Source organism: Heteronotia binoei, chromosome 15, assembly GCF_032191835.1.
Source record: "Heteronotia binoei isolate CCM8104 ecotype False Entrance Well chromosome 15, APGP_CSIRO_Hbin_v1, whole genome shotgun sequence".
Taxonomy (NCBI): Eukaryota; Metazoa; Chordata; class Lepidosauria; order Squamata; family Gekkonidae; genus Heteronotia; species Heteronotia binoei.
In genome coordinates this window covers 43,075,495-43,138,322 of record NC_083237.1, presented here as the reverse complement: position 1 = coordinate 43,138,322, position 62,828 = coordinate 43,075,495, and the positions used below count along the sequence as shown (strand labels likewise).

The window sequence follows — 62,828 nt, the reverse complement described above, 5'->3', positions numbered from 1 at the left end:
CCTGCGGAATTGTTCAAGGTCCCGCAGGGCCCGCATTTCCTCTGGAAGTTGGTTCCATAGGTTCGGGGCTACAGAGGAGAAGGCCCGGTTACGGGTGCATTGCAGCTTCACCTCTTTCGGTCCGGGGGTGGTCAACAAGTTTTTTCCAGCTGACCTCAGTGCTCTCTGGGGTTCGTATGGGGAGAGACGGTCCCTAAGGTAGACAGGTCCTCGACCCTATAGGGCTTTAAAGGTGATGACCAGCACTTTGTAACGAATCCGGTATATAACTGGCAGCCAGTGCAGCTCGCGCAGCCCAGGCTGTATGTGCTCCCATTTAGGGAGCCCCAACAACAGTCTGGCCGCTGCGTTCTGCACCAGCTGCAGCTTCCGGGTTCGGTACAGAGGCAGCCCCATGTAGAGGGCATTACAGTAGTCCAGTCTCGAGGTGACCGTTGCGTGAAGTACCGTTGCCAGGTCCTGGCGCTCTAGGAAGGGAGCCAACTGCCTTGCCCGCCTCAGGTGAAAAAAGGCTGACTTGGAAGTGGCTGCAATCTGGGCCTCCATTGATAAAGAAGGCTCCAGTAAGACTCCCAGACTCCTAACCCGGTGCGCCGCTTTCAGCGGCGCCCCGTCGAAGACCGGAAGAGGTATTTCCCCTTCCCGAGCACCCCGACCCAGACAAAGGACTTCTGTCTTCGCTGGATTCAATTTCAGCCCGCTCCCCCTCAACCACATTGCCATATCCTGCAAGGCCCGGTCTAAATTTTCAGGGACGCAGCCAGGCCAGCCGTCCATCAGCAGATAGAGTTGGGTGTCATCTGCATATTGGTGGCACCCAAGTCCATATCTCCTGGCAATCTGGGCAAGAGGGCGCATATAGATATTGAATAACATTGGTGAGAGGACTGCCCCTTGAGGCACTCCACAATCCAGTGTGCGCCTCCGGAACCGCTCGCCACCAATTGCCACCCTTTGTCCTCGATCCTCGAGGAAGGAGGAGAGCCATTGTAAGGCAGACCCCCTCACCCCTATATCGGCGAGGCGGCGGGTCAGTAGCCGATGGTAGACCGTGTCAAACGCGGCCGACAGATCTAACAGCATCAGCACCGCCACACCGCCCCGATCCAGATGCCGTTGGAGATCATCTACCAGGGCGACCAGCACTGTCTCCGTCCCATGACCCGGGCGAAAGCCGGACTGGCAAGGGTCTAGGATGGAAGCGTCATCCAGAAAGCTCTGCAACTGCGACGCCACTGCCCTCTCTATCATGATGTCACTTCCAGGTTTGCACCAGAACTGATGTGCCTTCAGAGTGACAGTGATTCTCCTGGCATCCCCGCCACCCTAACAAGCACTGGCAAGTGTCAGGGGTTGTCAACAGAATATCTCCAGCTGTATTGGGAGACTGGACAGCCATACACACAACTGTCCTGCATATTTGTTACTTGGACTGTGTACTTCCCTTATACAAGGTTTATTCAGTGGGCTGGGCCCAATAAGCTTTTCTGTTGCAATAAACAAAGGTGGGCTCCCCTTTGACCACTCAAAAAAGGCTGTGCTGGGGATTGTGGGATCTGAATAGACAAAAGCCACATAGGATGGGAGCTGTTGGAAGAATTTTATGAATTTTATGCTATCGACTGTTTTAGACTCTCAGTTTATATAACATGTGCCCAACTGAGCTGCTATTTATAACTTATCATAACTATTATGATTTATCAAACTGTTTTGTTCCTATTGATTTGGTTTTTAACTGTTGTTTTATACTGTTTTTAGAATGTTGTGATCTGCCCTGAACTCGTTTTGGGAAAGGGTGGAATATAAATTGGATAGATAGATAGATAGATAGATAGATAGATAGATAGATAGATAGATAGATAGATAGATAGATAGATAGATAGAGGGAATTGGGTGAGACTGAGTGAAAAAGCTGACTGGTTCCAACTCATAGGGCGTTTTCGCACTCACCTTCAAGTGGCGCGACCACCCTCTTCACGCCGGAGGATCTGCAGGGATTTCGCATAAGAAGCGCCGGAGCAGCCAAAAGAGCCGGCGACTTCCGTCGCAAAAGCCGCTCAAACGTTTTCCTGCTTCTTGGCGGTTTCCGTTTGAGCGGGTTTCGCGACGGAACTTTCCGGCTCTTTTGGCTGCTCCGGCGCTTCTTATGCGAAATCCCTGCAGATCCTCCGGCGTGAAGAGGGTGGTCGCACCACTTGAAGGTGAGTGCGAAAACGCCCATAGTATGAAAGAACAATAGGGTGAACCCCACAGGCCAATTATCCATCACATTTGTGTAACAAGGCACACTTTGTGTGGCAGTTCTGGTTTCTACAAACAGATAAACATCATGTACTGGCATTTAACAGATGTCTCACCTGGAAGTCCCTGAATGATTTTACAACACATTTTTAAGTACCTGCTGTAAGGAAAAGATGTACAAATATCCCATTTTCTGATTTTGGCTTTAAGCATAGACAAGATATATTCCTAATTTCAGATTTCTCAGTTATAGTGTGGAGTTATTTTAGCAATCAGACAGCCTGTGCATGAGGAGACAGCTTTGCTACAAGAGCACCAATGATGTGTATGCGTTTTTAAATGACAAGGAGAGAACTGAGAACAGAAAAATAGTAGAAGATGGAAGGGTCTTAACCCTTTTCTGGTACACTATGTTTCTGCTTCCTCTCCTTCCCTCAAGAGAAAAAAGCAGTGGCACCATAAATCAGTTATGTGCATTTGCTTGTAACATGGTAATGTGCAGAGAGGTGACCCCCCGTGTGTACTTATGTGTGAAACATCATACAGCAGAACCCATAGGGCTTATGAGGCAGGTGTAACCCTTAACCTAATGGCAAGGGAGAGTTCAATACCATTAACACTGGTCCATCGCTGATCCACATTGGATTTGTATGGATGATTGGATTGCCACTGTTGCCAGCATCCCATTGTGATTTGAGAAGAAGGAAATACAGAGAGAACTTTTGCTTGGTTCTGATGGTATCTCCCATGACAGATATCTCCCATGACATTCTGTCCCAATGACAGGGTTGGATTGGTACCCCAGTCTACATAGTCTCACATGCGGCACATTCACCCATGGAACATCAGTGGTATGGGTTTGGAGAAGGGTCTAAGTAAAGGAAGTTAAAAAAGGGAACAGGCTGAAAATGGTAGAAACCATGGGTTGGATCCAGACAGCTTTCCCCACAAAGTCTTACCTAATTTCCTTCATTTTTACAACCCCCGTCACAAATACTTTTTGTTCATGTATGTCCCAAGATCTCCAGCATAGCTTTTGGATTGCCTTCCTCTTTTGCGTCAGTGGGAAATCAGGCTGGTTTAACTGATTAGTGTAACATGTAGCTTGGCCCTGGCTCAGTTACTTCCAGCTTTATACTACGGTGGCTAGCATTGCTTGCACAAATATCAGGGGATTTTGAGAGTTGTATTTGGGAGTGGGAGGGTTGGAGTTTGGGGAGGATATGTTGTCACTTCTGGATGATGCTCTAGGAATCTCTCTTAATCTAGGAATTACCTTGTGTCTCTGTGGTCTTTATCACAGAGATACAAGGTAATTTCTAGAGTATCACAATGCAGCTATTTTTTTTCTTAAGCTCCTCAGTTTATTGAATGTGGGGTTTGGTGCTGAAGGTAGGCATTTGCCTACTACAGCCAGGCAAATGGCATGCCTACTAATTGCACACAATTATATAATAATAATAATTGCATCAATGCTATATACACACACAAAGACTAAATAAGGATCTCTTAGAGGCATTTGAAGTTGCTCTCTGCCAGTGATCTTCAGCTTTTCAAGGCCTGGGACTTACCTTTAGCCTTCAAGTAGCAACATGGAACTTACTGAGCTATAAGCAAATGATAAGGAAGTATGATATCAGTCATGTGACAGGGAGAGGAGAAGTAAAAAAGAATGCCTCACCAACACCAAAGCTAGCACTATGGCAATAGAACAAGGGAGCTGAAGACAAAAAATGCAAGTGAAACAGCACTGTGGTGAGGAACAGACAAAGGGTCAGAGCATGAAGACTGAGGTAGGAACCAAGCCAAAAGGATAAAGCAAAAATATAGGCTATGGCTCAGTGGTAGAGAATCTACTTGCCATGCAAAAAGTCCCACATTCAATCCCTGGCACATCTAGTTAAAAGGACCAAGCAAGAGATGATGAGTAAGATTTCTGCCAGAGACATTGGAGAACCATTACCAGTCTGAGTAGACACTGCTGACTTCCATGAACAAAGGGTCTGATTCAGTGTAAGGCAGATCCAGGTGTTCATGTGACCTTACCTTGCCAGCCCAGAGCTCTTCTCAGCTTGAACATAATCAGACACACGGGGCATGGCACTCTTGCTGTTGACATAGACACACTAGCAGCAGGTCTTTCCAACCAATAGTTTGGGGGGGGGGAGTCAGCTCTATTAGGGCATGTGACTCAGCAGATGTCATTCCATGATCTACCAGAGGGTCACCCCTAGGGCTACCAGCTTTTAAACTGGTCCTTTCAGCTTTCCCGTTAATATCAACTTGATTGTCAAGCAATGATCAAGTGGTGTTGTTTAGCTCCATGTCTTAAACAGCTTCAGCTACCCATTTCTGCACATTAAATGCCTATTAAAGGAATGTAATATATGGCAATCACAACCTATGGGTGTGAGTGCCACTCCATGCAATGGAAACATGAACAGACACTAAGTTTTGACAGCAGTCAATCCTTTCCTGTTTATTTTTGGGAATGTTTGCCTTTGCATCCTCTGTTCCGGACATTTTTCGGCCAGAGCAAATCTCTAAGCTCTCCAACTTAGTTGGCTACACTTGTAGAGCTGGCATGTTGTATTGAAGCATGACCAGGTGACTCCCTTGTGAAAGCTGCTTTTGTTCTTTTTGCCAAGAGTGATGAATATGCCACAAAGCTTCTTCTTGGGCCAATTTCCTTGGGTAACCCTTCCCTTCTCAAATGAAATTGCTAGCAAGGAATGAAATATGGCATTTACAGTGGCATTTTTGGAGAATAAAAAAAAAATCCTTCTTCCATTTGCCTTCAATTGCTGCTGAGTGCTGGTATCCATACATATTCTACTCCTTGAATGGGTAAGTTGAGACTTTATATGGGGTATGTCACCCATCTTGTCTCCACCCCTCTGTTTCAGCCTTGTATTCCAAGAATGGCTTTACCTCTCCCTTGTTGGCATTTCCAGGGCTAATTTAATTCTAGTGAATCACCAGGACACAAGCTATTTTCAATTCCAAGTCTGAGCTTTGGGGCATGTGCGCAATACTGAAGAGTGTCCCTCTGAGCATATGCAGAGGGAAATTTCTCTCTACAGTGAAGTCTATCCAATAACTCCCAGAAATTTCAATTATAAGGGAGGATGACTTTTGGGGTACTGGGTGCTCCTACCTATTACCTGATCCTTTCAACAGGAGATGCTGGGGATTGAACCTGGGACCTTCTGCATGCCCAGCAAATGCTCTGCCTCTGAGCCACAGCTTTTCCTAAATTAGATTAAGATCAGTCCATGGATAGCGTATTGCTTTGATGTTTATAAAGTTTCAGTTTGTACTCCTGCATGATTCTCCAGTCCTCTGCACTTTTGCTCAGAAATAAATCCTACTGAACTCAACTGGATATACTCCTAGGATCGCATGCCTTTTGATGAAGACATAGAAGAATATTCCCAGGCATGAAAGAAGTCTATTTTAAAGTGTAAACAATATTAAAAATATTGCATCTTCAAACAGAAATGTTTTTGGGTTAAACCTCTGCCAAAATTAGGAGCTGTTAAAAACATAACTGCTGGGCAAACTGGGATTTTTCTCCCTTGGTCAGGTGTCAATGATAGCTAGCTGGACAAAAGAGTAATTGTCACTATACCTTAGGAAAGAAAGAGCTGAGTATAGTGCAAAAGCACATGCATGCCCCATAAGGAATGAAAAGGACAACCTTCATTTGCCTGCACAGGAGTTGTGAAGCACTGAAGCTGTCTCTTTAAGGACAGCTTGATCCATGATTGGAATTCTAGTGATTTTTTGAAAGCTAATATCAGCACTGTGCCCTCCTGCACATCTGATCAAGAGTATGGCATTGGAGGGACTAGTTAATCTTTCCTACTTTACATTTCCCTGGTGGAGCCAGTGTGGTGAAGTGGTTAATGTGTCAGACTGGTAACCAGGAGACCCCAGAATGGAATCTCCACTCAAATACAGAACTCCACTCAGCTGGATGACCTTGGGCCAATCACCAGGCCAGTTTGTCTGAGCCCGGAGACATTAATTTACAGTTCACTTTGTATTTTCATTGCAACTATTTGGTGCTGTGATGTAGTTAAATGGAGCCCATGCAAGTCAGTTGTTATTTCTGGCTCCCATGATCTCCATTTGGCTTTCAGGCCTCTCCCATTGTTTCCAATTAGGGTTGCCAAGTCCAATTCAAGAAATATCTGAGGACTTTGGGGGTGGAGCCAGGAGCAAGGCAGTGACAAGCACAACTGAACTCCAAAGGGAGTTCTGATCATCACATTTAAAGGGACAGCACACCTTTTAAAAGTCTTTCCTCCATTGGAAATAATGGATAGGTGCATTCTATTTTGGGGCTTATGAAATTGGACCCCCTGGTCCAATCTTGTTGAAACTTGGAGGGTATTTTGTGGAGAGACACTGAAAGCTATGCTGCAAATTTGGTGCCTCTATCTTAAAAAAAACCCCAGCCCCCCAAGAACCCCAGATACCCGTGGATCAATTCTCCATTATACCCTATGGGAATCGGTCTCTATAGGGAATAATGGAGTGCCCAGCAGACATTTCCCACTGTCTACTTTCTGATGACCCTGAAGTGGGGGGAGGGCCTCCAAACCAGGGGATCCCCTACCCTCACCTGGGGCTTGGCAGTCCTATTTCCAATTGGTAATCCTGTCATTCCTTTTAGTGCATCCCCTCAGTAGAACCCAGTGCCATTTTGGAAATGTCAGCCTAACAGGACTGATGTGAAGCACAGAATCACACTCCAAGTGAAGGGTGGGGTTTGCAAGCCCAGCAGGACCAGTGCTGGCTGGGTGATCTTGGACCAGTCACACACTTCCAGCCTAATCTGCCTCATAGGGTAGTTCAGATCAAATGGGGTGGGGGAGCTGCTTTGGTTCCCCCCACAACCTTTGCATATGTAAGCTGCTTTGGTCCCCCCGCCACACACTGTGGAGAAAGACTGTGCTTTTCTTGTGCAGAGGCTGCAGGAAGAGGTGCAAATAAGGGGAAGTAAATAGGGTTGCTAACTCCAGGTTAAGAAATTCCTGGAGATTTAAGGGGTGAGGCCTGGAGATGGTGACGTTTGAGGATGGATGGATCCTCAGACAGGTACAATGCCATTTCCTCCTGGGGAACCACTGTTGCCAATCTCCAGGTGAGAGCTGGAGATCACTCAGAATTACAACTACTTTCCAGATGGCAGTAATCAGCTACCCTTGAGGTAGGGAGGGGGCAGTTAATGCCTTCACTTGGGTGGATGGGAAGATAACAATATAATTGTTTACTAAAATAAACAAACTTAAAACATTAACAATCCTACAGTATTTCCTTAAAGTATCTCCCTGATGCTTACCCTTCTCTTCCATCGCCTGCTAGTCATTAGCACTGGGACAATATACAGGAGTATAATGCACAGACTTTGCTCATGGGTCAGATAAGAGCCTTAGATGGACCAGTTTCAATCTGCAGGCTGTATGTTTGACACTCCTGCTTTAGGCTTTCTCACCACTTGGCAAGAACAAAAAGTGAACTTTTTGTGTTTAAAGAATTTTATTAATAACATATGGTAACATTATCCATTAATAACTTTTTTTATCTTCCCCATATGCTATTTTCTAAATCCCCTCCCCCTGTTACTTGACTCCCGCCGATGTTATAAACTTAAAATGTTAACACTTAAAGGTACCCTTAAACCATATGAACCATATAAGCCTAGATTCATGTTCATTTTTTTTCTAATACTTAATCATTATTAAAAAATTGTCCAATGTCCTTTTATTTTCCATTGTTTTTCTACATAACCTCTAAATTTTTTCCACTCCTTTCTATAAACTTCCAAATCATAGTCTCTTAAGATTCTTGTTAGTTTATCCATCTCACTCCATGTTATTACTTTTGTAATCCAATCCCATTTTTCTGGTATTTTTTCTTGCTTCCATAACTGTGCATACAATGTCCTAGCTGCTGAAAGCAAGTACCAAATCAAAGTTCTGTCTTCTTTTGGAAATGTTTCCATTTGTAATCCCAACAGAAATATTTCTGCTACTTTCTTAAATTCATATCCCAAGATCTTAAAAATTTCTTGTTGAATCATTTGCCAATACTGTTTTGCTCTTTCACAAGTCCACCACATATGGTAGAAAGAACCTTCATGTTTTTTACATTTCCAACATCTATCTGGTATCTTATTGTTCATCTTTGCCAACTTTTTAGGGATCATATACCATCTGTACATCATTTTAAAACAGTTCTCTTTAATACTCTGACATGTTGAAAGTTTCATAGAGTTCTTCCAAAGATATTCCCATGTATCCATATGTAATTCTTTATTTACATTGATTGCCCATTTAATCATTTGAGATTTTACTACTTCATCTTCCGTAGACCATTTTAAGAGTAACTTATATATTTTTGAAATTAATTTTTCATTATCTCCAAGCAGACTTTCTCCATTTCTGTTTGCTCTCGTCTTATTCCTTCAGCCTTAATATCATTTTCCACCAGGCTCTTTATTTGTTGCATTTGAAACCAATCATATTTATTATTCAACTCCTCCGTGGATTTCAATTCTATTTTACCACTTTGTATTTTTAATAGTTGATTGTATGACAACCCTCTTTCTTCATCAGTCTTAGCTGTTATTTTTATCACTTCTTCTGGCACTATCCATAATGGCTTTCTCTCATCACCATACTTCTTATACTTCATCCATGTATTTAACAGATTATTTCTTATATAATGGTGAAAGAAAAAACCATCTATTTTTTTCTTCTCCTAGTACATGTAAGTGTGCCAGCCGAATTTATTTCCATGACCTTCCAACATTAAAAGTTTTTTATTTGACAGCGTCACCCAATCTTTTATCCATACTAAGCAAACCGCATCATGATATATTCTTAAGTCTGGTAGCTGGAATCCTCCTATCTCTTTAGCATCTGTTAAAATTTTCATTTTAATCCTTGGTTTCTTCCCAGCCCAGACAAATTCTGAAATCTTCCTTTGCCATTTATTGAATTGTTTACTATCTTTCACAATCGGAAAAGTTTGAAACAAATACATTATTCTCGGCAAAATGTTCATCTTAATTGCAGCTACTCTACCCAACAATGTCAAATTAAGTTTATTCCATTTCATCAAGTCTTCATCCATCTTATGCCATAGCTTTTCATAGTTATTTTTAAACAAATCAATATTCTTCATTGTTATCTCCAAGCCCAAATATTTTACTTTGGAAGCAACTTCACATCCTGTCAATCTCTGCAATTCCTTTTGTTTGTTTGCTTGTATATTTTTACATAAAAGTTTTGACTTTTCTTTATTAACATAAAGTCCCGCCAATTCACCATATTTTTGTATCTTAGTTAACAGCAAAGGTGTTACTTGTACAGGATTTTCAGTTATAAACATTATGTCATCAGCAAATGCTCTATATTTGTAAATAGATCCTCTGATTTTTAGCCCTTCTATTTCTTTATCATCTTGTACTTGTATCAGTAAAATTTCGAGAGTCATAATAAACAACAGTGGTGAAAGCGGGCAACCTTGTCTTGTACCTTTACTAATCATATTATTATCCGTAAAGTCTGCATTTATACACAACTTTGCCCTCTGTTGTCAAGCATGCGGGTTCAATGACGAGTCGAAGTTGATACAAAGACTATGTTTATTGATAGACTGATACTTTGGCCGAAGCCATTTCTTGAGAGTAATGAAACTGATACATTGCTACAATACTTTTAAAGCATACTTCAAAAGGATTCCAAGGGAGGGGGCTGCGGGGAAGCGTTCACACCTAAACTAGCAGACTGTCTGCTTTCCCAGGACGTTTATCAGGAATTTGTCCTTGCTTTCCCCAGATGTCTCATCCTCCCTCCGAAGGATATATGGGAAGGTGCTGATTACTTTGTTCCCTTCACACTACTCTTAATTAACAGCCATAAAGCAGGAAAAGGGAAGGGGAAAGAATAACAAACAAATATACTTGGATCCTTCATGACAATTCACAGATCAGGTTTATGCAGGACTCTAAAATAATCAATTGACCATAATATTCAACCATGCTTGGCATCTGTTCCGTATATATTGCTTTTATCATTCTTATAATGTGCTCTCCAAGTTCTATCTTTTCCATAACTGCAAACTTAAAGTCCCAGTTCAAATTATCAAAAGCTTTCTCTGCATCCGCAAAGAATAATGCAACTTCCTTTTCTGGATGTTTTTCATAATATTCTACAATATTAACAACTGTTCTTATATTATCTCTTATTTGTCTTTTAGGGAGAAATCCTGCTTGATCTTCCTTTATAAAGTTCATCAAATATTGTTTAAGTTGTTCTGCCAGGATTCTTGTGTATATCTTATAATCAATATTTAATAATGAAATTGGTCTATAGTTCTGTACATTCGTGACATCTCTATCTTCTTTAGGTATCAACAAAATTACAGCTTCTTTCCAGGTATTTGGTATTTTCCCTTTTATTCTTATCATATTCATCAATTTTTGTAATTTTGGTACTAATTCTTCTTTATCTTCCATCCTTGTCTTTAAATATCAATTTTGGCGCTAATTGTTGATTAATATAAAAAATCATGCCCCTTTTCTTTTGTTCCACCAATGAAAAAAATTCCAATCCTAATTGTTTATTCCATAAATATTTGTAATCCTTTTGTTGTATATGGATTTCTTGTAAACAAATTATATTACAATTTTGCTTTTTAATCCAATGAAATGTTGCTTTCCTTTTTTGCAGTGAATTTAGTCCATTTACATTCCAAGATAATAATTTGTAATCCATTATGGTGCAAAGTCTTTATTCTGTTCATAGAAACTACACAGCTCATGTGATTTGTAATTGTAATCCTTCTTCCATGTACCTCAAAAGTCAAACCTTCAGGTATTATCCATCTGTATCTTGTTCCATTAACATGCAGTTTCTCTGTCAGTTTCTTGTAAGATTTCCTGTCATTTATCACTTGTCTTGGTAACTCTTTCATTATTCTAACTCTACTCTCTCCTACTGTCAGAATCTTGAAAACTTTGGTTCAAGATTTTTCCTACCATTTCTTTTGTCATAAATCTTATGACTACATCTCTTGGCAGTTTTTTGTTCTTGGCATATGATGAGTTGACTCTATACATAAAGTCATACATATTTCTAGTCCCTTCAGGATCTTCCTCTAAGAAGTCAGCAATTATTTTCACAATATATCCCTTTAAGTCAGTTCCTTCCTCCTCAGGTACTCCTCTCAGATAAATTTGGGTTTCCATCAGTCTGCAGTCATGGATTGTCACCTTCTCTTGCAGCTTTAACAAGGTAGAAGCATGCGCTTTAACTTTCTCCTCTACATCCTGGACTTTTTCCTTAACCACCATCACCTCATTTTTAAAGTCTTCCATTTCCTTTTTAAGGTCTCCAATGTCTTTTTAAAGTTCTTTTTTACAAGCCATTAACATCTTCTCAACTCCTTTCATTATCCTAGCTTCCATTGCTTCTAGTTGCTCTTGCATTTTTTTTCAAGGAAAGAGCTCTTACACGTGTTACTTTTGATTCTGACATTAAAATAACCCACGGAAATTTACGCTTCTTAAAATCCAAATCCAAATATCAGATTCAATAGCTTAATACTTGCCCCTTTAAATGAGCCTAATTTCGCTGTTCTTTGATCTTCCTAGGCTCAAATATTAATTTTAAAAGTTTTATTTTTTTTCAAAATGTCGAACGCAATTTCTCTATAGTAAAAAATCCTAGTGTAGGCCTTTTTCTTGTTTGTCTCCTCTTATTACTTCCTTCTTTGCTAGGAACAGAATCACGTTTTCAATGGTATTCAAATCTCGCGATCTTCGTTAGTCTCTCTTCCCTTATTACTTCCTACTTTGCTAGGCACCAAGTCCCGTTCTCAATGATATCCAAATCTCACGATCTTTGACATGCTTCCTGTTTTGCTTGTAGGGAATGCAAGGCTGTGACGATGATACATTCTTCAGAGACCGCAAGTAATCCAAACAATAACTTCTTTCCCAGTTTTTAGCAATATCCTTCTTTTAACAAAGTCCAAAATTCAATCTTTCTTTTCTTCTTCCCCTCTCTCTAAATCACTCTTTCCCACCTTCCAAAAATATTTTATTTGCTTTAAAAAAGTTCCGGAGCGAAAGATTGTAATTGGTACCTCTCCGCTGATATCCAGCTTAACATCGATCTTTCCAACTATCAGATGATCACCAGTCCCAAAGAAGATTAGGATCTTGCCAAGCTTATGCCAATTGAATGGCTCTGAAAGCCTCTATAGATGATGAAAACGCCACTCTTCTCCAGGGGCCCCTCAAAGCCTCAAAAGAGCCCCCAACGGAGCTCTCTATCAGCCAAGGTAAACCCCCTCTGAGTTCTTGTGCATATCTTGGACAAATCTCTAGCTGAGAGATGTAGGTAGAAGGCCAGAAAGAGCCTTTTCCTACCCCGAACAGAGGCTTCAGTCTGTCCCCGTTAAAGAGACAGGTCAGCTTGCCATTTCCCTAATCCCGGAAGTCCCCCAAAAGTGAACTTTTAAACTAGATTTGAACTAAGTCAGTAAATATGGTCTTAGAAATGTAGTTGCTGTCTTTAAGTATTTGAAGGGCTGTTACTTAGAATAGGGCAGGGAGCTGTTCTTGTTGGCAGCAGAGGATAGGATTCACAATAATGGGTTTCAATTAAGGGTGGAAAGGTATTGGCTGGATATTAAAAAAAACTTAGTTTATAGTAAGAATTGTTCAACAGTGGAATTGGTTGCTGAGGGAGGTGATGGCAGTCTTTAAGCAGCAGCTGGATGAACACTTGTCAGGGATGCTCTAGGCCAGGGGTTTCGAACTCATTTGTTATGAGGGCCAGATCTGACATAAATATGACCTTGTTGGGCCGGACCATTTGTGTCATAAAATGTAGTGCCAGGTAGGGGAGATATAAACTTTATAAAGGACACAGGCAAACACACTCAGCCTAATCCACCTCACTGGCTTGTTGAGCCTCAGCCAACAGAAGGAAGAGAGGCTTGGTCCACATCTTCCCCAAAGGAGGAGCTTTGCTCTGTAGCTCCTGTGTGATTGAACAAGCCTGGCAAAACAAGCTGTGATGAAGAAGGAAGCAAGAGAGGAAGAAGGAAGCAGATGACAGTGAGTTGCTTGTGGGCCTGATAGGAGCCCTCTGTGGGCCTCATTCATCCCCCAGGCCATGTGTTTGACACCCCTGCTCTAGGCTGATCCTGCATTAAGCAGGGGGTTGGACTAGATGGCCTGTATGGACCCTTCCAACTCTATGATTTGGACTCAGTAAGTTGCCATATGGAGAAGTATTGTGAAAAATCATGTAACTAGATCAAGCTAGATTTATAACATGTGTGAAACAAAAATGTGTGAAACATTTTTGTAAGTATTCATCTTGACTTAATAATAAAAATATACAAGAAAATGAGGAAAGGGAAACCATGTCTACCAACCTGAGCTCCTTGGAGGAGGTGTTGGATAAAAATATATATGCCCTGTAGTGCTAAATGTTACTGTTCACCATTTTCCTGATGAAGTACGGTATGTCTGACTATGATCTGAAGAGACTCAAGCTGGAATCTTCACTTAGCTATGGAAGCTTGCTGGGTGACCTTGGGCCACTCCCTCTCTCTGACAGAAACTTTAAGTTGGGGAAAGGGTATGGGAAAAGAAGGGTGTGGGGGAAGAACATTTTGCACAGCAGCACAGGTCCACCATACCGGATCCCAACCTTTGCAGCTGACGTTTGTCTTTGGGTCTCCTGTCTTCATGTTGAGTTGTGCTTTGAGTTCATCCTGCTGACGAGAATCTGGGAGTTGTTGATTGCTGTGTGAAAAGGTCAAGTTTAAGCCCATTATTTATTTATTCATCTCCCAATGATGGCAGAATCTGTTTCCTTCTGTTGTTTCTGTAGGAGGAAGAAGTGGCCAAGCAGAGCATATAAAAACAGCAGAGCAGAGTGCTTTCTTCACTTCTGTCAGTTTCCCTGATTGAAAGAGAGAGGAAGAGAGATGGCTTCCGCCATAGTCTTCCTTGGGTTTGCATGTGCTCTCCTTCCATTACTTGCAGCAGCAAAAGGTAAGGCCCATTCCATGTTTCTCCTCTGGCCTCCTTTTTGCTGGGGCAGCATGTCACGAATGCCTACTGATCTCTTTTAGCTTGCCCCTACATTTAGATTTTCATGGTCTTTAAATCTATTTTCATTTAAAAATACCATTATGTATGCTTACCACTCTGACAAACTTGGGTTTTCATAGCATCTTCTACTGAAATGTATAGACGAATAAAGGAAGGAATTCTTTACAGCAAGCAATCTCAACCTAGAGGAATCATTGCCCCAAGCTGTTGTGTCAGTAACTATCCCAGGTGGCTTTTGAGAAGGGTTCAATGACCATTTGAAGGCCTCTTTGTGGCTACAAGGCCAGAATAGCCAAAAGCACAGTGTCAGAAAAAGTGCAGCTTTGCTTACCAAAATGTGAGAAATTAATAGCAACATGTTCTGGCTCAGTGGCAGAGCATCTGCTGAGTATGTAGAAGGTACCAAGCTCAAGCACTCATGTATTTCCAGTTAAGTGCATCAACAAGGATGTGATGTGAAAGAAGACCTCTTCTGGAGACTTTGGAGAGCTGCTTGCTAGTTAGAGTAGACAGAACTGACATCGATCACCAGTAGTTTGTCTAAGTGGGAGACAGCTGATCTTCATGTATTCCATTTGTGATCCATAATGAAGTCATAGTCAGGCACTGTCGCTAGAAAGAATATTGAGCTAGATGTATAATTTGTTCACCCAGAGAGGTCACAAGCTCCTTTACCTTCCTTCCAGTTTGGTGTAGTGTTTAAGTGCATGGACTCTTACTTGGGAGAACCAGGTTTGATTCCCCACTCCTCCACTTGCACCTGCTGAGATGGGCTTGGGTCACCCATAGCTTTCATAGAAGCTGTCCTTGAAAGGGGAGCTGCTGTAACAGCACTCTTAGCCCCACCTACCCCACAGGGTGTTGGGTGGGGGGGAAGGTGGAGGAGATTGTGACTGCTCTGAGACTCTGAGATTCAGAGTATAGGGCGGGATATAAATCCAAAATCATCTTCTTCCCCAAAGCAAACACCCTGTGAGATGGTTGGGGGATAGAGAGCTCTCCCAGAAGCTGCCCTTTCAAGGACAACTCTGCGAGAGCTATGGTTGACCCAAGGCCATCCCAGCAGCTGCAAGTGGAGAAGTGGGGAATCAAACCCGGGTCTCCCAGATAAGAGTCCACACACTTAACCATTACAGCAAACTGGCTCTCAAACTGAGCAGTTCCTTCATACATGACTGAGGCCAGAAACTGAAAGACTGGCTATGGCAGAGAAGACCTTCCATTGATGGTGGACTGCCCAGTGCGCTGAGCAAAGTCTGGGAATAAAAAACCCAAAGACTGGCAGATTGCTAATATCTGTTCCAAAAACTAGACCACGGGTTTTTGGAAACCCTAGGCCCAGGAATGAATTTGTAGCAGGAGAGTCTCATAAGCATCCATAGTTGAGAGCTTTTGTATGAACCTGTGCCACAGTATGTTGGGTAGGTGTGACTGCTGCTATTTACCTCATGACAATCCCCATATTGAAGCTAATGTGATCACACAGAGCGGGGACCTATACTTTGTGGTGTTTGTGCAAACTTATGCCAAGTTTTGACCCATTTCCCCCTCCCGTTACAGACTTCATGAAAGCCCATCACATTATTTCCAAGGGACCACTGACCCCAAGGAGCAGGATTGGGGGGGGGGGCCTCAGTCAACCACTGTGAGAAGGGAAGGATGGTGAAGTCCCCTTATGTGAACACTGTGGGTCTTGGAATCTACCCCCCAAACTGTGGTGACCATATGTACAGGGTGTCAGTAACGGAGGTGTCAGTAATGGTCCCTCCAATAGAGAGCTTTCCAGGCTGCCATTTAACTAGAGTTGTTTGTGGGCTGCCATTTAACTAGGGTTGCCAATCCCCAGGTGAGGGTAGGGGATCCCACAGTTTGGAGGCCTTCCCCCTGCTTCAGGGTTATCAGAGAGCATGGGGGGGGGGGGGGATGTCTGACCAATTCCCATAGGATATAATGGAGAATTGATTCGTGGGAATCTGGGGCTCTGGGAGGCTGTTTTTTGATCATAGCATCAGTGCCTCTCCTCAGAATACCCCCTAAGTTTCAAAAAGATTGGAATGGGGCTCCAGTTTCATGAGCCCCAAAAGAAGGTGCCTCTATCCTTCATTATTACCTAATGTAGGAAGGTATTTAAAAGGCATGCAGTCTGTTTAAATGTGATTGCTAGAACTCCCTTCAGAGTTCAATCCTGCTTGTCACACCCTTGCTCCTGGTTCTACCCTAATGCCTCCTGGCTCCTCCCCCAAAGTGCCCAGATATTTCTTGAGTCTGACCTGGCAACTCTAGGTTTAACTCTTCTCAGAGGCATGGCAAGACAAAGGTCTTTTACCATGAAGAGATGCATAGTAAGAGTGGCTATTTCAGAACATGCAGTTTGTTGTTTGGGAGAGGGGGAGAAAGTGGCAACCAACATAATCTCCTGTTGAAAGGAAGGAACAAGAGCCCTACTGTCCTTTTCTTCTAGTTACCTGGGACCTCAAGGCACAGGGGGTGACCAGTTAGAGCAGGTGGGCCTTCCCACAGTTTCTTCTTCATTTTGCTTCCCCATTTCTCTCTGTTTCTTTTTCAGGTAGCCAAGTTTGTGTCTTTCCCTTCATTTTCAGAAACATGTCCTATACTTCATGCACAAGTGATGGGACTTCAGATGGGCGATTGTGGTGTGCTGTGACTCCTAACTATGATAAGGATCGCCAATGGAAGGCGTGTATTACTGAAGGTGAAAAAAAAATCCCATTTCAATCTCCTCTTCATGAAGGAATGGGATGATCTGCAGAATTTATTTATTCATTTGCATACTATATACTTGGTTCTGTGGGTTGGAAGGAAACATCAGGGACACAAGAAAAGATGGCTTTCTCCTCCAAAACCTGACCCCAAAAGTATCTGCGGTGAATTTTGGTATCAATCTCCCCATTCTCCCAAATACAAAGTTGTTCTATTAGGCTAAAGCTGGTGAAAGGGAGCAGGAAGAGAATTTTCAATCTAGGTTGATAATTTTTTAAAGCTTCAATAAGTGTGAGCCTGGGAAAAGATATTCGAAACACTGAGACCAGTTCTGCACTAGACTTTTAATCCTGGTTCAGCCCTGTCCCCAAACTGACATTCTATTTTAGAATCATAGAAACCAACTCTATGATTCTGTGGTTCTAGTGTAGAAATGTCAGTATGGGGAAAGGGCTGAACCAGGATTAAAGGTTTAGTGTGGAAGTGGTCAGAGAGTTACGACCTGTCTAGATGTAGAGAGTCCTAGGAATGGAGGATGTATTTACACAGAATGTATAACACCAAGGAGTTTTTTACTTGCAAAAAACTGAGGACTTTCCCTCGACAATCCCAAATATATGGAAACAATGAGTTAAAGAATTAATCAAAATTAGGGTTTTGTTTTTTTTTAAACTTCATAGTATCAGGACAAATAAGGCAATGAAATAACCTGGTTTTAAGTTTTGTGAAGGTTCAAGTTCAAGAACCTTTAATGGCATAAAAGGGTGAAAATAAATGTACATAGTAAAGGTGATAAAAGGCCAAGAGCATCCTTCTTTTTCTGAGAGGCATCTCAGGACAATGAAAGACTGTTCCTTCAGAAAAAGGACCCTAGGAGGGAAAGTTTGGAGAATCAGATTAGAGTTAGGAACTTTTAAGGAAAGAGAGAACTCCTTAAGCCTTCTTTTGTCTTTCCCTTTCAGTCAGATTTCCATATGAATTTCTTGTTCTCTCTGCTAGAAATACCCATTCTAAACCCCTGTTCCCCTTCTTCTCTTTAAGTCAGTGGTCCCCAACCTTCTTGGTACTGGGGACTGGCATCAGGGCTGACCCGCCCACCACGGTCCCAGGGCTGGCAGGGTGGGGGCACCAAATTTCCCCCCGGCCCCTGTGGCACTGTGCAGCCTTGCCCCCCCCAGTGCCGTGCAGTCTTGCCGTCCTGCCCCCTTCCCTTGCAGCGCCGCACAGTCTCACTGCCCGCCCCTCGCAGCGCCTCTGCAGTGGCAGGCAACCCACTGAAGAAGCGGCCCGCTGGAGTTAGCTCCGTCGCCCCCCACCCCATGTGACGAGGGTCGGGTCCCCCCTCCTGCTGCCATTGCCTTCCCTCTCTCCCTGGCGCTGCAATTCAGCGCAGCACTCCGTTGTGATCTCACTGGGGCAATTGACTCACTGGAGCTGGTATTCAAACCAACTTCTTCAGACTAACAGGAAAACAAAAGTAGAGCAGCCTAAGGGGTGGAGTTTTTTCCAAAACAAACAGAGGGACTCTGCTGCTTCTCTTCCCTTCACACACTCACAGGGCTTTTTTTGAGCAGGAACGCACAGGAACACCGTTCTGGCTGTCTTGGTGTCAGGGGTGTGGCCTAATATGCAAATGAGTTCCTGTTGGGCTTTTTCTACCAAAAAAAGCCCTGCACACTCACTAGGAAGACCCAGGTGGTTCTGCTTACTCACCCCATCCATTCAGCTTTCCTCTTGGTCTCCCATCCAAGCTGGCTGTACTTCCCTGAAATGAAACTGAATGCAACACACACATACACTCTTGTGATCTTACTGGGACAACTGACTCACTAGAGCTGCTAAATGTAAAGTGCGTGTGAATACAACCCCTGGGAAGGCCGAGGGTTCTGCCTGGGGTGGCAGAGCTCCTAGTGCTGGGGCTGATCCCAATCGATCAGGGTGCTCCATTTTGCCACCATGAGAGGGCTTTCATTATATAAAGGATAAGTCCATATACAATTGTCTATATGCCATATGTTCAAACAATGATAAAGGTGTAAGGGCCTCAATCTGCTGATTTACAGGTGGGCCTTCATCTCTCCAATATTGTAAAATAAATCTTTTAGTTGTAACAAGGGCAGGGAGGAATCATTTTCATTGACCATCAGTTAGCCTTCATGAGATGGGCACATAGTTTAAAAGTTCATAAGCATCCACAAAAATCAAGAAACATTCTAATACAGAACTAATATAACTTCTTTCTAGAAAGAAAGCATCCAAAGCATACGCTTAAGGGATACATCCCATGAATTATGAACCAACAGTTAGACATTTTAGTTAATCCTTTACTGAAGAGTTGCTGTGGTGTCCAATTTTTCCAAAGTATAATGTTTTGCTGATTAAGTAACATCCTAGGATCCATAGAGAGAGAAAGTATAAACTTTAAAGACCATATCCCATTGCTTTTGCAAAGCAGGGTGTTTTGCCTCCTTATTCCATTCATTCCTGATACTCTGCATATCATATTTAATAATTGACATCATATTTTACAAATACTGTAGATTTCATTTCCTTCATTGATTCAGTTAGAATTTCCAGGAGCAAAGGGGATTCTGAGACACTTAATATCACAAGGCCATATTTAGATACCAACATATTTAGACGTTGCAAGCTGTGACTACTGCCTATCAACATAAATTGACAAGTGACATCAAGAACTCAGCTGACAGAATGACAAAAACTCATCATCATGGTCTATCAATTGCTCCAATGTAAAAATCCCCCTATTGGTCCAAGCCTTTGGTTAAAAAAAAGTTCTTCCCAATTTTTAGGTCTGGGTTGACCAATAATGTCAATTTAGCCTGCAAAAATGGATTATATTTATATTGTCAGGACATTACAAACTGTAGTCCTCTATCTGCAGAAATTTCAAGAGGAATGGGATCCACACTGGCATAAATAGATCCTAATGCATTAACATAAGAACATAAGAGAAGCCATGTTAGATCAGGCCAATGGCCCATCCAGTCCAACACACTGGGCGTTTTCGCTCTGACCTTTTACTGGCGCGACCACCCTCCTCACGCCGGCGGATCTGCAGGGATTTCGCACCAGAAGCGCCGGCGCAGCCAAAAGAGCCGGCTACTTCCGTCGCGAAACCCGCTCAAACGTTTTCCTGCTTCTTGGCGGTTTCCGTTTGAGCGGGTTTCGCGACGGAAGTTGCCGGCTCTTTTGGCTGCGCCGGCGCTTCTGGTGCGAAATCCCTGCAGATCCGCCGGCGTGAGGAGGGTGGTCGCGCCAGTAAAAGGTCAGTGCGAAATCAGCCTCTGTGTCACACAGTGGCAAAAATAATTTTATATATACACACACACTGTGGCTAATAGCCACTGATGGCTATTTTTATCTAACCCCCTCTTGAAGGTGGCTATGCTTGTGGCCGCCACCACCTCCTGTGGCAGTGAATTCCACATGTTAATCACCCTTTGGGTGAAGAAGTACTTCCTTTTATCCGTTTTAACCTGTCTGCTCAGCAATTTCATCGAATGCCCACGAGTTCTTGTATTGTGAGAAAGGGAGAAGCACCAGACAAGAGAAGCACCAGAGAAGGAACCTCCAAAAGAGCCCAATATGGGTACTTCAACAGTGAGGAACTGATTTCCAATAATTCATACAAGTTAACAAATATGCTTGATGATATAAACTAAGATTAGGGAAACCAAAGCCTCCTTCACTGAATGGGAGTTCTGTCCTTGTTAAAGAAATCCAAGATACCAAGGAACCCCACATCCATTTCCAAAATTAAGTATCAATTTTATGAATATATCTACAAAGTACATGAAAAGGAATTGTATATAAAATATAAATAATCCTGGATATCATATTCACTCTGAATATTTTTACTTTGTCCCATTAAGACAAGTTTAAGGTTGCACATCTGTCCAAATCCAAACATATGTCAGCAATTGGCATGTTGAAATTTAACATAATATGTAATATCTCTAGGAATCAATATTCCAGTAAATGACACCTGGACACCACCTAAAATATCCAAGAGCAAATGCACTCCATAATATATTTTCTCCCAGGGGCATCAACTCAGACCTTATCCAATAAATCCAATAGCTAGACAAGTCTCCCCAAGGTTTTAATAACATTCATTAATGCAGAAATGGAAAACTGAGGTTCCAGAATGAACAGTAAAAGTTAATCTGCAAGAAGAATAATTTTAAATTAATGAATAATTTTAAATGCCAAATAATTACGTACAAAGCCATGAACGTTATTATTTTGTCTGGTGGCACAAGCCACAGGTTCCAGATTTAAATCAAAAATAAGAGAAAGAGGACAATATTGTCTAGTACTCCTATCAAGGGGGAAATGGCACAGAAAATATGCCATTAGTCTATATCCTGAATCTGGAAGAGAACCAGTCAGAGCCTTCTAATCCATTTGAAAAATGTTTGAGGAAAATCATTCTTAGTCAATGCAATGAAGATGAATTTCCAGTATAATATGTCAAAAGCTTTTTCAGTATCAAGTGAAAGCATGACATCTTGATCAGATCTCTTCAAAGCAATCAAATCAGTGATCAGATGGGAGCTTATCAGAGCTTCTTCCTTTTAAATGCTCAGGTAAAGCAGTTATGGCTGTGACAGTTGGACCATAAGGAAGGCTGAATGCAGAAGAATAGATGCTTTCAAGCTGTGGTGTTGGAAAAGAATCTTGAGAGTCCCTTGGACTCAAATCAGTTAGTCCTAAGGGAAATCAACCCTGACTGTTCCCTGGATGGTCAGCTGCTGAAGCTCAAATCATTTGGCCACCAAATGAGAAGGGAGCACTCACTGGAGAAGATCCTGATGTTGGGAAAGACAGAAGGCAAAAGAAGAAAGGGGTGGCAAAAGATGAGATGGCTGGACAGCATTACTGATGTAACTAACACGAATTTGAGCAGACTTCGGAGGATGGTGGAAGACAGGAGGACCTGGTGTGACTTGGTCCATGGGGTCGCAAAGAGTCGGAATCGACTGTGCGACTGAATGACAACAACAACAAAGCAGTTTCAGTGGTATTAGTTCTTACTACCCAAGGATTTAGAGGAAAAAAACTTATATGAAATATTTTACATCCCCTAGAACAGAAGCACAGTCTGCATGCAGTGTGTTATTTCCCCAATAAGGTAAACAAAGGAGGGCACAGCAATAGATGTATGTTTTACTCTTGTCCTTTGTCTAGAGTATGGAGGTAATTCTGATGGCCAACCCTGTGTCTTCTCCTTCATCTACTTGGGAAAGAGATACTTCACCTGTACGACTAAAAATTCACATAAGGCTTGGTGCGCCACGACAAGGAACTATGATAAGGACAAGAAATGGAGCTTTTGTGCTGACACGAGTGAGTATACTGAGCCTGAATCCAGACCTGTTGCAAAATATTTGATTGCGGATTGAGCACAATGAGGATTTAAAAAAAACATTAGCCAGAAATGTCTCTTCAGAGAGCCAATGTACAGCAGTTGCTGGAGTCTCGGTTGAGGGCTGGGAAGACTCAGGTTTTAACCCCACTCAGCCCTGAAGCTTGCTGGCTGACTACTGACCAGTCAGTTTTTCACTTTTCACATTTCACTTTGATCCCAGTCAGGCCTCATTTTGGGCAGGAGCTCACAGGAGCAGAGTTCTGGAACCTCTAGATTTTATTGTGCTCTTTCTTACCCCACCCCCAATGTTTTTGGGCTCCATTGTTCAATCCCACTGTGAGAATTTTGCTGAACTCTTAAGATTTGACAAAATTTCTACTATTTCTTCTCACAAAAAAGGGAAAATAGCCAAAATACATAAAGCAAACAGATGGAAATCTTCCTCATGCCACTGTGACAACATAGGAGAAAGTAATTTAGAAAGTATGATGGGAGTAAGGTTTTATTATTACACTCACAACTCAAGAAGCATTTTAAGGTAGATGTTGAGCTGATATAATTTGGTACACCTTTTGGTGATGTCAGGGGTGTATGGTATATGCAAATGAGTTATGCTAATGAACTCCAGCATCTCTTTTTCTACAAAATGCCCCCTGATCCCGGTCAAATCTGATGGGGTGCAAATGTGGGACTGGGGAAGTGCCAGGAGCTCACTTCTCTCCATCCCTTCCAGGACTATGTGGTGATCCCTGTGCCATTCCATTCGAGTACAATAACACCATTTATCAAGGTTGTACAACAGTTGACTCACCCAATGGGAAACCCTGGTGCTCTCAGACCAAAAACTATGATGTGGATCGGAAGAGGGTTTTTTGTGAAGCTTCAGGTAAGAAAAGCAGCAGATACGTTTATTTGTAAGCCAAGGAATTCTTTGGATCGTATACTGGCAGGCAGGCTTGGGAAACACTATTCATTGCTTTGGTGCAGAAATTTCTCTTGCTCCTCAAAATGCACTGTTTGGTTACTCTGATCTCTGCAATAGTCTACTTTTGCATTCCTAATTTTCTTTTTCTTCTATCTTTTTCTCTATTTCTTTTAAATAATATTTTTGAAACTACTTTCTTTGGAAAAATGGACTCTCTTCACCCCTATTTGTTTTTAATACTTGTGTTTTTGATAAGTTCCAAAAGTTGTTGCTTTACTCTCATTTGTTGTTTGTGGTCTTTATGGGTTTTATAAACTGTACAGTCTTTGTGGAACTGTTCTTATGTAATTATAATTATTTACTGTTTGTTCTAACCATTAACTGGCTTTTCTATTGAAATGGGACCTCAAACTGTGAACAAAGACAATATAAATAAAGCCCAAATATGGCAATAAAATTATATCTTACATGAAGAATAAAACCAGAAACAGATGAGCAACTGCAAACAACATAGTTCTTCACCCTCAAATTTCCTCCACTGAATTGTTTGGTATTTTACAGAGCCTAAAAGCTAAGAGGGTGTATGTGTGTGGGGGGAATCCTTGGAACTCCTATATGACAGTAGTAAGATGCTGCCTCTAAGGAATATGTTGAGGGTCTTCTTGTGTGGGTGTGTATGCATCATAAAGGCATAGCTGACTTATGGCAACCCCAGCAAGTGGTTTTCAAGTCAAATGAGAAGCAGGAGTGGTTTGCCATTGCCTTCCTCTGCAGAGTCTTCTTTGGTGGTCTTCCTTCCAAGTACCAGTTCAACTTCCAAGATCTGACAAGATTGGGTTAATTCACTGAAAATGTCGAGACAGTATGCAACTGCAATAAAGAAGGCCAGTGCTCTGCTGGGGATTATCAGGAAGGGAATTGAAAACAAATCAGCCAATATCATGATGCCCCTATATAAATTGATGCTGTGGCCTCTTTTGCAGTACTGTGTACAATTCTGATCACTACTCCTCAAAAAAGATATTATAGCATTGGAAAAGGTGCAGAAAAGGGAAACAAGAATGATCAAAGGGTTGGAATACTTTCCTTATAAAGAAAGGTTAAAACACTTGGGGTTCTTTCGCTTGGAGAAATGTTGACTAAGGGGTGACATGACAGAGGTTTACAAGATTATGCATAGGATAGAGAAGGCAGAGAAAGAAATACTTTTCTCCCTTTCTCACAGCATAAGAACTCATAGGTACACAATGAAATTGCTGAGCAGTTGGGTTAGAATGGATAAATGGAAATACTTCTTCATCCAAAGGGTGATTAACACATGGAATACACTGCCACAGGTGGCGGCGGCAGCTACAAGCATAGCCAGCTTCAAGAGGGGATTGGATAAACATACAGAGCAGAGGTCTATCAGTGGCTATAAGTCACAGGGTATTGATGGCACTCTCTGTCTGGGGTAGTGATGCTCCATCTTCTTGGTGCTTGGGGGGCAACAGTGGGGAGCTTCTAGTGTCCTGGCTCTACTAATGGACCTCCTTTTTGATGATGGCACCTTTTTTTGGCCACTGTGTGACACAGAGTGTTGGACTGGATGGGCTGTTAGCCTGATCCAACATGGCTTTTCTTATATTCTTATGTTCTTAAAGTTTGGCCTATTCAAGTCAAAATCTGTCTTCTGGCATGTTAAAAAAAAATATACCAGAACACCCAGGACAGTGGGAAAAACAAAAACTATCCAGCTGGAGGATACCATGGTTCATAGTGCTAAAGACTGTTGAACAATCTAAAAGACAGAATGGGTTTTGTGTCTCATTTCTGCATCTCACTCTTGGTGTCTGTTTTGGGCTAGGTCATCCACTGTTCCGAAACAAATTCCCCAAAGTTCCCAGATATTTCCTGAGTAGGACCTGGCAATCCTACAAGTAGAGCTGATCTCTTGAACTGTTTACCTATTACAGCATTTGGGATCTGTTGTTACAAATTGACTTTTTAAATTCAGCTTTAAGCAGCTTTTACCACAGTCTCACTCAGCTAGACACACTCTCAATGCTCCCACAGCTCTCTGGTGATTGCTGCTTTCCTCCTGTCCCATCGATTCCTCTTAGGGAAAGTCAGAACCCAACCTATCCATCACAAGCCCACTGCTTTGAAGCTCACTGGGTGATTTCTGCTCTGTCATGCCCCCCCCCTCACCCTTTGCAGCCTTGTTGTGAGGATAAAATGGAATAGAGGAGAATGACGTGTGCCACCCTGAGCTCCTCATAGGTCAGCCTGCTCTGGCTTTCTTTCCCCACCAGTGACCCTCAGCCTTACTGGCTTTGTGATAAAACAGGAGAGGGAAGAACTATGTTATGTAGCCCTGATCTCCTTGGAGAAAAGATGGTGTAATGGATGGATGTGGGATATCACATTTGCTCCAGAGATGTCCCTTTCACTCTTTCTCTCTGTCTTCTGCCCAGCAGCTCCAGAACAAAAACCAATTTGCGTGTTTCCTTTTGTATTCAATGGCAAAAATTACACAACCTGTACAGAAGCTGGGTCATTCTTTAAAAATCTCTGGTGCTCTCTGACCAACAACTATGATGAACACAAGAAGTGGAAACGCTGTCAATCCTCAGGTGGGAGAAGCTGTAGAGGTGAAGGGTGTCAGAGTTTATGGGTGTCCTTTGAACAGGCATGGGAGCTGAATGTGAAGGGTTAAAAAGAGCTCCAGTCCTCTCCTTTGGTTGGGGAAATGATCAGCCCTTGCAAATTTCAGGTGTGGATCCAGCCAGCTTCTCTGCTGGTGAAAAATGGAGGAGGGAGATCTCTTTTGAATACCCCCCCAAAGGCTATATAAGGGACAAAAAGTCACATGGGATAGGAATTGTGGGAAGGATGGGAATTGGATGAGACTGGATGGCTGGATCTGTCTCTTTGTTTTTACATTTATCATTCCCCCATTGATCTCCCTCATTTTCATGTTGTTTTTAGAAAAAAGTTTTTTATTTTGATTTCTCTCTCTCCAGATTTAGAAAAGGCATGTCATCAAAAGTCATAAGTTCCTGTTTCAATTATCTTAAGCTGCAAAGTAAGTATTTTCCTCTCGCTATATTACTTCCTTTTTATTTAGCCCAACAGGGGCACTGCCCCTGCTGGCTCCGCTTGTGAACCCTGGAGGTCTCTGCACTCACAATATCTAACAGCAATTTGAATACTAAAAGAGCAATCCCGCCTCTTACTAAAAGAATTGCTGCAGTTCCTGATGAGGCCAAACCAAGAGCGGTCATCTTTCCTTGGTGAGCTGTAGGCAAAATGAGATGTATAATGAGTGTCATAATTTGCTTTCCCCCTGAATGGGGACTCAAAGTGGTTAACATTCGTCTCCTCTCCACCATTTTCTCCTCACAACAAACCTATGAGGCAGATTAGGCTGAGAGTGTGTGACTGACCCACGTTCACTGAGCAGGGTTCTGTGTCCCTTGGAGGGATTCAAATCTGGCTTTCCTGGCCCCTAGTTTGACTCTTTAACCACCACACCATGCTGGTTTTGATAGCTTAGGTAGGTTCTTAAGCTTTCTTTGTTTTGTAAATAAGAGGATAAGTTTCATTCTGTCTTGCTGTGCTGCCTTTCTCTCCAACAGGGACCCAAGGCCAATTAGCTAGGGTTGCCAAGTCCCTCCACTCCTTCGGTGGGGGATTTTTTGTGTGCATGTGAAGTGTGTGCTCAGCATGATGATGTCACCCAGAAGTGATGTCATTGCACAGGGCACAGCACATGGGGGGCACTCTAGGAATTGTGGTAAAACTCTATGGTAAAACTCTATGGTTTTATCACAGATCCTAGAGTGCCATACTATAGGGTTTTACTGCAATTCCTAGAGTGTCCCCAGTGTGATGACATCATTTCTGGGTGATGCCATTGTGCTGTATGCACTGCATGGCAACAGGGCTCTTCCGGGGAGGGGATCCCCCTGGTGGCCTCCTTCCTGCCGGCAGATTGGGGCCACGCAAAATGGGGGATCCCCTGCCCTACCGCTTACATTGTTCTCCTATTTTCCATTTGGTGTTCACAACAACCCTGTGAAGTGGGTCTGGGTAAGATGATGTGAGAGACCCAAGGTCAGCCAGCAACCTTCCATAGCAGTGTGCAGATTCAAACCTGGCTCTTGTTAAACAATGGGTGTGATCACATGAGAGATTTCGCCCAACCTAGCCATGCCCCCATCTGAATTTAATGTGTGCAATCACATTTGCACATCTGCACCCCAAGTCTTGCCTGTCCTTACCTCATCTTAGGATGGGCTGGGACTGGATTAAATAGCTACTGGGAAATTCCCAGTACCAAATCTCTAGGGTGTGTTTCACGGCTGTCTGAACAGCCAGGGTTCACGATGCACATGCCCTACATGTGCACAAGCAGTCTGAATGCTCCTCTTGCACGTGTGCAGCCCATGCCTCTCCTGGCAGCAGGGTGGGGGCTGTGTGAATGCTGTGGCATGCATCAAAGAACACCGGCTTTATCAAAGCCAAGATACTGCCGCGTCAAATTTCCAGTGTGATCCCATCTATAGTCCAGCAATATAACCACCATTACACTGTACAGACTCTGATAGGCCAAGGAAAATTTAAACCCTTTTGGTTTTTTTCACAGAAAGGATATTTTGCAACCACCTTGTCTGTGTTGATTTCTTTGCTGGCTTTGAAACCTTTGCTTCCGCTACAAATAGCATTTGGGAGTTGTGGAGCTCATCTGTGCCAGGATGGTGTGATTCTCTTCATTTTGATGCTGCAAGTCCCATGATCATCCTGAAGCTGGTGGCCAATTTTGAAATGCCTAGCTTTATTCTGAGATGAATTCTGCTCACACAGGTGATCATAGCTTCCATTGGAAAAAAGCAGGGTGTGTGTGTGTGTGGGAATTTCTGGAGACTGTGCAGCCCAGAATGTTCCGATTCACTTCATGTTTGACTCTGCAATGCCCATGATTATCCTGAAATGGCTAATTTTCAGAAGGGCACATGGGATAGTTGCCTGTCTCCTCACATGGAGTAACTGTGTGTGGAGCAGAAAAATTGGGGAAATACCTTCCCCAGCATGGTTTTCAGCCAGAAAAAGGCTGAGGGAAGGGAGAGGCAGAAGTATTTAGGCTCTCCATTTTTTTTTAAAAGAAGTCATTCCCTGCAGCTGCAGCAACCCATCTTTATTTGGGGATTTTGTGGCAATCTTAACCTGTGTGAGCAGACCTCATCCCAAAATAAGGCTAGGCATTTCAAAACTGGCCACCAGCTTCAGGATGATCATGGGACTTGGAGTATCAAAATGAAGAGAATCACACCATCCTGGCAAGACTGGATCTACATGGTTTTTGAGGGGGGGGGGGAAATTTAAAAATGGTGCCCCCTTATGGGCCATTCTGTCTTATGGTTGCATAGAATACAATGGACTCTATACCCAATTTGGCACCCCCCCTCCGTTGGCCCCCAGGGCAAGCACCCCCCTCTGCCCCTTCCTAGATCTGGCCCTGCATCCAGCCACAGATGAGCTCCGCAACACCCACATGCTATTTGTAGTGGAAGCCAAGGTTTAGAAGCCAGCAAAGGAATCAGCACAGATCCTATGATGCCTTTTGTCAAGCCTTCCTTCCAAATAGAGACAGAGCTCTTTCCCCATCAGAATACGTTTTTCTCCATTAAAGGAAAAAATAGCAGAATAATCCAACATAGTGGCAGGGAGTTGTAGGATCCAAACTATCTCCTTCATAGGGCTGTTGCGGAGATAAAAGAGGAAGGAAACTGCATATGGCACCTTGAAGGAAGTGGAAGAGGTGCGAGATGAAAACTGTAATTAATACATTCAAGCAGATGGACTTTGCACAGAGGGCTCACCTCTTCTTAGAGCCCAAGGGGGCACTCACTTCATTGAAGTTGACCCATGCTTCTCAGACACAAATGACAAATCAGTTTTTGTTTTTTCCCAGGTTGTTGGACCAGTGGTCTGAACACTTGTGATTCCAATGATGCTAACTCACCAGTGGGATGTTTCCAGCATTCTTCAAGTTTTTGGGGGTTTCTTTCTAAGTCACTCATAGAAATAAAACCTTTCTCATATATTGGCAAGCTTCAGACTCTGTTTCTCCTTGGCTTCCATATGGGCCCTGTTCTCTGTGGACCCTCAAAACAGAAGAGCAGCAGTTCAGAAGCAGCATTTGTACCCAGCAGTGCACTTTGGCTCCAACCAGCTTTTTCACTGCATCTCATCCAATTTTCCTCTTTGCTACAGACCACATCTAATATATCTTTTGTTCATGCAGATCAATGATACCCAGCATAGCCTCTTTGAGCAAAGAGGACTCTTCCTTCCCTTTTCACCAGCAGAAAAGCTGGTTTGATTCAACCCACTGCCTCTATTTTCTACCACCATTTCCTATGAAACCCATCTTCTTTTATTTTGCCCCTTTTACCCTTTGACCTTCAGTGGTCCCAGTGTGCTTTCCGTCACATCCATAGCTTACTGATATAAAGAGAAGTTCTGAGATATTGGATAACTTACAATAATAGTCCCTGGTTTGTACACATGCAAAACCTAGAAGTCACACATAGGTTCAGCTCTTAAAGTGAAACACCATTCTCCAAAGGCTCACTAGCTGTGTGGTTGTGTGCATTTATTGCACCCATAATTCACCACATCACATTATTTTGTATCTGCCACATTATGTAACTTCTGAAAGTCTGAAAGGTAACAAGTTCCCAAATCCTGTGATTGTGAAGAAGGCTTCCAGAATGGTGGGCTGTGCTTCATGAAAATTCAGAAGCTGGGATGGATGACTGGATTGTTCAGTGGTCAAGACCAAGGCATGCCATTTACCCTTCACTTGTTTCATCTCAGCCCATGGCTTCCATTCTCTAGTCTCTGCTTATCATAAAATATCACCAGGAGATGGGATCAGTTGGGACCTGAGCTTTTATAGTTGTAGAATGGTAGAACTTCCTAAGTCAATCTAGACTTTTACAAACATCAAGAACTGCTGACATTACCTTGGTACCCATATTATTGCCCTTGTAAAGAGTAATTGCGGAAGTCATAGCCAGGTGTGGCCTTAGGGCATGAGGCACCCCAGGCAAACCTGTCACCCACACCATTGCCACCTTTCTCTGTGGTACTGCCCTGTGGCACCGTGACCCACTGCCTGTACCCTTTCGCCCCCTGGGGGCATGCACAGGAATGAGGAGGGCATCCGGACAGCTCCTGACCTTTGTTCTGAGGTGCTCGGGGGGGGGGAGGGTCCAACTCGGCATCTCCCCAGCCCAATGTTCTAGGCAAATGCCTAATTTGCCTAGTGGCAGGGCTGCCTCTGGTCACTGCCAGTGGATGTTGGGAAGGTTATGAAAATGGATGTCTCTGAAAAGGGATTAGAGAGATTCATCGAGAACAGGTCCAAGAGATGGCTATTAGAGATGGTTAGTAAAGGGAACCTCTATTTTCAGAGGTAGTAAACCTCTGAATGCCAGTGCTTGAAGGCAGCATCAGGGGGAGGCCTTGATTTCTATGTTCTGTTTGCTGGCCCACTAGGGCAACTGGGTGGCCACTGTGTGAAACAGAATGCTGGAATAGTTGGATCACTGGTCTGATTTAACAGGGCTTGTTTTATGTTCTTGTACCACTGGGAAATCTTCTGCCTCAGTGTCAAACTAAATGTGGGTGATTGAGTCTAAGACAGCGTGTAATTGTTAGATGATTGTAGGTGAGTGACTGATACATGTAGGTATGATTGCACCCTTGTTTAATAATTAGATGCACAACTAGATGCACTTTTAAAGCCACAAAATGTCCTGACTAATAATGATATCAGACTGGGGGAAAATTTGTTTGCCTCAGTTCTAGAGATGAAATTGCTTGCTTACTTTGCCTTCTTAAAATGTGTCTTTGCAAACATCATCATCATCATCATTTGTTTATTTATATTCTGCCCATTCCCCATAGGGGCTCAGAGCGGAGCACAACATGAATAATAAAATCACAATAAAATCAACATAACAATAAAACAGCATAACAGTAAAAACCGATTATGATGTTCAGTCGAACATGCAATGGTTATGCAATAGACTATCCATGAAGAACAGAACCAGTCTTTTGCACTGCAATCCTAAGTAGAGTTAGATCTTGCTAATGGCCAAACTGGATTATGGACCCCTCCTCCCAGTTTGGTCTGGGTTCCCCTGACCCAATTCTCAGCATGTCAAGTAAGATGTCAGCTGCTGAGGACTATTTTCCCAAGTACCACTGATCAGGTCTGTGGCATGTTGACCTCTGGTGACTGACCCCTACTGGGGGCCTGGAGGATTTTCAGGGAGGTGGCTGAGTGAAGCCTTCCCCTGTCCTTCTGACTGCTGGTACTCCAAGGATGTCTCCCCTCCAAGTACTTATCAGAGTCAGCCCTGCTTAGCTGCTGAAATCTGATGAGATTGGGCTTGCTATCCACATCAGGGCAAGCTTGACCTGGGTTTGATTTGAGTCACTCCTCAATAACACACACTATGAAGCAATAAAGGCTTATTGAAGAAATTCCACATGAGATTTTAAGAACTGTTCCTACAGTTCACTGGCAATCATAATTTTCTTATAGGGGATTGAATAAACATATGGAACCATATTCAGTCCATCAATGGCTATCAGCCAGAAGGCATAGATGGAACATTGTGTCTGGGGCAGTGATGCTCCGTATTCTTGGTGCTTGGGGGGGGGCAACAGTGGGAGGGCTTCTGAAGTTCTGGCCTTGTTGGTGGACCTCCTGATGGCTCCTGTTTTTTGGCCACTGTGTGACATAGAGTATTAGACTGGGTGGGCCATTGGCGTGATCCAATGTAATTTCTCATGTTCTTATAATGCATTTAAAATAACCAAACTAAACTAGCTGACTGTTTATTCAATCTCTGCAGCTGAGGTATTGATTCTTATAGCCAAAGCATGGTGTTCCAAAGCACATGAAGAGTATCTACAGGCAGCATGTGGGGTGAGTGCAGGAAAATAAAGAATACTAAGTGAAATGTGATAGAAGGGTATCCTCTCCCACCACAGACTTTCTATAGAGAACTCTGACCATAACCTCTTGACCTTCCTCAACCAGTTACAGAACTGTCTCCAGGGAATATTCTGGACTGGAGCAAGTTTCCTCTCTCCTTTATCAGATTCACAATGGAATGGTGTGAGCTAATTAACAGGCTTAATTACTGGTTATTCTTGGGGCTGGGCGTGCTTGTAGAGAAGTCAGATACAGAAAAATAAATGTTTAGTTGGAATTTTTCTCTAAGATGGAGTCTCCTTCAAACTCTCTGCTAGTGATCAAAGCCTGGGAGTGGGACTCACCTTTAGCCTCCAGGTGGCAACATGGAACCAACTGAGCTATAAGCAAATGATCAGAAATGTGATATCGGCCCTATGGCAGGAGAAGAGAAGACAAAATGAAGACCTCACTAACATTAAGGCCAGGACTCTGAACAACAGATTGAGGGAACTGAGGACAGGAAATGCAAAAGAAGCAGCACTGTGGTGAAGAACAAAGGGTTAGAGCCATGAAGACTGAGGTAGGAACCAAGACACAGGGATAAGGCAAGCCTGTAGAATGTCAATGGGTGGGTAGGAAAAGGGAGAAGAGGAAGAAGACATTTTCTGGAGGGAAGCGCAGGAACTTCTTGGCTAGGTGGCCTCAGCTTGCTATCCTGGTGCTCCTCTCAACTTATGATGTGCATGGGGCCTGGAGCTTTTGCTGTCTAACCAGACATAATAGCAACAAGCAGGGCTTTTTTTGAACAGGAACGTGCAGGAATGCAGTTTTGGCTGGCTCAGCGTCTGGGGTGTGACCTAATATGCAAATGAGTTCCTGCTGAGCTTTTTCTACAAAAAAGTCTGGTGTGAAACCATGGTGATGCCAGGGGGTGTGACCTAATATGCAAATGAGTTTCTGTTGGGCTTTTTCTACAAAAAAAAATCTCTGGCAATAAGTCTTGTCAACCAGTAGTGTGTGTGTGTTTGGGAGAAAGCTCAGATCTGTTAGGGCATGTGACTCAGCGGATGGCATTCCATGAGCTACCAATCAATCACAATCACAAAACCTTTACTGGGATAACAATACAACACCATATGGATAACAACAGAGTCTGTGGTCAAAAAGAACATCTCTTAGAAGCGTGGTGAAAGACTTTTGCTACAGATTCAGTGGTTTCGCTCTTGTTTGAGGCTAATAGTGAGATCTTACAGTCCTCAGATTGACCCTCCAAGGGTTGCAAAAAGGACTTTAAAAATACAGCACAAAGATCATCATAGAATTTACAATACAGAAGAACATGGTGATTATCCTCAATCTCATTCATCCAATGAGCTACCAGAGGGTCACCCCCTAGGGCTACCAGCTTTCAAACTGGTCCCTCTAGCTTTCCCTTTAATATCAAATTGATTGGCAAGCTGTGATCAGGAGATCACATCACATCACTTATTGGCATAACAGCACAAATCCAAATGGATTGCAATAGAATCTACGGACAAAAGGAACATCTCCTCCTAGAAGTGTAATAAAGGAATTTTGCTACAGATTCAATATTTTGCACGTATTCGAAGCTAAGAGCAAGAAGATCTTTGGATCAACCCTTTAGAGGTTGCGCAAAAGGCTTTAAAAATAACAACACAAAGATCGTCATAAAATTTACAATGCAAGAGACCGTAATCATTATCTTCAATTGCCCTCATTCCACATGGACACAACCTGAATATGGAATTTTCTTAAATCTCCCATATAGCACCATAGATGGGAGAACATTAAAACGGGCCAGCATAAGCACCCTGAGAAGTTGAGTTGACAAGATAAATATTCAGGCAGGGCAAAACCAGAGGAAAGCACCCAATGTACTGGGGAACACTGGCCAGAGGCAAGGCTTTTCAATTCTTGTAACTCAATATTGATAAGTCTTTGCTTGATCAAGGTAAAAGCCTGGCTCTCCGAAAGCAAGACCAAATAATTGATGTTAAATCCAATTACCGATATTATTTTCATCAATATAGGTCAACCAATCAGGTAGATGGGATTTAGAAAGCATATGTGATCAGCAGGGTTTTTTTAAAAAAGAAAAAGCCCAGCAGGAACTCATTTGCATATTAGGCCACACCCTCTACATCACCATTGTTTCGCACAGGGTTTTTTTGTAGAAAAAGCCCAGCGGGAAAACATTTGCATATTAGGCCACACCCTCTGTTGTCAAGCCAGCCAGAACTGCATTTCTGCTAAAAGGAAAAAGCTGTGGTGATCAGGAGATATTGCTTAGCTCCGTGTTGAGAGCTTCAGCTACCCATTTCTACACATTAAATCTCTATTATGGGACAAACACCCCCCCCCCCCACTGCTCATTTGACAATCACAGCCTGTGGGTGTGAGGGCCACTCTACGCAATAGAAAAATGAACAGACAGAGTTTTGAGAGCAGCCAGTCCTTTCTTGTTTATTTTTTGGGAACATTTCTGCCATTGCAGCCTCTGTTCCAGACATTTATCTGCCAGAGCAAATCTCTAAGCTCTCCTGCTTGGTTGGTCAGATTTGTACACGTGGCACGTCCAGGAGACTCCCCTGTAAAAGCTGCTTTTGTTCTGTTTGTCAAGATGAAGATGGCATTTTATTATTTATTTATTATATTAGGTTTGTAATCTGCCCTCCCCACGTGGGCTCTGGGTGGGTAACAACCAGTGCCGGATTAAACACAATGGAGGCCCCTAGGCAGTCAAAATCTTGGGGGCCCCCTCGCAAATTATCTCTGAGTTGGAGCACCCACCCTGCCACCTGCGGTCCCCACTGCAGCCTGCAGGCACCTTCTCAAAAGCCCCTTTAACAAAGCTGTGTTGGAGAAGTAGAGAGAGGCAAACTTGGAGACATCACCAGCAGCCCCACCAGGCAAGTTGGGCAAAGAATGGCTCAGTTGCTGGCTGTGCGTGCAGGCTGGGAGGGCGGCAAGCAGGAGGAAAATGGGGGGGGGAGTGGCCCAGGGCCCCTGAGGGCATCGGGGCCCGTAGGCCAGTGCCTACTCTTCCCAATTGTTGAGCCAGCCCTGGTAACAACAATCAATATAATAACAAGCCTTCATTTTTTTAAAAAAAGCCTTTTAACATTTAAATTGCTGCAAGAGGGCAGATATCAAATTTCATCCCTGCCTGGCTGGATTGACTAGATGTCTAATACTCCTGTGTCCAGGAGGGGGGTGTTCCAGCAGGGAGGCCAATGATAGTGAATTGTCCAGCACCTGTACTGAAGTTAGGGTTGCCAAGTCCAATTCAAGAAATATCTGGGGACTTTGGGGGTGGAGCCAGGAGACATTGGGGCGGAGCCAGGAACAAGGGTGTGACAAGCATAATTGAACTCCAAGGGAGTTCTGGCCATTACATTTAAAGGGACAGTACACATTTTAAAATGTTTTTCCTTCCATAGGAAATAATGAAGGATAGGGGCACCTTTTTGGGGGATCATAGAATTGGACCCCCTGGTCCAATCGTTTTGAAACTTGGGGGGTACTTTGGGGAGAGGCACTAGATACTATAATGAAAATTTGGTGTCTCTACCTCAAAAAACAGCTCCCTCAGAGCCCCTGAAACCTCCAGATCAATTCCCCATTATACCCTATGAGAATCGATCTCCACATAGGGAATAATGAAGTGCTCAGCAGACATTCCTCCCCTCTCACCCCACCCCGTTTTCTGGCGACTCTGAAGTGAGGGATTGGCCTCTCTACTCACGAGTCACAGCCAGCTTCTTCCAAGTAACACAGACACCCCATCCCAAGAGGAAGCCTTTCCAATTTGAGACTGGAGCCTCCGGAGGGGAAAACATCACATGGTGGCTTTGGGGGCGGGGCTTCCCCACTGCCGGCCAGCTAACTGGGGGCGGGAAGGAGACTGGGAAAGCAGAAGAACCCTTGCTGGGACCTGGGGATTGGCAAGCCTAACCTCCATCTTACAGGTCCTGTGGAACTGCAACAGGCCCCACAGGGCCCTGATCTCAAGTGGGAGCTTGTTCTACCAGGTAGGGGCCAGGATGGAAAATGCCCTGGCTTGGGTTGAGGCTAAGTGGACTTTCCTTTGGCTAGTAGGCTTCCCAACCCCCCTGCCTGGGCGGGGGACCCCCCGATATGCAGCCTCCTCCCCCGCTCTCCAAAAATCAGGAAGCAGGGGAGAAATGGAGCCAATTTTGCTGCCACTCTAGGATTTTCTCTCTATGATACCAGAGAGATGCTCTAGGATTTGTCTCTGTGATTCCCTGTGTGTCCCTTGCTGGCGCCGCCCCCAGCCAGCACAAGTCTTTGACTGACAAGGCAGTTTCTAGTTCTGAGAGGAGCGGGCTTCAGTGGGCTTGCCCCGCCCTCCTCTCTTCAGCAGCCGCATTTCCTGTCCCAGCAGCCCTCATTTGGTGGGCGTGGGACTTGGACAAGTTGCTTGGTGGTCGTCTTTGCTTCCTAGCCCCAGCCTGAGGCCTCAGAACAAGCTGAGGCAGCAGCCACAGCACAGACTGGAGCTGAGCCACAATCTGGAAACAACAGGTAAGGGTTGTTGTTTTTTTCTCCAAAGAAGGATGACGTTGGTGTTATTTTTTTCATGCTGCAGGAGTAGGGTTGCCAATCCCCAGGTGGGGGCAGGGGATCCCCCAGTTTGGAGGCCCTCCCCCTGCTTCAGGGTCGTCAGAAAGCGGGGGGAGGGGAGAGAAATGTTTGCTGGGAACTCTGTTATTCCCTATGGAGATTTATTCCCATAGAAAATCATGGCGAATTGATCTGAGGGTATCTGGGGCTCTGGAAGGGCTGTTTTTTGGGGCAGAGGCACCAAGGCTCTGAACCTTTGGCACTAGCACAAGAGGTGCCTTGCCCAAGACTGGGAGCCTTATACCCAAACCTACCCCACCCAAGACCTCTGTCTTTGGTGGATTAAGTTTCATCTGGCTCCTTAGCAATCATGCAGCCACGGCCTCCAGTGCCTGGCCCAGATTTTCTGGGCCAGATTCTGGGTGGCCATTTATCAATAAATACAGTTGAGTGTCATCAGCATATTATTTTTTGGGGGGACAATCACAACTGATAGATGTGAGGACCACTCTATACAGCAGGATTTTGAACAGACACAGAATTCTGACAGCACCCAATCCTTTCTTGTTTATTTTTTGGGAACATTTCTGCCTTTGCAGCCTCTGTTCCAGAAATTTATCTGCCAGAGCTAATCTCTAAGCTCTCCTGCTTGGTTGGTCAGATTTGTACAGGTGGCATGTACCAAAGCACATCCAGGTGACTCCCCTTTAAAAGCTGCTTTTGTTCTGTTCGCCAAGAGTGATGAAGATGACCCCAGAGCTCCTTCTTGGGCCCATTTCCTTGTGAAAACGTAACCCTTTCCTTCTCAAATGAAACTTCTAGCATGGAGTGAAATGTGGCATTCACAGTGGCATTTCTGGACAACAAAGAGATTTTTGTCCAATTGACCTGAACTACCGCTGAACATCAGTAACCATACATACTCTGATCTCTGAATGGGTAAGCTAAGACCTTATTGGGTGTATGTCACCCATCTTGCCTCACATTTGCCTCTCTTTTGCAGCTTTGTATTACAAGAATGACTTCACCTCTCCCTTGCTGGAATCTCCAGAACTAATTTAATTCTTGAGAATCCCCAGGATTAAAGCTGTCCCCCCCCCCCCCCCCAGGTCTGAGCCTTGGGGCATGTACACAATATCAAAGGGTGTCCCTTGGAGTACATGCAGAAGGAATTTATTTCTTCACTGAACAATCCAGCCAACAGTTCCAGGAATTACAGGGACTAAAGATGATTATTTTTGGGGTATTGTTGTAACTTAGAGGACTACTGCCTTCCCCAGACCTCCCCCCACCTTTCAAATGTTACTTCTGAGGAAAAGCTATGGACAGAAGGTTGATATATCATGCCAACCCATGGTGTGGTATAGCAGGAATGATCTTCAGGAAGTCTTAGGGATTGAACCTGGGACCTTCTGCCTGCAAAGCAGGTGGTCTCCCACTAAGCCACACCTCCTCTATTACTGAATCAGACCATTAGTCTACCAAGGTCACTGTTATCTACTTTTAGAAGAAGAAGAAGAAGAAGAAGAAGAAGAAGATATTGGATTTATATCCCGCCCTCCACTCCGAAGAGTCTCAGAGTGGCTCACAATCTCCTTTACCTTCTTCCCCCACAACAGACACCCTGTGAGGTGTGTGGGCTGGAGAGGGCTCTCACAGCAGCTGCCCTTTCAAGGACAACCTCTGCCAGAGCTTTGGCTGACCCAAGGCCATGCTAGCAGGTGCAAGTGGAGGAGTGGGGAATCAAACCCGGTTCTCCCAGATAAGAGTCCGCACACTTAACCACTACACCAAACTGACTCTTTAGCTGAAACTCTCGGGGTCTCAGGAAGAAATCTTTCACCTATTACCTGTTGTCCTTTCAAAACTGTAACCAATATTCTGGTCATTTCAAGTGGTATTTAATTTGACAAATGTTGGTGGCTTCAACAGTTATTCCAGCTAGTAAATGCTGGAAATTAAAGCAGTTCCCCAATATAGAAATTTGCTATGTAAGTTAGGGAACATCAAGTTAATGGACACAATTGTTATGTTAAGACTGGATGGACAAGATAAATTTACTGCACAGACTTAAAGCAACTTACATTGGACTTCTTTTCTCACTCTTTGGCAACAGTAAAAAGTGAAATTTTAAACTGGATTTGAACTGTCAGCAAATATTGATTCTGAAATACATTAATTTAAATAGGAAATGAGGTGATATATGGAAAAGTATTGAGTTACTTCATGTAGCTAGACAGGAGTTTAGAATATGTGCAAAACAGTTTTTAACTATTTCTCTTGACTTTAAAATAGATAAGAGAATCAGGAAAGGTTGAACCCATGTCTACTGACCTGAGCTCCTGGAAGGAAGTGTTTGATAAAAATATGTGCCCCATGGTAGTTAAACTCCACCCCCCCTCGCTATTTTCCCAATGAAGGCAGTGTGGTGTAATGGGTAGTGTGTCTGACTAGGTTCTGAAGCTGGAATCCTCATTTAAGTATCTATGGAAATTTTCTGGGTAACCTTGGGCCACTCCCTCTCTCTGACAGAAACTTTAAATTAAGAAAAAGGGTATAGGAGAAAACAATTATACCAGGGGTGTCAAACTCATTTGTTATGAGGGCCGGATCTGACCTAAATAAGACCTTGTTGGGCCGGGCCATGTGTGTACCTATTTAAGATTAGGTAGCAGAGATATCAACTTTTTAAAGGACACAGACAAACACGACTAAAGATTTTTTTTTAAAACTTTAGATAAAACATTCTTAAAACATTAAAGGTGCTTTCTTTATATTTCTCCCATAGGATCCAGGGAACTGGGCAAATGAAGCTCTGGCTCTTTCCTTCCTTCCCCAGGTAACCAGGAGGGGGAGGAACCTCATGCAATGGTGAAAATCGAGGTTTTGCTCTGTAGCTCCTGTGCAATTGAACAAGCCTTGCATAGCAAACTGAGATGTAGAAGGAAGCAAGAGAGAGGGAGAAGGAAGCAGACAAGATCCAGTTGCTTGGGGACCTGATAGGAGCCCTCTGGGGGCCTGATTTGATGTGGGGGCTCTGGGCCATATGTTTGACACCCCTGAATTATACTCCCCACACACCACCACAGGTCCACCATACTGGATCTCACCCCCTGTAGCTGAGTTTTGTCTCCTGCCTTCATGTATAGTGCTTGGAGTTTATCCTGCTGAAGTGAACTAGGGAGTTATTGACTGCTGTTTGAAAAGGTCATGGCTAAGCCCATTATTTATTTATTTTTCTTCTCCCAGTGATGGCAGAATCTGACTGTTCCCTTCTGTTGTTTCTGTGGGAGGAAGATGGGGTCAAGCTGAGCATATAAAAACAGCCGAGCAGAGTGCTTTCTTCACTTGACTGAAAGAGAGAGGGAGAGAGATGCCTTTCTCCATAGTCTTCCTCATATACTCTTGTGCTTTCCTTTCACTACTTGCAAGAAAGGAAGGTAAGGTCTATCATTCCCTGTCTCTGTTCTGGCTCCTTTTAGCAGGGATAGCACATCACTGATGCCTGTTGAACTCTTAGAGCTTGCCCCTACATTTAGGCCAATTCTGCACTAGACCTTTAATTATCGTTCAGCCCTGTCCCCAAACTGAAATTCTACATTTGAATCATGGAATCATAGAAACCAACTCTATGAGTTTATGATTCTGTTATTCTAGTGTCGAAAATCAGTTTGGGGACAGGGCTGGAAGACTGGTCATGACAGTGAGGACCCTCTATTGATGGTAGATTGGACAGTGGGCTGAACACAGTTTAGGAATCAAATGCAGAAGACTTGTAGATGCTAATTTCTGCTTCAGAAAGAAGACCAGGTGGTTTTGGAACTCCTGAGTCCAGGAATCTGTTTGGATAAGGAAAGTCTCAAAGATATCCACAGTTGGGAGCTTTTTGTGTGAGCTTGTGCTGACTGTCATTATTTACTTCAAGATGACTCCTTTATTGAAATTGCTGTTCTCAGATAAAGCTGGGTTCTATACTTTGTGGTGCTTGTGGTCCATATTACCCAACCACTACAGACTTCACAAAAGCCTACCATATTATTTCCAAGGAGAAGGATGTGTGTGTGGGTTCAGTCAGCTGTTATGGGAAGGAGAGATGGTGAAGTTCCCTTATGTGAGCTCTGTAGTGATTAGGTTCTACCCCAAAATTGCAGTAACCACACATACAGGCTCAGTAATTGAGATCTTTCCAGCTGTGTACTCGTAGCCTGCCATTTAACTCTTTTACCATTAAGAGATGTGTAGAAGTGGATATTTCAGGAAGTGCAGTTTGTTGTATGGGGGAGGAGGAGGTAAAGGGGCAACCAATATACTCTTCTGTTTTACACAGAAAGGAACCAGAGCCAGGAGGCAACATCAGGGAAAGGTCTCTACCTCAATACCTTATTGTTGGCCCTCCAGATGAACTGGTTGGCCACTGTGTGAGACAGGATGCTTGGACTCTTGGTCTGATCCAGCAGGGCTCTTCTTATATTCTTATGTGGGCAATAATGTGGCAAATGAAGTTGGTAAGTCAACAAAAGCCCTTCCTTCCTTTTCCTCTAGCTAGACCCAGCAGACCTTCGCATAGTTTCTCCTTTATGTAACTTTTGTTATGTCCTCTTTCCTCTCTATTTCCTTTTCAGATAACAAACCCTGTGTCTTTCCCTTCACTTACAAAAAAAAGACCTTTTCTTCATGCACTACATATGGGACTCTAGATGAGCAACTTTGGTGTGCCACGACTCGAAACTGTAAACGTAATAATAACGAATGGAAGTGGTGTGCAACTCAAGGTGACAAAATACAAATTCATTCTCCACTTCATGAGGGAACAGGTTCTTTTGCAGAATTTATTCATTCATTTGCTTGGCTCCATGGGCTGAAAGGAAACATCAGAGATATACAGGGAAAGACAGTGTTCTTCCCTCAAACCTGCACCCAAATGTGTCTGAAATAAATTTTAACATCACTCTCCCCCAAATACAAAGCTGTTCTGTTAGGCTGAAGCTGGTGGGAAGGAGCTGGAAGAGAATTTTCACTCTTGATTGATGAATTTTTCAGATTTGGTGAGTGTGAGCCTGGGAAAATACAGTCCCAAAATAGTGTTAATACTTGTCTGGATACAGAGGGCTGTAGGAATGGTAGGTGTATTTACACCAACAGAATGAAAAGGGTTTTGGCGGGGTGGGGGTGGGAAGCCAGGTGCTAGTTGATTGAGTCATTATTGTACAAAGCCCCTATGTGTTTTGCCATGCAGGTTTTGTCAGGGGGAATCAGATTATTCACTTAGTGCTGGGACTGTCCACGACAATCAAGTCCTTTAGTTCTGTGGACAGCTCCAGTACTAGGTGAATACTCTGATCCCCCCTGATGAAATCTGCATGGCAAAACACATGGGGGCCTTGTACAATAGTAAACCTAATAGTAAACCTTTTCTTTTTGTTCTGTTGGCACGTTGCTGGGTGCAGCCCATTTTTCTCTTCATCCTTGGATGCATTTACACAGAATGTGAGAGAGCAAAAAAGTTTTTGGTTTGCTAAAAGCTAGAGCAACATTCCCTTGGCAATCCCAAATATATGGAAACAATGAGTTAAATGATTAGCCAGAAATAATCATACACTTAACTTTTAATAGCCTCATAGTTGTAGGACAAATAAGGCAATGAAATAACCTGGTTTTAGCTTAGGAAAGGCCAAGTGCATCCTTCTCCTTTTTTCTGAGGGGCACTTAGTTCAATGAGGGGCAGTGAATTGATCCAAGAAAGAGGACCCCAGCAAGGAAATTCTGACGAACCAGATTAGGAACCTTTAAGGAGACGGACAACAGTTTAAGCATTATTTTGTGTTTCCCTTTCAGTCAGATTTCCATATGAATTTCTTGGACTACACCTATATAGGAAGGAAAGGAAAGGTCCCCTGTGCAAGCACCAGTCATTTCCGACTCTGGGGTGATGTTGCTTTCACAACGTTTTCATGGGATGCAGAGAATTATTAGGAAGAGAATCGAAAACAAATCAGCCAGTGTCCTAATGCCCCTGTATAGATCGATGGTATGGCCTCATTTGGAGTACTGTGTACAATTCTGGTAATCACACCTTTAAAAAGATTATAGCATTGGAAGAAGTGCAGAAAAGGGAAACTATAATCATTAAAGGGTTGGAACACTTTCCCTATGAAGAAAAGTTAAAATGCTTGGAGCTCTTTAGCTTGGAAAAACGTCAACTGAGGGGTGACATGATAGATAGAGGTTTACAAGATTATGCATGGGATAGAGAAGGTAGAGAAAGAAGTCCTTTTCTCCCTTTCTCATAATACAAGAACTTGTGGACACTCAATGAAATTGCTGAGCTGCTGGGTTAGAATGGATAAAAGGAAGCACTTCTTCACCCAAGGGATGATTAACACATGGAATTCACTGCCACAGGAGGTGGTGCTGTAAATAAAAAAACGCTAAGAGAAACCATAAATTTTAAACAAGAGGACAAAGTAATGTAAAGGTCAGTGGTGTTCTGACTGATTAATCTTACAGACATCTTCTGAACCTTGGTGGTCTCCTGTGAATGTATTGTAAAGATTGGGTTCCAGTGCTAAATAAGCCTCCAAATTGAAGAAAGACAGATGAAACACCTAGAACAGACGTCTTTGGAAGGGCTTCTTTTAGTTCCATGAACTAAATACTGGAATATTGTCACTCCTCCATGATTGGAAAGACTGCTTTTGAACTGCCTTCTGTTAATGTTCTTTTGCTACATGCTCTTTTCTATTTGAAGTTCTATGTGAAAGTTTTGTCAAAACACCACTGACCTTTACATTACACTGTCTTGTTGTTTAAAAGTTATGGTGTCTCGACTTCCGGAAGATGGCGGAGTGAAGCGGAGCTCCTTTCTCTAGCTCGAGAAGGGACTCTGTTTGTGGGGCGACAGAGGGGGCTTCCCGGACGGGGGGTACCCTTATCGGAGCTGTCAGGGGACGCTCCGGAGTCTGGAGGGCTTCTGGCTGATGGGGGGGAGCGGAGGTTCCCCAACCAGCGCCGGTTTCCTCCTGGCCGTTGCCTCTCAACGCTTAGGCGCTTAACTGTGCTGCCGGAGTGAGGGAGAACGGAGAGGAAGCGTGACTCCTATCGGTTGTACCCTAAAGACTGTTCGAAAGTGGGTACTTCCCCTCGGCTAAGTGCTTAGTGGATGAAGAGAAGGTCCTTTGGGTCGGTGGTCCGAGAGGCGCGGAAGCGGAGGTGTGGAGAAAGCGGCGGTGAGTGGTGGTGAGTGGCGGCGCGCTTCCCCGGGGGCTGGCCGAAGCCGCAAGCGGACTTGAAGGTGGCTGTGGAATCGTGCAAGAGCGTGGTCGGGTGAGTGGAGCCGGTAGAAGGGGGCTAAAAGACAAGACAAGACGAGAAGCAGGAGTGAGGAGGGGGAAAAGAGGGACTAGATCGCTGGGGCCCGGGAGAGTCATTCGCGGAAGCAAGTCGTAATGGCGGACGGGACCTATTTTGTTTATTAGGAAGGTGTGGAGTAAAGTGAAACATCAGTGGCTCCCCGGGGCTGAAGAAATTCCCCCCCCCCCCGTAAGTTTCGACTTGGCAAGATTCGACTGTGCTTGGTGCTTGGTGGTCGTTGGAATATATCTTCGTGTTTCTGATCTGTTTTTATATCTTGTTCCGGGGATGAATAACTGAAAGGGTAAAGAGGCGGTTCTTAGCGGCATTTGCCGCGGCCGTGCTTTATCGAAGATCTGGGTGTTGTGTCTGTGTCCGTGTCGATAACCAGCAGGAGCAGAGAGAACTTGGAGTTTTGGCGGAGGATTTGTTTTGTTTTGCTGCGGTCTGTTTTGGCTTTTTTCCCAGACTCTCTTCTCTCCTGTGATCTCGCCTACAATAAATAGACTGTCTGAACTGTGGAGTTTGAATTGAATACAGCAGGAACTGAATATAACTAAGCACAACTGAACACAACAGGAACTATCTTCTTTATTGGATAGAGGCTGATAGAATAATAGGATAAAGGCAGAAGAAAAGAAGCAGGGGGAGGGAAGAAAGAAGAAAGAAGAAGAGGTAGACAAGAAGCAGGCAAGATAAGACTGTGATTAAAATTCTTATCCACTTTTTAATTTTTTATAACAGCACAACTGTATAATTATTTCAGAATCTGTATTTGCTATTGGACTAAATTGATTTATTTTTTTTGTTTTTTGAATAATTGAAGTTCCTAATTATTAAGCAATAAGAAATTAATTGGAATATCTGATCTACATTATAATGAACTGAAATACTGATTTTTTTAAGGGTTAATTTATTTAGGGGGGTTGTTTTGGGTAAGGGGATCTTGAATGGTGATTTAATGATTGGATTGGATTATTGATTATTGAGTTGTTACAGCTCATCTTAAACAAGAGGGGTGCCGGTTTTGTCAAGAAGAAATTGAGAGATTGAGAGATTGAATTATATAGTAAAGTGAAAGGGGGGGTGAACTTATTAGACTTGGTCTAGCAAAATTAGAATGACAGAAACGAAGATCAAGAAATATCAGCAAGGCACCCCACCGGCGGTGGGACCTAAAATGACTCCAGTCTCTGGAAACCAAGATGCACTGGAAAAACTGCAGAAGAGTGTAACAGCTGGATTTAAGAAAAATCACGAAGCCTTGGATGAATTAAGAACTGACTTGATGAGTGAAGTAAAGAAGACAAATGACCAGTTGGCTGAATTCCAAAAACAACTGCTGGCTAACACGCAACAGGTCCATGGCTTAACTGCTAAAGTAGACAGAATGGAAGAGCGAAGTAAGCAGACAAGTGACATAGCTAGAGAGAATCAAAAAGAATTGACAGAGCTGGAAGATCGATTGATGAGACTTGAAATGGAGAAAGCAGCAACAATTCTGCGTTTCCAAAACATCCCTGAAGAGAGGGAAGAAGACCTACCCAGTAAGATAATGGACATTTTAACAGTGGATAATGAAGAATTACTAGAAGAAGGCCCAAGAGATATCTTATGGGCTAAAAGAGTCTCATCCAGTTACATAAGGAAGTTTAAACTCCCTAGGGAGGTTCAAGTTAAACTTTTGCGATCAGAAACAACGGAAAGAGTCCTGAGAAAAACAAGAGAATGTGAAATTAATTGGAAAGGAAACAAAATAAAGATCCTAAAAGAGATACCCTGGAGTGTAAGGCAGAGGAGGTTTAAATTCAAGAAACTGTCAGCGTGGCTAATTAAGCATGAAATTCAGTTTAGATGGCTTTTTCCACAAGGTCTCTTTTTTACATTTCAAGCGAAGAGGTATAACATTACTACTGAGGCAAAGATGGAAGAATTCTGGGACCAGTGCGTGGAACGGAGTGGATCGGAGTCAGGAGGCGAACAAGAGCTAGAAGGCGATGAAGAATCTCCGGCTGGAGAATCCCCCAAAAAACAACGAGACAAGATGAAGACAAGACTTCAGAGTAGGAAGGAAGTCAAGATACCTGATAGTAAGGAATCACCAAAATGAATTCCAAGGCAGAGACTACAATATTTTCTTTGAATGTGAACGGTTTAAATGAACCCGGCAAGAGGAGGAGAGTCTTTCAACAATTGAAAAAATCTGGCGCACAAATCATTTGTTTACAGGAAACTCATATTCGGAAAGACAATGTAAAGTACCTGGAAAACAAGAAATTTGGAACTTTATATGCTTCATGTGACTCGCAGAAGAAGAAGAAAGGGGTAGCAATTTTCATCTCTCATCAGATTAAATCGAGCTGTTTGTATTCGGATGAGCAAGGAAGAATTCTTATCGTTGAAGTAGAATTAAATGGGCAGAAAACAATTTTGGGGAATATATATGCCCCCAATGAAAATCAAGAAAATTTTTATCAAGATCTGTACCTTAAGTTAAGAGAATTTAACTTGGATAGATATTGTATTATAGGAGATTACAACGCGATATTTGATATGAAATTGGACAAAAAATATGAAGACTCACAAAAGAAAAAGAAGAAGACTCGAAATTTATTACCTAATTCCTTCTTAAAAATGGCTGAGGAACTGAATCTAGTAGATGCTTGGAGAACAAGAAATTCGAGCACAGCAGATTATACTTTCTACTCACAACCACATAAGTCTTGGTCAAGAATTGATATGATCTGGATGTCTCTGGATATGATGTTGACAGTTAATCAAGTGGATATTCTTCCCCAATCGTATTCAGATCATAGTCCAATCTCGGTGGCATTTCAGGAACAAAAAAGAAACTTTAGATGGTCTTTAAATTTACAAATCTTGAAGGAAACCAAATTTTTGGAAGAAGCCAAAAAAGAAATACAAGAATTTTTTAAATGTAATCTTGAAAAGGATACAAAGATTTCAATAATATGGGATGCATTCAAGGCTTTTTTTAGAGGTGTCGCCATCCGATATTCATCAAGGAGGAAGAGAGAACAAAGAAAGACTTACAATGAGCTCCTAGCAAAGTTGAACTATTTTGAGAAACAACAGAAAACGGGGAATCCAAACGGGATCAAGACTAAAATTATAGCTATTCAACATCAGATAAATATCCTTTTAGCAGAAGAAATTGAGAGAAAGCTAAAGTGGACAAGACAAAATTACTTTGAAAACGCGAACAAAGTGAGTAGATGGCTGGCGTACAGATTGAGAAAAGAGAAGGAGAAAAAGATCATAAAGATGTTAAGGAATGAGGCGAAAGAGGAGATCTTTCAAAACTTTCAAATGAAAACCATTATTCAGGACTTTTACCAGAATTTGTATAAGAAACAGAAACTTGATCAACAAAAACAAGAGGCTTATATAAAGGAAGTAAAAATGCAACAACTAACAAAGGAACAACAAGCAAGCTTAGAAAACTCAATCTCAATGCAGGAAGTAGTCGATGCTATAAAAACTCAAAAAAACAACAAGACGCCGGGCACAGATGGATTGCCGATTGAATTTTTTAGAGCTTTTGAAGATGTATTACTACTTCCCTTTAAGAAAGTAATGGAAAATGTTTACAATACCGGTGATATTCCAGAATCGTGGAAAGAAGCTTTAATATCTCTTATACATAAAGAAGACTCTGATCCAGCAGAAATTAAAAACTACAGACCAATTTCTTTGTTGAACAGTGACTATAAGATTTATGCAACAATACTAGCAAATAGATTGAAGAAAGTCATCAGAAGTTTAATACATGAGGATCAAACGGGGTTTGTTCCGGGACGCTTAATGAATCAGAACGTGAGACTGCTCCTGAACGCAATTGAGTACTATAGAGAACACCCAGATAAAGAATTTGCGGCGATCCTGATAGATGCTGAAAAGGCTTTTGACAATGTTAATTGGAACTTCATTAAAGAGACTTTGGTAGGAGTTGGGTGTGGAGAAAGATATTGTTCAATGGTTGAAGCAGTGTACACGAAACAGACAGCGAAAGTTAATTTCAACGGAGTAACGACTGACTTAATAGAAATAGAACAAGGTACAAGACAAGGATGTCCACTATCTCCGCTACTATTTATACTGACCTTAGAACCGCTGATCAAGAAGATTAGAGAAGACTCTCAAATTCAGGGGATTAGAATAAACAATACAGAATTAAAAACGTTGGCGTTTGCAGACGATCTGGTATTTACACTGGAACAACCTATATCATCGATTGAACTCTTAAAACAAAGATTAAGAGAGTATGGAGAAGTATCCGGATTTAAATTGAATACTGTTAAAACCAAGATCCTAACAAAGAATATGGAAAAGGACCAAACTGAAAGGTTGGAACAGCTTTCTGGATTTAAGAATGAAAAAAAGGTTAAATACTTGGGAATCTCTCTGACCAATAACTTAAAGAATTTATATAGAGACAACTATGAAAAAATTTTGAGAGAGATTCGGAGGGATCTAAATAATTGGAAAGATCTCCAAATTTCGCTCCTTGGACGAGTTGCAACGATTAAAATGAATATTCTTCCGAGAGTATTATTTTTATTCCAAACAATTCCAATTACATTACCTAAATCTTTTTTTCAGCAACTTAACGAGATGACTAAAACGTTTATTTGGCAGAGTAAGAAGGCCAGAATTAAAATGAAAGTTATGCAAGATGCTAAGCTAAGAGGAGGACTAGCTCTCCCGGAATGGAAACTGTATTATAAAGCGTGCAATATAGCGTGGCTGAGAGCTTGGTGTAAATTGGAAAACAAAAGATTATTGGCTTTAGAGGGCGAAGGGTTAGGAGAAGGCTGGCATAATTACATGTGGTATAAAACTCCTGTCAAAACTGGGCGCTTTTTCAGACATGAAATAAGAAGATCTCTGTATGCGGTCTGGAGTGAAATTAAAGTGATGTATAAACATACTCCAAAATGGATCTCCCCGATAGAGGCTGCGTCACATCCCAAACTGTATAATTGGGAAAATCAACAGGACTATGCCTACTTGCTCAATGACCAGAATGAACTGGTTGAGGAAGAAGTTCTAAAGTTAACTTGGTGGCTACAATGCCAAGTGAGATCAAGATTTCGGAAAGATAAAGAAATTGGTTTCCTGAACTCTTATTCTGACCTAGATTTGATTTTGGAGTCCAAACAAAAATTAATTACCAAAGTTTATGACTGGTTGCTCCAAGTTAAGATGCAAGACGAGGTGGTCAAAGAAGCATGGATCAGATGGCTGAAGGACTTCGGTTACAATATAGATTTGCAAGAATGGGAGAAGCTATGGAAGCAAAATATAAAGTTAATAAAGCCAGCAGATCTTAAAGAAAATATGTATAAAATGATATACAGATGGTACCTTACGCCAGATAGATTGGCAAAGATATACCCTTCTTATTCTAATAAATGCTGGAAATGTACTGAAGTGAAAGGCTCTCTGTTCCATATATGGTGGCAATGTAAAAAGGCTAGAAAATACTGGACACAAGTCAATATCTGGATCCAAAAAATTTTGCAAATACAAGTGAAACATGTTCCGGAACTATATCTTATAAACATTTGTAGACAAAACTTACCTGCGACCAAGCTGAAATTATTACTGTACATAGTCACAATTGCAAGAATTTTATACGCTAAATATTGGAAGGAAGATAGAACTCCTAATAGAGAAGAACTTATTATTAAACTTTTAGAAATAGCGGAATCGGATCTGTTGACTACCCGACTGCGAAATGGTAACGTGCAGAAATGCCGGGAGGAATGGGATCCTGTATACGAGTGGGTTAAAAATAGAGGTTTTGACATAAAATGATTATATCTATTTTTAAAATAGAGGTTTCGATACAAAATAATTATATCTAGTTTAAAGTAGAGACGGAGTAAGAAATGTTTTATTTACAAGCTCAATCCTCTCCCTCTCCTGTGGGGGAGTACATGTAGTTAAGTAGTAGTTAGAGGTTGTATGTAGTAATGTGTATTTTGTTTAGTGTTTCTTTGTATTAGTGTTTAGTGTTTAGTGTTTTTTGTCTTAGTGTTTTTTGTTTTAGTGCTCTCTTGTTTCTGTGTTCTGTTTTGTGTTGTATCTTGTTTTTCTTAATAAACTTAAAACTTTTCTTAAAAAAAAAATAAAAGTTATGGTGTCTCTTAGCGGGTTTTTTAAATTTACACAGCTGTACGCTAAGATCCTATAGTTTCGCTACAGGAGGTTGTGATGGCTACAACCATAGCCAGCTTTAAGAGGGGATTGGATAAACATATGGAGCAGAGATCCATCAGTGGCTATTAGCCACAGGGTATTGATGGAACTCTCTGTCTGGGTCAGTGATGCTCTGGGATGCTTGGGGGATGACCTAAGGCTATGCCAGCAGCTGCAAGTGGAGGAGTGAGGAAATCAAACTTGGTTCTCCCAGATAAGAGTCCGCACACTTAATCACTACCCCGAACTGGCTCTCCTGGATATTTGTGGGAGGAGCCTGGAGAGGGAGGGCTTTGGGGAGGGGAGGGACCTTAGCTGGGTATAATGCCATAAAGTTCACCCTCCAAAGCAGCCATTTTACTCCCAGGGGAACTGATCTCTGTTGTCTGGAGATCAGTTTTCAAGCCTGGAGGTCTCAGCTGGAAGTTGTTAACAGTACTGGTTGTATCACAGACCAAGGAAAAACCCCCAAGAAAATTCCTCAGGCTCCCTTTGTTTAAATGTTTAGGTGAAGCTGCTTACTACCTGGGAAGATTCCCAGGAAGATACAACTTCTTTTACATCTGCTATACAAAAGCAGGGTCTAAATGCAGTGCATTCTTTTGTCCCCAGATGAAAGTAGAAAAAAGGTGAGAACCAAATTAGGAATATAGATTACAATACACATAAACTCTGCTCTTGTCCTTTGTCTAGAATATGGAGGTAATTCTGGTGGCCAACCCTGTGTCTTCCCCTTCTTCTATCGGAAAAAGGTATACTACACCTGTGCCACTAAAAAGTTTGACAAGCCCTGGTGCGCCACGACGGGCAACTATGATAAGGACAAGAAATGGAGCTACTGTGCTGACACAAGTAAGTAGACTGAGCCTGAATCCAGAACGATTGCAAGAGATTTGGTTGTGGACTGAGCACTATGAGGATATTTTTTAAACATTAGCCAGAAATGTCCCTTCAGGGAGCCAATGTAGAGCAGTAGCTGGATGAGAATCGGAAAGACCCAGGTTGTTATCCCTGCTTAGGCCTGAAGATTGCTGCCAACTATTGGCCAGTCATTCGCTCTTGCCCTGTAAGGAGAAAAGGTCAAGGAAGGGCCTCCAGCCCTTGATTGCTTTGGAAGAACAGTAAAGGTAAAACTGTGCATTTTTAATCCTGTTTTTCAGGCAAAAATTGACAAACAAAGCAACGTACAACAACTCAAGGATATAAATAAAAAATAATGTTTCTTTTCTCTGATTGGTGACTTCCAGGGAATAGCGTTTACCCAGATTGGTTCTCTTTCCAGAGTACTTGTGGCGTTTTTTTGGTGTGTATATGTACGTGTATCTATTTATCTGTCTGTCTGTCTCTCAATCTATCTAGCTGTCGGTCTGTCCGTCTTTGTGACTAAGCATGTATGCTGTATGTACAAATATACACCAGTGGATGCAAAGAGGAACTCCTTTGGGCAATATCTCTGCTATCCCCCAAAGGGGGCAGGGATCCTGCACCCCCTGAGCAGGGCTGACCCTTTCACTAGGCAAACTAGGCCATTGCCTAGGGCTCCAGTCTTCTGAGGAGGGGGGTGTCGAATGGGGCACCCTCATGTGACTTGGTGATGTTATCAGTGTCAGGGGGGCATGTCAGAAGTTAGCCTTGCCTAGGGTGCCAGATGGTCTAGGGCCGGCCCTGCTCCCGAGGTGCTTCAACCAACTCGTAGCAGTGTCTGTCTGCTTTTCTTTCTGTCCCTTTGAGGTTGCACTTCCTTTCCACAGACTCCATTCCTCCTCTCTCCAGCTAGATGGGGAGCGCACCTCTGTTTCTGACACTCCAGACCCACGAAGGAGGTATATATAGTCATCAAGACATTCTCTTTCTGTTGGGATGAGGACAGAATGAGCCACGGTCAGGGCTTTTTTGAGCAGGAACGCAGTTCTGGCTGGCTTAGTGTTGAGGGGTGTGGCCTAATATGCAAATGAGTTCATGCTGAGCTTTTTCTACAAAAAATTCCTGCATGAAACAACTGTGATGTCAGGGGGTGTGGCCTATGCAAATGAGTTCCTGCTGGACTTTTTCTACCAAAAAAGCCCATGATGATCAGGGGCAAGCTGGCACATCATATCATAAAAGGTGCTCAGAGAAGCCACCCATGTCAGTGAATGCTGATCTAGGCATGACAAATAGGTTCCTGACTGCAGTCTCCTCTAAGATGGCTTGCTCTGGGCTGGAAGATTTCTTGACATTTGGGAGTGGAGCCTGTGGTGTTTGGGGTTTTTTTCCTTTGATCTTGGTCAAATCAGATATAGGATGTCCTCTGATGGAGTGCAAGCATGAGATTACGGAAGTGCTATAAGATTATGGAAGTGCTATAAGCTTTCCTCATCAAAGGCTCCTTAGAAAGCTTGAAAGTCATGGAGTAAAAGGACAGGTCCTCTTGTGGATCAAAAACTGGCTGAGTAATAGGAAGCAGAGAGTGAGTATAAATGGGCAGTCTTCGCAGTGGAGGACGGTAAGCAGTGGGGTGCCGCAGGGCTTGGTACTGGGTCCCTTGCTCTTTAACTTGTTCATAAATGATTTAGAGTTGGGAGTGAGCAGTGAAGTGGCCAAGTTTGCGGATGACACTAAATTGTTCAGGGTGGTGAGAACCAGAGAGGATTGTGAGGAACTCCAAAGGGATCTGTTGAGGCTGGGTGAGTGGGCGTCAACGTGGCAGATGCGGTTCAATGTGGCCAAGTGCAAAATAATGCACATTGGGGCCAAGAATCCCAGCTACAAATACAAGTTGATGGGGTGTGAACTGGCAGAGACTGACCAAGAGAGAGATCTTGGGGTCGTGGTAGATAACTCACTGAAAATGTCAAGACAGTGTGCGTTTGCAATAAAAAAAGGCCAACGCCATGCTGGGAATTATTAGGAAGGGAATTGAAAACAAATCAGCCAGTATCATAATGCCCCTGTATAAATCGATGGTGCAGTCTCATTTGGAGTACTGTGTGCAGTTCTGGTCGCCGCACCTCAAAAAGGATATTATAGCATTGGAGAAAGTCCAGAGAAGGGCAACTAGAATGATTAAAGGGCTGGAGCACTTTCCCTATGAAGAAAGGTTGAAACGCTTGGGACTCTTTAGCTTGGTGAAACGTCGACTGCGGGGTGACATGATAGAGGTTTACAAGATAATGCATGGGATGGAGAAAGTAGAGAAAGAAGTACTTTTCTCCCTTTCTCACAATACAAGAACTCATGGGCATTTGATGAAATTGCTGAGCAGACAGATTAAAACGGATAAAAGGAAGTACTTCTTCACCCAAAGGGTGATTAACATGTGGAATTCACTGCCACAGGAGGTGGTGGCGGCCACAAGTATAGCCACCTTCAAGAGGGGTTTAGATAAAAATATGGAGCAGAGGTCCATTAGTGGCTATTAGCCACAGTGTGTGTATATATATAAAAATTTTTGCCACTGTGTGACACAGAGTGTTGGACTGGATTGGCCGTTGGCCTGATCCAACATGGCTTCTCTTATGTTCTTATGTTCTTACCCGTCTCACTTTTCTCCATCCCTTCCAGGACTAAGCGCTGAACCTATGGGTCCCTGCATCTTTCCGTTCGTCTTTGAAGGCAAAAATCACTCAACGTGTGTAAGAGACAGCTGGCCCAATGGGAAACTCTTTTGCTCTCTCACCGACAACTATGATGCTGATCTCATGAAGGTTCCTTGTGCAGATACAGGTAGGAAAAGCTGAAGAGATGGTTATTAGAGAGTCAAGGAATGCTTTCATAGGGTACCTGTGTTGCAGTAATACAGTTAGATTTGAGGCCACTAGCACCTTACAGAGGAACAAAATCTTCTGGGTTTGAGCTTTCAAGACAGAAATCAGAATGGAGATCTAAGTCTTTATATCCCAGTCAGAAGGTGGGAGGGTGTTATAAAGAAGACCTGTAAATGCTAAGGCACGATGCATATTGGAACTTGCTTGACGAAAGCAGAGGGGAAATGCTTGGGAGCAGAAAATTAGCATTGGTATAGAGATAAGAATCCAGCATCCCTATTCAGCTCTCAGGGCTTCACTGTTCTGAACTTGTGAATGAACTCAAGTCCAGCAATCTTGCATTGCAATTTCCCTTTGAAGCTTCCTTGTTTGGATCACTTATGTGTACATGGGCACAAGAAGGACTGTTCAGTGATAAATTGATTAGAAATTTCTCTATTTGGTTACTCTAATATTTGCAGTATTTTGTCTTTTACCTGGAGAAAAAAAATCACTTTGGAGGGTGGTCTATATGGCATTATTACCCCATTGAAGTTCCTTCTTTCCTCAAAACCATGGTTCCCAGACTCTGCCCAATCCCAGACTCTTTCCTAATCCAGAGCTAACCCTATCCAAACAGTCAAAACCCAAATATTATAATGAAATCTTATTTTATGGGAAGAATCAAACCAGAAACACATGAGCAACCACAACCAATGTTCTTTACCCTCAAATGCCCTCTCCTGAATGGTTTGGAATTTACAAAGCCTCCTACAAGCCAGGAGGGTGGGGGAACCTCTATAAGACAAAAATGGTAAGATGCTGTCAATGAGGAATATGCTGAGAGTAAGATGCTGCCACTGAAGGTTGAGATGTTGAGGATCTTTTTAGGTAAACATATAGACTTCTGAACATTATAGGGGCCACCACAGAAAAGGCCCAAGACTGGGTCATGGCAGATTTTATCTGCTTGAAGAAAAAGATGTAAAGCAAAATTATAGGATCTTAGCATACAATTGTGTAAATAAAAAACCGCTAAGAGATAACATAAATTTTAAATGACAAAACAGTGTAATGTGAAGGTCAGTGGTGGTCTGACCAGTCTTGCACATAGAACTTCAAATGAACAAGAACTTGCTTCAGAAGGATATTCCCACAAGACACTGTTTTGTCATTTAAAATTTATGGTGTCTTTTAGCGGTTTTTTATTTACACATGAAGAAAAATATGGGCAAGAGAAATTGTTGAGGTGCCTAGATTTGCTGCACAAAGTTGCCACATAAAGGAATGAGATGGTTATGACAATTTGTAGCTTAGAATATTCCTGGAATTTAGGGAGTTCTATCAGGGGAGGCTGGAGGCTGAGGAATGGAGGGAGCTCAGTGTGGATGTGATGTCACTGTAGGACTTCTGTTTTTACATATTGTATGCTATACCCTATAATCCAAAGCTTCCATTTCATTCTAAGGGAACTTTTCTCTGAAGTCTGGAGATAAGGTGTAATTCTGAGTGAACTCCAGGCCCCAGATGAAGGTTGGGAACTCAGGAGTGTCAAACTCATTTGTTATAATGGCCGGATCCTCCAGCTTCCCCAGGCTCGGGGGCGGGCACGTCAGCTCCTCGAACTGGCGGGTGTCTCGGCTGACAAGGCCTCGCTGGGAGGCTGCGAGGTATGTCGGGGCCTCGGAGGGTGTGGGGAGCAGGGTGGTTCCAGGCGGAGTCCCGTCTCAGCCGGGACGGGACAATGCATATAGTTTGGTCAACTTCTATTATGGCTGGATAATTTGCACTTTCTAGGATTGCCAGTCTCCAGCTGGGGCCTGGAGTTCTCCTGGAATTACAGCTGATCTTCAGACTACAGAGATCAGTTCCCCTGGAGGAAAAGGCAGCTTTGGAGGCCAGAATGGGACTGACATCCCAGCTGAGCTACATCCCATTATGAAATGCTTCCTTCCCTAGACATCATCACAACATCACCCAAAGGGTGATTAACATGTGGAATCCACTGCCACAGGAGGTGGCAGCAGCTACAAGCATAGCCAGCTTCAAGAGGGGATTGGATAAACATATGGAGCAGAGGTCCATCAATGGCTATTAGCCACAGCGTATTGTTGGAACTCTCTGTCTGGGGCAGTGATGCTCTGTATTCTTGGTGCTTGGGGGGGGGGGCAAAGTGGAATGGCTTCTAGCCCCATTTGTGAACCTCCTGATAGCACTTGGGTGTTTGTTTGTTCTTTGGCCACTGTGTGACACAGAGTTTTGGACTGGATGGGCCATTGGCCTGATCCAACATGGCTTCTCTTATGTTCTTATGTTAACATCACCAGTAATTTCCCAAGCCAGTGAGCAATCCTATTCCTGATGTTCCTGATAGCAGAACTCAACTGAACATGACCACCTTTCATCCTACTGTAGCAATCCCTCAGGATTTGACTCTTTTCATACAATTTCCCCTTCTTTTCATCATCAGAAAACAGGAGGTGCATTTTTCCATTCAGATACAATGGAAAATATTACTGTTTATGCACCCGTGATGGAACAAAAGGTGGGCCGCTGTGGTGTGCCACAACCAAAAACTATGACAAGGACAAGAAATGGAAAATATGTGCCCCTGGAGGTAAGGGGGTGCTTGTCAGTGACAAAGTTTTGTTTTTGGGGAAAGAAAGACCTAGGGTCACCAGCTGGTGGCTGGCACCTCTTGGGAGACTGAGGGGGCAAGGCCATGGGTACTGTCGAGCTGAATGTGTGACATCATCTCCAGGACAAACTTGAAATGACATCACACCATAATGATTCAATGGACACTCTTGTGATTTTTAGGGTTGCCAATCCCCAGTTGTGGGCAGTGGATCCCCTGGTTTGGAGGCCCTCCCCCCGCTTCAGGGGCATCAGAAAGCGGGGGAGGGGGAGGGAAATGTCCATTGGGCACTTCATTATTCCCTATGGAAACTGATTCCTATAGGGTATAATGGAGAATTGATCTCTGGGACTCTGTGCAGGGACTGTTTCTTGAGGGAGAAGAACCAAATTTGTAGCATAGAATTTGACAGCTCTCCTCAGCACTGTAGCACGGGGTTGGATTCCAGTCAGTCTGGGCACCAGAGCACTGTTTTGGTGGAAGATTGCATGTGGAAGGTTCCAAATTTAATCCCTGGAGCCTGATAATCTTCATACTGGTTCCTAGTCAAGTGCTGGCAACCCCAATCCAACCAGCTTTTCTGAGGTAAAAAAGAGACAAGGAAACAGGCTAATAGCCAGAGGGGGTATGCAACAGGGCTCTGCCCTTTTCAATTTTGCAGTGCTCCACCTCCTCAGCAATTTCCCTGTTCTTGAGGCTCAAATAATTAACACCCCCCAGCGCCTGCTACAAAAAAAGCCCTGATCACTTATGGTTTTTCACCAAAGATTTAATGATCCACAGCATAACCTTTTTGTTGTCCAAAGTGGACTCCCTGCTCCCCTTTTCACCAGTAGAAAAGTTGGATGTCATATTGTATCAGATACACAGCACAAGTACAATCCCCTCTTTCGCCACTGCAGAAATCTTTCTTCCTTCCTTCCTTCCTTCCTTCCTTCCTTCCTTCCTTCCTTCCTTCCTTCCTTCCTTCCTTCCTTCCTTCCTTCCTTCCTTCCTTCCTTCCTTCCTTTCCTTCCTTTCCTTCCTTTCTTTCCTCCCTTCCTCCCTTCCTTCCTTCCTTCCTTCCTTCCTTCCTTCCTTCCTTCCTTCCTCATTATCATCTTATCGTGATCAAAAGATCAACTGCAGTTAAACTGCATAGTTTACATACAGATATAAAATTAACATAACAAAGATTAAAATCCACAGCCTTTTTTTGTGGTGCTGTTAGTTGTACATAAACATTATCTAAAGGCTTGGAATATCTGCTTTCTTACGCCCAAAGCCTCCGCACAGAATTTGGCCATTTTTGAGGTAGTCTTATCAGAGCAGTCTGCAAGGAGGAGAGGTGTATAGAATTTATCAGAGCTTTCTTCATTTGAAGCATTAACTCAAAACCTGGCTCCCATCATGTTAAAAAATCAATACTGCAAGATGCAGAGCTGCAGAAAAAGCAGAAAACAGTCAGCTGGTCCAGAAGGATACCATGGTACTGAAGGCTACTGAGAGATCCAGAAGACTGAATTGACCTGCCCTGCCCAGGTCTTGGTCTTAGGCTAGGTCATCTACACTGGTATCCAAGGCAGTTTCTGATTCCAAACAAGTCCTTAAAGCTGGACTGAAGTGAGTCAGGTGAAAAATGTCCAACAACTTTCTTGTCTCAAAGAGAACCTTAGTGGTATAGTGGTTAAAGTATCAGATTAGGATGAAGGAGACCTGAATTCAAACCCCCACCACTCCATAAAGCTCACTGGTAACTTTTAGCCAATCATTTCCCCCTCAGTGAAGTTCCCAAGCATGGCCTGGAAACTGGTGGGAGATGGAGGAGGTGGGTACATACTGTGTGTGGGAGGGTGACGGTGGCAATATTTGTCACTACACAAATGACATCAATTGCACTGGAAGTGACATCTTTATATGGTGACAATGATTGCTGCTCCCTTGGTAGGGTTGCCAAGTCCAATTCAAGAAATATCTGAGGACTTTGGGGGTGGAGCCAGGAGACTTTGGGGGTGGAGCCAAGATCAAGGCTGTGACAAGCATAATTAAACTCCAAAGGGAGTTCTGGCCATCACATTTAAAGGGACGGCACACCTTTTCAATTCCTTCCTTCTATAGGAAATAATGAAGGATAGGGGCACCTTCTTTTGGGGCTCATAGAATTGGACTCCCTGGTTCAATCATTTTGAAACTTGGGGGGTATTTTGGGGAGAGGCACTAGATGCTATACAGAAAATTCGGTCCCTCTACCCCAAAAAACAGCCCCTCCAGAGCCCCAGATACCGTGGATTAATTCTCCATGAATTTCTATGGGAATAAATCTCCATAGGGAATAGACTTCCCAGAAGACGACCATGAAGCAGGGGGGAGGGCCTCCAAACCGGGGGATCCCCTGCCCCCTCCTGGGAATTGGCAACCCTATCCCTTAGAGAGCCCGTTTGGTGTGTAGTGGTTAAGTGTGTGGACTCTTATCTCAGAGAACCAGATTTGATTCCCCACTCCTCCACTTGCACCTGCTGGAATGGCCTTAGGTCAGCCATAGCTTTCACAGGATTTGTCCTTGATAGGGCTGCTGTTTTAAAAAGCTCTCTCAGCCCCACCTACCTCACAGGGTGTCTGCTGTGGGGGAAGAAGATAAAGGAGATTGTAAACTGATCTGAGACTCTGATTCAGAGAGGAAGGTGGGGTATAAATCTACAGTCTTCTAATTTTGCCAGCCTACTCCTGCCCATAGACCAGATGAGCATTGGTGGGCATAATCTCTCTCTCTCTCTCCTCCCTCTCCCCCTCTATCATCTCTCTCTCCTCCCCCCTCCCTCTCTCTCATCTGTCTATCATCTATCTAATTGGCTTTATATCCTGTCCTCCCTGGAAAAGGGCTCAGGAGTTTGCCTGCCATTAGAAGGTATCCTGTAACCCAACCTCTCAGCCTAACTTTATTTGCAGGCTTGTTGTAAGGATAAAAATGGAATATGGGAGAACCAAGGCTTTTTTTTTGTAGCAGGAACACCTTTGCATATTAGGCCACACCCCCTGATGTAGCCAATACTCCAAGAGCTTGCAGTATGTAGTGTATTGTGCTTGAGTAAAGCACCGCACGGCCATGCAGCAGAGGCGACCAGGGGGAATCCCCTGGTCACTCGGCACAGCGTGCGAAAGGACTCCGCCAATCAAGATCTGTGGCGGGAAGTTTGACTGGCCAGGATTGGTCTGGGCCAGCTGGGGGGCCATTCCGGGCTGTGTGTATATAAAGCGGGTCCCGGCCTGCGTTGCCCCGTTCTGTTCTGTGATGTACCTTCGAATAAACTATGTTGCCTTCTCCACGTCTCGTCACTGAGTACATTACACAGTAGGTTCTGTAATAAGAGCCCTGTAAGCGCTTGGAGGATTGGCTATATCATGGGGGGTGTGACCTAATATACAAAAGAGTTCCTGCTACACAAAAGCCCTGGGGAGAACTATGCCCTGACCTGGATAGCCCACTCTAGCCTGATCTAATCCAATTTGAGAGTTAAGCAGGTTCAGTCCTGGTCCATATTTGGATGGGAGACCCCCAAGGGATACCATGCTTGTGACACAGAGGCAGGCAATGGCAAACCACCTCTAAACACCTCTAGCTTGATGAGGTCACCATAATTCAGCTGTGACTTGACAGCAAAACAAGAGCAGAAGTGTGCCACGCTTTCCTCAGAAGCCAACCTCTCCAGACTTCTCTCTCCACTAGTGACTCCCTCTCAGCCTGACTGCCCCTGTGATAAAGCAGGAGAAGGAAGAACTACGTTATATAGCCCTAAGCTCCTTGGAGAAAAGATGGTGTAATGGATGGATAAATGGAATATGTACATTTGCTCCAGAGATGTCCCTTTCACTCTCTTTCTCTCTTCTTCCCTGCAGCTCCAAAAGAACTAGAGACTTTTAGCGGATGCGTCTTTCCTTTCAAATATGAAGGCAAAAGTTACTGGTCTTGTACAAAAGATGGGGCATACTTTGGAAGTCTCTGGTGCTCTCTTAGCCACAACTATGATGGCGTCAATTGGATAAATTGTAACCACTTTTGTGGTTAAAGGTATGGCAGTTAATGTTAAAGGTTGTGGAAGAGTGCTGGAATACAAAGTTGGGAGCTGCATGTGAAGGGTTAGAAAGAAGTTTAATTCTCTCCTCCCACCCACCAATTGGGGAAATGATCATCCTGGGCATTATTCTGGATTGGATATTGCCAGTTTTCCTGCTGGTGAAAAATGGAGGAGGGGCCCACCCTGGAATACCCCCAAAAGGCTATGCTGGGGATTATCAAAACTGCATGGACGAAGAGTCACATGGGACAGGGGCTGCGGGATTGAATGAGATTTAAGGAACAAACTAGCTGGACCCAACCCTCTGTTTTTACATTTATTATCTCCAGGGCATTTTTTGAGCAGGAATGCAGTTCCGGCTGGCTTGGTGTCAGGGGGTGTGGTCTAATATGCTGAGCTTTTTCTACAATAAAGTCCTGCATGAAACAATCGTGACACCAGGGGGTGTGGCCTAATATGCAAATAAGTTCCTCCTGGCTTTTTCTACCAAAGGTCATGCCCTGCTTTTCCTCTGAATAGGAATCCAACACAGCTCACTTTGTTCTCCTCTCTACCATTTGCTCCTCAGAACAAGCCAGTGAAGTAGGTTAGGCTGAAAGAAGGTGACTGGCCATGGTCACCTTGCAAAGTTCTGCAACCCAAGCTGGGATTCAACCACAGTGCTCTTTGATCCTTCCCTGACACTCTATCACCACATCAGCTGCGATACCTTAGGTAGCAGGGCTTTTTCTTGTAGCAGGAACTCCTTTGCATATTAGGCCACACACCCTGGATGTAGCCAATCCTTCAAGAGCTTAGAGGGCCTCTCAATACAGGGCCTACTGTAAGCTCCAGGAGGATTGGCTTACATCAGGGGTGTGGCCTAATATGCAAAGCAGTTTCTGCTACAAAAAAGCCCTGTTAGGTAGCTTCGTAAACCCTTTTTGTTTTGTAAAGGAGGCAATAAATTTCATCCTGCCTGCCTGTGGTGCCTTTCTCCTCAGTGGGGACCCAAAGCATTTTCTATCACGCCCCTTTATCCACACAACCACACTCTGCCATAAGAGGGAGTGTGTGACTGGCCCAAGATCACCCAGGGACCTTCTATGGCAGAGTGGGAATCTGAGATTGATTTCCCACTCACCTTGTGCCGCTCTCAAGCTCCTCTTCTCAGTGGGGCTTTAACTAGCATCAGCTTTTTCTCACTGCAAACAGCAACCTCTAATTAAAGCCCCGGGGCAGATAGTGTAAAATTGGAGGGAAGCCCTGCTGAGAAGAGGAGCGTGAGAGCTGTGTAAGGTGGGTGGGGAAATCGGTCTGAATGTGGATCATCTTCATCCTAGATCAGCATTCTAACTGCTGCTCCACACAGAATCTTATAGGTCTTTGATTTCTCACAGAGGAGATATTTTCCACCAGCCCTGTCTGTGCTGTTTGCTTTTTCTGGCTTCCTGAGAATGAACCTTTGCTTCCATTGTAAATAGCGGAGGGATGTTGCAAAGCTTTTCTGTGGTGGGATGGTCCTTTCCTTCCATTGTTGGCACTGCAGCCCTCATGAATATGCTGAAGCTGGTGGCCAGTTCTGAAATGCCTGCCTTTATCTTTGGATGAGTGCTTCCCACCATAACTTCCAATGCTAAAAGCAGGAGGTTGATAATTATGCAATTCCCATAATTATCTTGAAGCGGCCTGTTATGTCCTTGCCGAAACTTTAGAAACTGTGTGAGCTTCATCCCTGAGAACAATGGGCACCAGGATTGAAACATCTGCAGCCTGGTTGGTCAAGCTGCCTGGGGCCACCTATAGGGGCTATTGGGCCAGTTTGAATGGACCTATGGGTGGGA

At 43.4% G+C, this 62,828-nt stretch overlaps 1 protein-coding gene across 1 annotated transcript; it reads left to right on the top strand.

Moving 5' to 3' along the window:
• Positions 1-20,719: 20,719 nt before the first annotated feature.
• Positions 20,720-55,303, top strand: LOC132583603 (epididymal sperm-binding protein 1-like). Its single transcript, XM_060255225.1, has 7 exons — positions 20,720-20,723; positions 22,325-22,483; positions 23,239-23,391; positions 41,638-41,787; positions 51,284-51,442; positions 54,134-54,295; positions 55,236-55,303. Exons 1-7 carry the CDS (start codon positions 20,720-20,722, stop codon positions 55,301-55,303), a joined length of 855 nt encoding a protein of 284 aa, XP_060111208.1.
• The last annotated feature ends 7,525 nt before the right edge of the window (positions 55,304-62,828 follow it).

Excerpts from the sequence above, each read along its gene's own strand:
- LOC132583603 (XM_060255225.1), top strand. Across the intron at positions 41,788-51,283 it reads GAAGTGGTGTGCAACTCAAG|AATATGGAGGTAATTCTGGT; the intron begins GTGACAAAATAC and ends TCCTTTGTCTAG. Across the intron at positions 51,443-54,133 it reads GAGCTACTGTGCTGACACAA|GACTAAGCGCTGAACCTATG; the intron begins GTAAGTAGACTG and ends CATCCCTTCCAG.